The 70,675-nt window shown below is 49.4% G+C and overlaps 1 protein-coding gene across 1 annotated transcript; it reads left to right on the top strand.

The window, feature by feature from the left end:
* The first annotated feature begins 36,933 nt into the window (after window positions 1-36,933).
* On the top strand, window positions 36,934-48,866 carry LBH (LBH regulator of WNT signaling pathway). The gene is made up of 3 exons (XM_074168568.1): window positions 36,934-37,174; window positions 37,971-38,073; window positions 46,352-48,866. Exons 1-3 carry the CDS (start codon window positions 37,149-37,151, stop codon window positions 46,550-46,552), a joined length of 330 nt encoding a protein of 109 aa, XP_074024669.1. The 5' UTR covers window positions 36,934-37,148; the 3' UTR covers window positions 46,553-48,866.
* Window positions 48,867-70,675: the final 21,809 nt, after the last annotated feature.

Here is a 70,675-nt window from a genome sequence, read left to right as displayed (position 1 = left end):
TCTTTCTCCCCTGTTCTACCTGGTTTTATTAAGTTTGGTCTGATCTAGAAATCCACGTTGCAGGTATGCTTTAGTCCACACAGAGCACAGCTGCTCCTGCCCGCAATTGGAGGAATTTTCTTAGGCTTCCTTAAGGCAATCATTTTGCGTTAGGGAATAGGGCGAAAGTAAAACCTACCTTAGCTTGGTCAGCACCCACAGATATATGTGGTGAAAAGCATGCAAAAAAAAGCCATAACTGCCTGAATCTGCAATGATTGCTGCACCTTCCCTACAGAATTAGCACAGCTTAAAGATTTGGGGAAATGCCTGCTTTTGGCAATATTAAAGGGTCATTTCTAGTATCACTACATCAGCATGATGGATTAGTCATTTCAGCTCAGAAAGGATCGATGGATTATCTATTCCTTGTCTTCGTGCTGAGAAGGGATTAGTTTAGTGCTGTACTCAATAAGCCCTCCGTTTTTGGGATGAAGTTTCTCAGCATGATTTCATATTGTAGCCGAGAGTACATTAGAGAGAGATGATTTAGGTCAAAAAAGTAGAACACTTAAAAAGTGCCAGATTTCTGATGGATTGGGTAGCACATGGTTATCCTCTCCCTGCATACGTGCAGCCTGGGGGAGAAATCAGTATGTGATCACAAGAGTAAGGATGGCACCACCATCGCCCTTTTGTAGGTGTGCATTGAGCTTGTAGTTAAAGCCTCTGTCTCACCGTTCCTAACTTTGGACTGTTTGACTTTTTAATAATTTTCTTTCTAAGGGTAATTTGGATATGAACTTTCCAATGTGCATTTAACTGGCACAGTTAAAAGAAACTCAGATTAAGCATTTGTAATTGCAGGCTTCCTCAGGACTGGGATTTGAATTGGGAATCCCATTTGATGCAGTAACCTTTACTATTTAAGCTCCAAGGCTGACTGATACTTACCCAGCAGCTGGAGGAAGCTTTTCATCAAAGAAGGCTGAGCAGATGTCAGACCTAGGCTCTAGAGGTTTTCATTTGGTGTAAGGTCTCAGCATGGGATAGGAAACTTTTTTCAGTTTGTAGGCTGGTTCTGGTTAGGCTGGGGGAAGAGGTGTGGTTTTGGCTTTGTTTTTTTTTTCCCTCCAGATGCCTGGAGTTGGCGAATTTCCTGCCCTGTATAGGGCTTTGGAGGAAGTGATGGGAGGATGAAAATTATTCTCTATTTCCTAGACTGAATTGACTGACTCTCTGGCTTCCAGCCTCCTGAGTTGGGAAGGCTCCCGCTCCATGCATGTTCCCTATCAAGGAGAGAAATGCCCCATGATTCGTGTGCCACGTTTCTGGGAAAGAGAGGAGCAGTTAGAGGTAGCTTACTGTCTATCTCGCCCTACTTCATTTGCTCTGTCAAGCTGCAGGTAAGCTTGGGGCTTCTGGAAACGTTGGCTGCCTGTCAAAACAAACCTGAGGCACAGAAAAACAGCAGCTTTTAGCACTCAGCCCAGTGCAGATTTAGGACAAAAAATTCCAATGTTTGTATGAAACCAGAAATAAACATGAAAGCTATTTCCGCCATAAAACTCCCATCAGCAGCATTGGTATTTTTATATCAAAAGGCTGAAGGAGTAGCTGGTGGAAGTCTGCCACAGGCAGGGAGGGGAAGGCAAAGGCAGAGAAGGGTGCTCTGCCAAAGGTTTTGCAGTTAGTTGCTGGCAGTGTTGATGCTTAGATATTGGCTCCAGGTGCCTTGGGGAAGGTGATACTCATTACTATCTCCTTTACCTGTCTTCTCCTTTTCTTCTACTTTTCTCCCTGTTTTCTGCTGTCCTGTTGTGCTTTGTTCCTCCTTCTGCAGTCTGTGCTCTCGCCTCTTGTCATCTCCCCACACTGCCATTCATTCCCCCCCTCTCCTTCCTGCCCTGCTTCTTGCATCCCTGCCGAGTTTTCAGCAGGTGACCTTGTTTCTCCCAGCGTGGCATTGGAGGCTGTGGCTTTCTGCTGCTGGGCTCAGCTCTTGGCTGCAGGCTCCTCCTCACCCCTGCACTGTGACAGCAATGCTGGTGGCGTGGCCGTATGGTGAACCGGTGCAGGGAGACGGAAAGTCTGTTGCTGGTCTGATTCACTGGGCTGTCACGCAACCGGCACAGGCAGCCTCGCTAGCAGACTACTGGGGGTGATGCAGAGAGCAGCCAAGGCTTCTAGCACTGGCACCACCCCTTAAATTAGGTTTTTATCCCTGGCTGTTATTATTCTGTGCTGCCAGGGAGGCAGGAAGAACACAGACACAAGTGAAATGAGTGTACTATTCTCAGTTCCTGCTCTGGTGGCACAGATGCTTGGGAGAGACAGGTGTGGAGAAGGCTCTGTTCAGGTATGGAGAAGGCTCTGCTCATATCTTCTGCATGGGGCTGGTGCCCAGCGTGGATGAGAAACTGAGCTAGAACACTAACCCATCCCTCTGCAGACACGCAGGCAGTGGACAGACAGCGTGTCACTGGTGTGACAACACTACCCAATTTCAAGGCCTGGCTCCAAAGTATTTTGTCACAAAAAATTTTTAACAAAATAGTTGGAAACTTTGTTTTAAATGGGCAAAAGTATATACATCCCCAGAGCCTTGTTTTCAGAAATGCCAAACCATTGCTAGATGAACTATTTTAGAACGTAATAACCTATCCTGAAGCAGACCTCCAGCGTGGAAAACTTCAGCCCAACTGTTTAATGGTTGGTAAGTAAAATTATAACCAGCTGAAAGCAGAGCTGTGTATTAGAAAGTGCCAAGCAGCCTTAATTTAGGAGTCACTTTTTGCACAGACGCTTCAGTTTGCCAGGAAAGAAAGGAGAGCCCCGCTGCCAACAAGTGCATCAGTTTGGACAGAGGGATGGAAAGCTACATCTTTGCCTTTCATTTATTGTGCTTTGATATCTCTTTTCAGGAAGCGTACATACATCTGTTTTTTATTGCCTTAAATGGGCAGTTGTGTAAAATCTAGCAGAGGCACATGTTTTTGTCCGTCTTTTAATGCTATAAAATTGTTTACAGTATTGTCTTAGAAATGGCTTAGTTCAGTGACCTTTTCCAGCACTGACTAGCTGCCAAATAATCAGTGCTTGAAAGACTCTGGACCTGATTCCTCTCTCCTTTACACTGCTTTTTTTTTTCCCCTCTTGTCATCAGCTGACTGCATTGGAGCTACTCCTTCCCTATAGGCTTGGTCTGAGGAGAAATATATATACATATTTCTGTATATATACAGAGAGAAATTATATAGAATAGAAATGAAATCATAGTAACTGGTGGGTTTTGGTTTTACTTGACATTGTTCATGCTAGTCTCCTGAAGTGCATTTGTAAGCCCCTTTTCCGTAAAGAATACCTCTGCAGGTGTTCTTTAGAGCTTTGTGTGAGTTGCTGTTAGCTGTAAATTTCCCCATCTGTACCAGTTAGAGGACCAGACCAAAATCTTTGTTATAAGAACACTAAATTATTTCTTTCTATAGGCAGTGCAAAATACAGCCCTGGTTTGAGGTCCAAGAACTGGCAGCTCAGGTGAAATCCATGCTCTAACCACTCAGTTTAGGCTTTATGTAGCATTAAGTGGAAGCAGTGTCCTTTCCCACTATCAAGCTTAGTAACAGAAGTGACCGGTTTTGGAATGACTGTAGCAAATCATCCCGGTTGTCCATGCTGTATGCCATGTGCTGCACATATTTATATTTGACAGATGAGAATGATACCACCCAGCATTTTTATTTAAGGTTTTAACCCAAGGACTTCAAGGCCTTTTACCAAAAAAAAAGCTGAGAGTGGATGCCTAGAAACTTCAGATGATTCCCACCTACTCTGACCTTCACCAGGCTCCACCGTTCTCCAGTCCCATCACATACGTTCTTTTGTTGGCCTTAGATGTTCTGCATCCTCTTTCTACTTCACCAAATCTCTGTGGTTTCTTACTAGATCAAGTGGTATTCAGAGCTCTTACTGACTCCTTTTTTTTCTAGGCTGCAGGTAGGATTGGTATGAAATGTGCCAGAGACTCGAACAAGGGTCCTTCACAGGCATTCTATCTCTGTTTTGAAACTGAGCCTGGAGGTCTTTAATGTAGGATCATTTCCATTCCTCCCTCAACAAATGCAGTACACCCGATGAGGCTGCTGCCTTTATGCTTTGAGTGTATCTGATTACCATCCCCAGCTTATCTTTAATAAAATCGCAAGCTGATCTGGCTGCAGCAGCTGGTGGGGTCTTGATGGAGGTGACAAAATTAATTTATAGGAGGGGAAGCAAGCAGTGATAGGGACCCTTGTGTAGAGATACTATTATTTTCCTCCCTCAGCCTAAGAAACAATAGAAAAAGAGAATACTGCAGCTGGGCATTGCTGCAGTATCCACAGATGGTGGATTGCCTTGCATACTCCCTTCAATACTTTATAAAAAAAGGGGTATTTTGCACTCCTCTGATATTTGATGTGGCCAGATCCCAGAGAGGAATGCCAGACACTGTTGAATTTCTACTACATGTTGCTTCATTTGCATGTCCGTGTGGGATAAATCCAGCTTCTCCGCAGAGCACCAGTGTTCCACACATCAGCTCTATTTTAAGGATTTCTGTTGTTAAGAAAATACTGTTGCAATCCCTTACAACGCCATCTGTGAGCTGACCCTTATGGGATGGTCTCAATCCAGTTTGGTGCCAACTCATCTCCTGGGGGCATCTGCATCCCACTCCCCCTTCATTAGCTTTACAGTGAGATGTGCCCAGTGTAATAATCAATATTTGTGTTTCAGAAACGTTAATGGCTGAGTGTGTACCACATGCCATACGTTATCAGGCCTGTATTTTAATGTAGAGCTATTTTCTGACAGCACCAGGGACTCTGTGGAAGTTTCAAGACTAGAAATGTTGGGGAGTGAAACCTGAAGCAAAATTTGGCAGCCTGCAAATTATTGATTAACTGGGAGAAGATTAAAAGAAGAGCAGGCTGGACTTTCACAGAATCGCTGCAGCCTAGAGACATGCCTGCTTTCTTGCAGGTCTCCTCTGCCTGACTTTTAGCTGAGAGGGGTAGGCACCCTGCCCTTACTGGAGAGAACACAGTAACCTTACTGGGGGATGAATATTTGTGAGTGACTTGAAGGATTATAACATCTGACTATAATCTTTGGGGTAGAATACACCTGTGTCACTTCAAGTTCTCAGGCCAGGTCCCAAGTTCTTATTTGTTTCCTTCTGAAATAAAACTCAAGTCAGGTTCTTCCCAAAGCTGTGCTTCAGCACTGTTTATTGCAACATCAAGCTTTGGGAAAGACGTTGTTAGTCTCATGTTGGTTGAAGAAGTATTTATAGGAAATCTAAAGCAACTTTATTTCCATAGGGTTCCACACTGAGGATGTCTTATTTGGAGCTTTCCAAGGCAGCTGCCACCTTAAAATAGACCAGGAGAATTCCTATTGTTCAGGTGACATAATGAGGCTGAGATGCAAACACAGAGGGAAGCAGTAGCTGGTATGTTTTGACTGATTCTTTTTTTTCCTGATGTCTTTTTTTTAAATAATATATTTTATAGGGAAGAATAGGGGAAGATCATCAACCAGCTTCTGGCTGGTGAAGTTGGGATGCACAGCCTGCAGAGAGGGTGAACGTGACTTAACGCCTACATCTGACAGCAACTGATTTAGACATTTTTCTCCATCTCTGCAGAGGGCTGCACTGCAGTATTAAACATCAGTGCCTGATTCGTAACCCCCCTCCCTCCCCCAACCCCACCCCCTTTCTTAAAGGAGGAGAAGAGGAACAAGCAGAAGTTAATAGCTGGTGGCCTGTAACTTTATAAGCACCAAATTGAAGTCCTTTGCCCCAAAATGTGTGGGTAGGTTCTGGTATAACACCAAATCCCCTTTGCAGACCATAAGCATTGCACTGTGGGGAGGGGGAGCCTATAAGTATCACCCTGACCAGAGATTCTGCTGAGAACCACAGGGAACACATCTCAGTCAAGCTTCATCGAACCCAGCGCTTCCTCGCAGCCTGTTTGAGTGAATCAGCGTTTACCAGCGTCGGGCTACATTTTGTTGTTGAAAATCCTACTTGCATCAAGCGGAGTCAGAAGGAGGGCAGCTGGTCCAGCCCTGGAAATGAAGAGGCCTTGGGTCTACGCCCGCTTCTGCCACAGCCCCTTTCCTACAAGGCCATTTCACTTTTTGCCCTCCAAGTTACCCCCACCCTGTGTGAAATAAGAGGGCTAGGAAAGACCTGTCGAAAGTATTATTTTGTCAACTGAAGAAGCCATGGCAACATAAAGCTACAACACAGTTTCTGTCACAAGATTAATTTGAGTCAGTTACTGCTTTTGAAACATCTGTGGTGTGGGCTAAAAGTAGCCTTTTCTTCCAGAATTGAAGTACATTGAAGGAGTCACAAAAAATATCCCAAAATAGGGGAAAGAAAGAGGGAACATCAGATAAGAGGGGAAACAAAAGAGTGCAACAGCAGTTATGAAATGCCTTAACAGTTTCCCTGCTTTTGTTGTTATTCTTTTTCCAGCCAGGCTGCTGAGTTTACTGGATTTGCTGACGTGTGATATAGTGAAGGAATTACCTGCAGCTGGGGATTTGTACCACTGCTTGCTTCTGGAGGGACTGCAAAGTTGTAGGAGTCTTAGCTGAGGGCTTTATCCAGTTCCTATTTTGCCTTTATCCTATGTTATGCTAACTTCTGTCCCCCCTGCATTCCTCCCTGTTCTAGGAATGCATCTATCTTGAGACTGGAAACATGAGAATAAGATCTCCAGATGATACATTACCTGGAAAATTTTCTACAGTGCCTTTCACTTGATTCTCTCAGAGTGCTTTAGTAGGCTTAGAAGGTGCTGAGGAACAATAAACACAGAAGCTGTGCTGTAAATCTTGCAGCATGTATTTCTGTAGAAGTCTTTTCTTACTGTCTTTTATCCAGGCATCAAAAGGAAAAGAACAAGAGGAAGACGAAGGCTGAGGCTCAGGCCCAACATTTTTCTCTGTCGCTTTTGTGAAAGAAAAGAAGTAAGGAAACAAATACTATTGGATGTAAATAATGCTTTTTTTCCCCCTTGTCTAATTTAGACACACTTTCATTGGTTCACTGTAATTAGGCAGAAGGTACTGAAATGATTTGTATGTCAGACAATACTGTAATTGTACCATTCTCTTAGTAGATGCTTTGACTCCTGAAAGCTTTGAATCAAAACCTTTATTACAAATGCATGCATACTTCAGCAAATTTCAGAAGCAATTGCCAGTTTCATGGTTTTTAGCTGGTATTACGTTGGGCTAAAGCCAGGATTTGAAAGTTTGGAAAATACAGCTCCAGATTTTTTCAGCAAAGGCCATCTGAGATAATGAGCAAGAAGAAAGGAAGAGCGTTAATGTTTTATGGGTCAGGTGCGCACGAGTGTGTGATACACTTGGTGCTTTTAAGATATGCCAGAAAGTATAATCCCAAGGCCAGGAAGGCAACATAGCAAGCAAAGGAAATGGAATAACAGAAAATATCAACACAAATTGATGACTGCTTAGTGTACTAAGGTGAGTTTAAAGCCCCCTTAAAGAGGAATAAAGGCTCTGCAGTGTTGTTAGGGGATCCGTGTCTGAGGGATGGACTAACAAGGAAAGGACACTGGATAAGGGGGACAGATTTATGTGCAGCCTTGAAGGAGGACAGGGAATCCTTGTGGCTCCTGCACGTTCGTGGCTGTGCTGGGCTCTCTGGGCTCGTCCTGGCTGGCCGCCACGCTTAGTCCGTGCTGCTGCTTCGGTGCTCGACGCGGGGAATCGAGGGCCAGGTTTGCAGGGCTGCAGGGAGCATCTTCTGCTCTCACAGAGGCAGGTGAGAGGTATTGGGTGCTTGCCTGCTCCAAAAATCAGGCTTTGCTGTGCTCAGACCAGCCCTTTTTGTTAATACTGACCTTGCTGGTTTTGGGGTCTTGCCCTGCTATGGGAGTGTTTGTAGATGTTCCTGTGAAAAGGGTAATTTCTTTTTGTAATGTTTAATACTAAAATATCCTTCCATACCCTTCCACCCCCCCTTTCATCCCCAAACTGTAGTGTTCTGTCTCCATAAGGACTGTACCTGGCCTTGGCTGGTGGGTCACCTCCCTGGTCTCAATTCACCCTCAGGACAGTAACCTGTGATGAAACTCCACTGATGCAGAGCTGGGGGACCCTGCATGAGAAGGTATGTAAAAGCCAGTCACTAAGGTTAAAGCAAATATTTTCAAATCCCTTTCTTGGCAGGTGAAATAAGAACAGTCTCTGAAGGTGGCTGGTAGGAGGTGGTTTGTGGTGTTGGTTGCTGTGCTGGTTGGGGTGAAAGGACCGTTCCCCCCACCATCATACCTGCTAGCAGCTCTCTGTTCCCGTGTAATGGGCAGTCTCCCTGCACATCATGAACAACATTTGGAGGACTGAGGAAGTAGAAATGCTAGGGTGTAAGTAGGCCTTTTGATTGAACCTTCACCCTGTCTCCTGAAACGGTAATCTCTCTGTAACCTTTCTGATAAAACTAGGTCCTGCACTAAAGAAAGCAGAACCCAGACTGGCCGTGAGCTGTCCTGTGGCCTTGTGTGTCTCACAGATGTGTACAGCTCTCCCCCCCCCCGCTCCCTTATCTGTCTTTTGCATAGCACCTCTGAGAGAATATAATCCCTCTACCCTCTCTGCGAGCACGGTGCTCGCATCAGCAGAGCCTGTTTCCCTGCTGCTCGATCTTCTCTCCTGGAGCCTACCGTAAATAAACAGCTGCTCTTCTGACCTGACCCACATTCGTACTCCAGTTATTCTGCACTGGGATGGAGGCACCAGCAGCTTGCACCATGTTTTAACAACGTTGTCTACAACTTAAAAACACCTGAGAGGCGATGCTCTGTGGTGGGGCTCTTGGTGTTGAAGGCAGGGCTTGTGCCCACTGTTTCTGAGTACCTGTGATGCTTTGGAAATCAGGCATTTCACTGATTTACATGTACTGTGAGGAGAAAGCTCATTTAATCCTCTGTTGGGGGTGGCAGCACTGCACGGAAAGGCCGAGAAGGCTGGAGCTGGATCCTGTAGCCTGGAAAGACAACGAAAGGTGGCACTCAACCAGACCTAGTTCTCTGAGGTTACTGCTCGTCTTTTTCTTGATTGCTATTCCAGCTTAGCAAATTCTGCCCTTATGGAAGTCGGGGTTGTTTTACCACAATTTGTGCCATTTAGGTTGGCCAGAGAAACACAACTTCTATGAGAAGACATACAATTTATTGCTAGTCTACTTAAAAGCTTTAACAGCCTAATCAGAGTCCTCATCAACCCGCTTACAACAATGCTCACCATAATAGATGATTAAGAACATTAGAGATAAAGGGGATAAAAGAAAAAAAACACACCACACCTTAACATAGTACTGTCAAAACTAATACACACAGAGGGCTTTAGCTGCTGCAGCTTTCCCCAGGTTATGTCCACCCCTCCCCTGCCTGGGCACCGGACTCAGAGGTGCTGGCTGTCCCCCAGGAGAAGGTGGCAGGGCTGCAGGTATATCACAGACCCGCCAAGTCCTTCGCCCCAGCAGTGCGATGCCAATGGTGGGGCCGCTCCGTCTGCCTCTCCAGGGTGGTCCTAGTGGGATTTCTGCTTCCTCCTCTGCTAAAGTCCACCTGGGTGTGTTTTGTCCCATGTCTAAGGCTTTCCTTCCCACGCTTCTTGGTCCCCAGAGCTGCAGATGTCCACACTGACCCTCCAGGCAGAGCTGTGCACACCTTGCAGATCTGCTCCTCGCCCCTCTTGCTGCTCGAGAGCAGCGTTTCCCAGCCCCAAGGTCATCTTCCTCCGTTGAAGCAGTGGTTGCCCATGGGGGAGTAGTTTGTAGCTCCAGGGCTGCTGGTATCACCCTGTGCCAGAGGTTTCAAGGCCCCATTGCCCTCCCCTGCCTGCACCCCCACACTGTGTTTTTCCTCCCACCTCAGGGATGGATTGCTGTGTCCAACGCTGCTCCTGCTGCAGAAATACAGCCCTGCTGTGCTGCTTGGAGGCCTTTTGGCACCTCTTGGACCAGGTGAAGCAAAACCTGAGCGCAGGTGGGTGAGGGTCCCAAGTCGTTAGATGTTTGCTGTTGCAGCTACAGAACTCACGTGAAGCTCCATACATGGCAAGTTGCAACCAAAGCAAGGTTCACAAACCTCTATATTAGGTTTTGCAGCATTAGTACACAGCCCGTGGCCTGTTCCTGGCAGTGGCAAGACCATATTTCATGAGCTGTAGCCATACAGACCCCCTCCTCAGTGCATGGACATGAGCTGTCAGACATGAGTCCAGCAAGGATGTTGCAAACCCTCCTGTGGCTCAAGGCTCCTCCCCAGGACCGAGCAATCGATCTTCTTGGAGGCATTTGCTCTTTCCTATCTGGTCTTGCCTCATGTAGGTCTGAGGGTGGCCTGTAGTTCTTGGCTTTGATGCTTTCATACGTAGCTACTACTGGGCTTTGCTTAATATTTGATTTTATAGCCAGGATAATTTGCACAATTAACCAAACTCTTACAATACCCAGGATTATGCTTCTAGACTGTACAGCCACAGTAAAAATTTCAGTAGCTCGTGGGAGTCCCGCCGAGGAGGGATTTACACCAAAAATGACAGTTGGTGTCTTTTATTGCAGTTGTAGTAAGAGTAACTTGCTCGTTCTTGTCATGTATTGCAAACCTTGCTTTGGTAGCTTGTTCTCCTGCCTCTAGGACTACAAATGTTATGAGTGGATGCTCTGCTATCTGCCAACAATGGCTCAAAACCTAAACCAAATGTTACTAGGCTTCATTTAGTACACAGTTAAAAGGTTTCTAGGAATTTTAGTGTCGCTTCTAAAAGCATTGTGTAATTAAAATCATACATTTCAATTAAAGTTATGTTACATGCACATGCATTATTGGGTGGCTTAGACACGCAGAGGTGATTTCTGGATGCTGGTTATACACACAAACCCAGATGGATCCCACATAAGTGATTACAGACCCACTGGAAACCAAAGGATATGTTTCATATTCACATCTGGCTAAACTCTGTTCTGAACGGATTGAAAACTGATATTTTTTTTGTATGCAATTTGCACATGTAAGGGCCTCATTGGTGCTCACTGGTGTCCTCCCAGCGAGGCAGCTGGGAGCACTCCACCTCTCTGGGCTGCCCATCATTGCTGGCAAACAGCTCTCCTCTTAGAAACCCTCCTGCTGCACATTGCTAAAATCACCTCGTCGTCTCCTCCATAACAAAATAAAACTTTTCACTAGACCAATACATGATTCCGTATCATACATGTACTTAGTGTTTTGATATCCCCATTACTGGGGGACCTTTAGTTTTCTACCCATCCCAGCACCATCAATTTATACATAGGTGCTCTAAATGATGCTCAAAACTGTATTACGCAGTCATCCTAGTATTGCAAGCCACACTAACAGCATGTATTTTAAAAATATAGCTTACCCTACTAGAAATTCCTGCACCTAATTTGTCATCTTTGCTTCTCATAGTACTCAAAATATTATGTTTTGCAAATGCACAAAGTCATAGCTATGTGTTTTCTGTGTGACATATACATTGTATGCTGGTGATCTGTTAATCACCATTGCTCTCGATAATAGGAGGTATGACCATCCTCATCAAGGGAAACAGGGTTTCTCTTGTTGGGAGACGGTGATCCCTTTAAATTGGATCCAAACACAGTTTTTTTTATACTTACCTCTTGCTTGAACTTCAGCAACAGCAACTGATTTAAAAAAAAAAAAGAGGTTACATTTTTCCCTTCATCTATGCATATATGATAATAAAGCAAAACAAAAGCAGGAAAGAAAACCCTAAGCAACATACGATTAATGATGTCCATAATTTAGAATTGCTACTTATTCTTGTACTACTAATGTACTACTACAAAAATAGCAAAGATTGTTATTAATAGTTATTTTAGTTAACCAAGGTAGATCATTTACACCCATAGGACTTTTTGATGATATTAGGATCTAATAAACTGCATCTTTGCATATTTTTATACAGTTTATTAACTTCTGTTCTTAAACATCTGCTCACCGATCCTCCACTGTATTTGTTTTCATTTGGTTCTGTCTCTTCTCTGTAACAGAAGAACTTTATATTTTAATTTAAAATCTATTACATTAATACATACTCTGTACCATGATCAGTCTTTTTAAATATTTTTTTCATTTTACCTTTTCTTCCCTCTCAGAAAAAATGCTGGTGTTAACACATCAACTAGATTCATGTATTACAGGCTTAACTTCTTGCTTTCAGAGGGAACTCTGTCCCAAGTCAATTAGAATTTTTTATCATTAATTACCCTCCCCTCAAACCTTTATACATACATGCATAATCTGCCATTTTCCCAGCTTCTGACTTTGTATGTATTGATAGCACTTAGTTAGCATTCCTCTGTTTCAGTCCTTTTTTCCTTTATTTTTTGATACCACTCCTAAATTTCTTTGCTGCTCATACTTCCACGTGCTTATGTGAAAACACACTCCTGAATTTAACAATACTAATGACTAATGCTAAGCATGAACTGCTTCATTTGTGTTGGTATCTTTTGAATTTGCTCTGCTTGTACTTTTTGATTTAGCTGCTTTACCTCTGATAACAGGTATTATTTTTGAAAACGATGCTTTTTTTTTTTTTTTCTTTTTGAAGTGCAAACCCTTCTGTATAGCCTATAGAAGAGTCAGAAAGAAGATGCTGTTCTTTTCTCCTTGCTTCACCTTCAGGGTTTTTACCGTGCTTGGGATTCCCATAACCTTCCTTGCACAGTCCATACCTTCCCATCCCTGGAGGTGTTCAAGGCCGGGCTGGATGGGGCTTTGAGCAACCTGGTCTAGTGGGAGGTGTCCCTTCCAACCCAAACTATTCTATGATTCTATGATTCTATAGCTTGTCCTCAGCCCCGCAGCTGCACATCACTGTTCACACACGCTGCAGCCCAGTTGGTGTCACAGCCTGGACTTGCTCCGGTGTTTTGTCAGCCCTTAAAGCCACCTGCTTTTTTCCCAAAACAGCATCTGCTGACTTGGCCTGAGCAGTGTTTGATATCCCTGCCCAGACTCCTCGCAGTGAGGCACCGGGGCGGCGGTAGCAGAGCTAAAGCAGCCTCTGCTCACTGCAGCCCTGTCTGGAAAAAACAACTTCTCCCTCTTTGTTTCTCTTGTGAAAATATGCAAAAAAAACCCCAAACCAAAAACAAACCAGAAAACCCTTAACACCACTCCTGCTGTGGTTCCTCCATCAAAGGAGACTTCTTAATCTGCATCAGCCACAGCCTGCACCCAGTGCCCCGGTTCTTCATGTGACACTGGTGATGCCTCCTGGGCTCTCCTCCCAATCCCCCAGGGCTCCCAGCACGGGGGCCTTCCCCAGTGGTCCCGTTCTGGTCTGACCACAGGCTCGGGGAAGGAGGGAGGGCTGGCTGCCTTAGACTATAACAGGGAGGGCAGGGGCCCCGGGCCCGCTTCCCTCTCTTCCCTCTCTGATCTCCAGCAGGCGATCCAGCAAAACCCTGGTGGGAGCGTTATCCCAGCGGGCCATATCCTCCCCGTGCTTCCGAAGCTGCCTCCATATGTCCACCCGCATGGTGCTTAGCTCCCTCCTGGCCACGGTGTTTTGTACCACGACCCGGGGAGCTTCGCCCTGCTGCCACTGCCTCTTGCCCTGCCACCTCCCTTTCCTCCCTTTCCCCAAGGAGGGGATCTGGGGGGTCGCACCGCCAGGGACAGTGGGCTGCAGCGTCTCTGAGTCCCTTTTCTCCCTGGGGTTTTCCCTTCCTCTGCTGCCCTTTCCTCCCCTGGAGCCCTCGCCATCCTCCCCTCCCCAGCCACTCCCTGCCAACTGCTTGCTCCATCCCTGGGTGCTCCCTGGTTTGAACTGGTGTGGAGCCGGCTCAGCGGTAGCTGCTTCCCCCCCGATAACCCCATCTGCCTGTGGCTGAGCATTTCCCTGGCTTCTCTCTTCTGCTCCTCCACCTTCCCTTTTCACAGCCACCTGAGCATTGGTCAGCGACAGGAGATTTGTTTTAAACCTTTCCGGCATCTCAAAAACGAGGGAAGGTGGGCTCACAGGCTTGCACTCATCTACGGAGGGGCAGCCGTCGGGATTAAACCATCTTTTTCTGTCCCACCACTCGTCATCTCCTTGGTAGGGGGTTTTCGTAAGGGCCGTGACCGTGCTGTGCTTCGCCACTAACGCCGCTTTTAACTTTTCCATCATGGCCTCGCAGGCTCGGTGGTCTGTGCCCTTCTCTTTTAGGATCTGTATTTTTTGCACTAACAGCCGGATTGCTCCGTGCATCTCCTCTATAGCTTTTGTGCTGACAGCTAGTTTTTCCTTCAATGCCTGGTGTTCATTCAAAAGGGCCTTTTTTTGTTCACACACCTCTTGATACTGGAGAGCGCGTTGCATTTGCTCCACAGCTGCAACTCCTTCTCGAGTTTTACCCTCCTCAAGTTTAAGTCGCTGAGCCTTTATTTCTGCTTTCAGTTTGTCGTTTTCCTCCCTCAGGTTCTGAATTTCTACCTGGGCTGCCTGTTTTTCTTCAACTAAACTTTTGGCCACTAACCACACGGCCCACACTCCTGCACATTTTAAGGATTTTCGGGAGAAGAGCTTAGACTTAGCGGTCTCTTTTAATTTGGCAAACTCTAGATCTGCCTGCTGGATACTTCTGCAAGAGTTCGGACCCCAGGGGTTTGGTCCCCACTGCATAACCCAGTTTGCCAGCTCTGACATCTTTTGGGCTCCCCTAAAGGTATTTCAGACTTTACAGAAAGGGCTGCTTTCAAACTACGGCTCAAGCAGGCTGAGAGAAGATAGCAGAGGTTCACCCAAGTTTGGGCTGCTCCTCTGTTGTTTTTCTAGTGCACTTCTTCCCTCCAGGAGGTTTTTTTCTCAGCCAAGAAATCCCCCAAGCAGGGATTTCTAATTTAGCTCTTCTCACTGACAAGGCAGAGGGCTTTCCTTCTCCTGTCCAAGGACGCTCAGAGGCATCCCTTGAGCATTTCTCCTCCTCGACAGAAAGCAGAGGGCTTTCCCCCCGACGGATTTCCCACTTCAAGATTTTCAACAACTCTTTAAAGGGCCGCCTCTGTTATTCACCCCCAAACCGGGTGCTATGCTTTAAGCAAGACACTTGCTGGGGCTATGGGAACACAGGGTAGCCGTGTTGCTGGCTGTCCCCCACTGCCCCAGGATGGCACCTGAAAAAGGCTCTCCCAGAAGGGCTGCTGTGGGGGCTCCCAGGAGGGCTGCTGCCTTCTCCACTAGCCCAATGCACCACAGATCCTGCCTTTATGTGGGCTAGAGAAGCACCCCTTACACAAGAGAACCTGCTGTTTGACTAAAAGCTTTAACAGTCTGACCAAAGCGTGCTCATCAATTCACTTACAATGATAGATGATATTATCAACAATATTAGAGACAAAGGGGATAAAAGGGGCAAAAAAATCCTTTATCAGTGTCAAACCCACCCCCACCCTCAGCCGCTGCAGCTTTCCCTGAGTTATACTCACCCCTCCGCTGCCCGCGGAGGGCTGCAGGCGTCGTGGTCCCCGAGTCCTTCACCTCCAAGCAGCGCGATGCCGATGATGGACCCCCTCCTGCTGCCTTTCCAGGGTGGTGCTGGTGGGGTTTCTGCCTCCTCCTCTGCTAGAGTCCACCTGGGGCTGTTCCCACCCCGTTTCTAAGGCTCCCCTCGGTCCCCAAAGCTGCAGACGTCCACACTGACCCTCCAGGCAGAGCTGTGCACACCTTGCAGATCTGCTCCTCGCCCCTCTTGCTGCTCGAGAGCGGCGTTTCCCAGCCCCAAGGTCATCTTCCTCCGTTGAAGCAGTGGTTGCCCATGGGGGAGTAGTTTGTAGCTCCAGGGCTGCTGGTATCACCCTATGCCAGAGGTTTCAAGGCCCCATTGCCTTCCCCTGCCTGCACTCCCACACTGTGTTTTTTCTCCCAGCTCAGGGATGGATTGCTGTGTCCAACACTGCTCCTGCTGCAGAAATACAGCCCTGCTGTGCTGCTTGCAGGCCTTTTGGCACCTCTTGGACCAGGTGAAGCAAAACCTGAGCGCAGGTGGGTGAGGGTCCCAAGTCGTTAGATGTTTGCTGTTGCAGCTACAGAACTCACATGCAGTTCCCCGCATGGCAAGTCCCAACCAAAGCGTGGTTGGCAAACCTCTGTGGCCAACCTCTGGCAGTGGCAAGACCATAATTTGTGGGCTATAGGCATGCACTGCACCACCATCATCCTTCTGTTTTCCCAAGGAGCTACAACAGCCATAGGAATAGAGTCATAGAATCATGGAATCCTAGAATGGTCTGGGTTGGAAGGGACCTTAAAGATCATGGAGTTCCAACCCCCCTGCCATGGGCAGGGACACCTCCCACTAGACCAGGCTGCTCAAAGCTCCATCCAGCCTGGCCTTGAACACCTCCAGGGATGGGGCAGCCACAGCTTCTCTGGGCCAGCATCTCACCACCCTCACAGGAAAGAATTTCTTCCTGAGATCTAATCTAAATCTCCCCTCTTTCAGTTTAAAACCGTTACCCCTCATCTTATTGCTCCCCTCCCTGATAAAGAGTCCCTCCCCATCTCTCCTGTAGTCCCTTTAGGTACTGGAAGGGCCTCTAAGGTCTCCCTGGAGCCTTCTCCTCTCCAGGCTGAACAACCCCAACTCTCTCAGCCTGTCCTCATAGGAGAGATGCTCCAGCCCTCTGATCATCTTCATGCCCCTTATCTGGACCTGTTCCAACCTGTCCATGTCCTTCCTGTGCTGGAATCTCTGAGGAGCAAAGGCCTTGTGCTTCTCTCTGACCAAAAAGACCAAAAATGATGCTCCTCAGCATTTTCACTAGGAGCTGCAAGGAGCGCAGCAAAGGCCTTTTGGGGCTCAATGGGACTTCAGGTGATGGCCTGACCTGCCCTATGGCCAAAGAAATCCATCAGGCAGCGCTCGTGGCAAGCACAATAATCCTTCAAAGAAACAATTCCCCAAATAATTGAAATAAGGAGAAATATCTGAAGTTCTGCAGTTATTAAAATGCGTAAATCCCTGCTTGTAAACCCAACCGTCCCCACAGATCAATACTTTGAGAGACATCTGAAGCTTTGTAAACTAGAAGAGGTAATAGGATTAAAGCTGCAATGTGACAAGACAGCTAATTTTTAATTATTTCTAACTTCTAATTTCTACTTCATTCTGAATATTTAAAAGCCCTTCCAAATGTATTTCACAAGTTTCAATAACAACCTAGTAACTGGATGTGGCATTATAGCAATTTATAATCACCTCCTAAAATGGGGATCTAAATTAATCTTTCTACATCTCATTAGTTTAGCTATCAGAGATCTTTTACAAGATAATTGGCTTTCAGCAGCTTTAATTTAATTTAATTTATTAATACCTTACATTTATATTTCATAGATGCTGCTTTAATTATTGAACCGATACATCTCAGAAACATAATTCTTTTATACAGCATCAAACTTTTGCTTTTAGGGCTCTAGAGTCTTTTAAAGATGTTTTAATGATAAATAATAAGTCCTTGTTTGTGTTTGCTTTTAGAGTGGATATGAATTTACTTTCGCCTTAGGTTCTGGCAAAGGAAAATTAGATCTTATTTTGGAACATTCTGTTTTGCAGATGAGGCTGCCTTTATTCTTAAACCACAACTTGCTCCAACTTTGCAATGCTGTGAAAGTACAAATGAGGGGAGGCAAAAGTATCAGAAAGAACATGGAATAAATAGCCAATTTTTACCTGACAGGTATTTATGTAAATGATTTTGGTGGGAAGCAGAGTTAGGGAAGCCCAGTCTCCTGTGACATTGTGTCCCATGGCTGACCTCTCTGATGCTGGTGATGATGCCACCCTGCTTGAAGCTTCTCCTGCAACTGGCAGCATCCGTGCCCACCACACCAGGTGCCTGCTCTTCCTGCACCCATGCCACTAGCTGGGTCCGGGGGGGTCCCCCACCATCCCCTTTGCTAATTAACCTGCAGGAACATACTGTTTTGGAGACTTCCAGCCTTCTGTAAACTTTGGCTGAAATGAACTAGGAAGTTCCCCAATCGGTGAGGACAGACAGACAACTAGACTGCATGACTGACCCCAAGAACTTCCTTCCTTCGGAAAGCAGCCTAAAAATATGTTCCCTCCTAGAGCAGAATAGCAATGCTGAAACATCTGACAGTAAATGTGATGATGATAATTGATGCTTAATGAATAATCCAGGGTAGTTTTAATATTTTAGCTTCATAGGATACCTTTCATCCCCAGGAGCTAAAGCAATTTATAAAAGGTGTACAGTTACCCCACTCGGTCTCCTTTTGCCATTAAATCCACCATTTCATGGAGACCAGTTACATGCCTGGGCCACCACTGTCCTGCTCTGGTACCTGCTCAGAACGAAGCCTGTTTCCTGCATTTACCTCTGGCCGGTGATGGTTGCAGCCTGAGGTCCCACAGAACCAAGGACTTCAGTTCTGCGGTGGGAATGAATTTCCATCCTGCATCAAGACCCTCCCACCTCAGGGGGCATCTTACAGGTGAGAGGTGTCCTCCTGAGTTTACCCACGGTGGGATTTTGCTCTGAGGTGGAATAAGAGAACAGTTTAGGAGCTGCAGAGAGGCTGGTGGGGCATCTCCCCCACGGCTGCGGGGCAAGACCTCCCTCCCTCTCCCACCCAAAAGCCCTCGGAGATGAGGAGGGGGCAAAAAGCCCCTGCAGACCTCCCTCCCGGGCAGAGAGCTGCTGCACCCACTCCTCCCTTTCAACCACCCGCCTGCCTGTTCCTCCCGACACAGACGATATGACAAACCCAACCAGCCGGCGCCACCCGGGGAACAAAACCCACCCGCGCCCCTGCAGCCGTGGGTCGGCTCCGTTCCCTCCCGTGGGTACGGAGAGCAGCAGGCCGCCCAAGCCTCCAGAGCTCCGCGGGGTGCCGGGGAAGCCCCCCCGCCCCGGGGTGCCGGGGATCCCGGCGGGGCGATGCGGGCCGGGGCCGGGCTGAGCCCCGCACGGCGCTCCGCGGGCGGCCGGTCCGTCTCCGCCGGGGAGGCGGAGGAAAAGCAGCCCAATAACCCCCTCTGCTGTCAGGAAACACCACGGCAGGGGCTCCCCGCACCGCCGGCGGGTCGTCCTCTTTTTTGGGGAGAAAACCGCCCCAAACCCACCCCCGGCAGGTCATTCACCCTGCCTGCAAAATGCAACCGGCTGAACTAATTCTTCCATCTAAAGCATAAAAAAAAGACTACGTCAGGGGAGAGGAGGAACAACCGTCAGCAACGTGTGCTCATTTCAAGTCACACCTGAAGTCTCTGGCCCCTGGGTAAAGCTGGGTTTGGGTTTAGACACACATGTTGCTGCTGCTCAGGCTGTTCTTTGAGGGCTCCTGTGCCTTGATCACTGTTGTGCCACCTGGGTGCGTGATGGCAGGTAAATTTGCTGGTAGGGGAGGGGTTGAGGGTGAGAAAAGTGAAATGAGGACCAAAGGCATAAAGGTTATTACTTAACAACATCCCTTCTTCCCCATTCCCAAAAGAAACAAGCTGCTGCTGCACACTGTTGCTCTGCAACCACAGCTTCTGCCAAATCCCTTTGCTCTTGTAAATCGTGACCTCTTTGGACATGAGGCAAGTTGTCTGGGGTTGGGCTTTGTCTGCTGAGGATGGAGGGCATAAAAAAGGGCAGATGAGTTCCTGTTACATTATCATGTTGGTTTTGGCCGGTTGTATGTAGTGGCCTTTTGTATTTTAGAAACATTTCAGCATTTTGAAATAACTTTAATAGTAAAAGCATGCTGAAGGTCTTCATTCTTTCCATGCCCACTCTAAATGCTCCAGGTTGGTTTTGCTCTTTTCTGTAAAGCCTTCTGCAATGAAGACTTTTCTCATGATGTGGATGCTCTTGGCAGCACCCCTAAACCATGAGGGGTGCCATCCAGCTGCAACATGCAGGGCCTGGGCTCTGGGATGAGCAAGGTCCTTGGGAAGCCTCAGGGAGCTCCTCCAAGCTCATGGTGCTGCAGCCACCACAGGTCAGGCTGGGACACCTTTCCCTTCTCCAGGAGGCTCCTGACACAGTTCACCCCTAGTCCAGGGCTTTTTTTTGACGGCTTGTTATTAAAACCGTACAAATAATAAATTATTCTTCCTATTAATCAAATCAGAAAGAAGGTCAACTGGGTTCGTTTTAAATCAATCTGAAGCTGACATTTCTGGTGGTTTGGTTTTGTCAGCGAAATGAAAAATCTTCACCAAAAGGCGCTGTCTGAAGCCGGCCAGGAGGGCTTTGTTATACTTGATTTTAACCCTGCTGTCTGCAGCGGTGCTGTAATTGTCTACTGACTTAGGGTGGCATTTGCAAACATTCTTCTTTAGTCCAAACTAACCTTTTTTTAGTGGGTAAATGATTGGTCCCACCATGCCCCTTAACTCTATTCCTATACTAACCCGGGAGGCCCGAGTGTCACCTAGGGTCAGCTCCTGACTTTGGCATCATGTGCTCTTGCCCTAGACAGGCAGAAAGGCAAATGGATGATTTCTAGACAGCCAGGAGAGTTCTCTTCCAAAAATACATTAGGAAATCCTCAGCTGCCAACCAGGTCTAGCTGTTCATGAGACAGGAGGAGGAGCAAGGGGTCCAGAACATGAGCTGAGGTCTGGATCTGGCCTTGTATGCTTCTGCCACTGTAATGTGAGCCTTTTTGTCCAGCCTGCCAAAAGGCAGGGCAGTTTGAGTGCCTTGTCGATTAAAAAAAGAAGATAAGGATCTCATTAGATGCATTTCAGTCAGGGGCTGGGCTAGGGATTGCGCTCACTACTTTTTGAAATTCAGATGCATTGGAAATCATAGATTCCTAGAATGGTTCAGGTTGGAAGGGACCTTAATGATCACCCAGTTCCAGCCCCCCTGCCATGGGCAGGGACACCTCCCACTAGACCAGGTTGCTCAAAGCCCCATCCAGCCTGGCCTTGAACACCTCCAGGGATGAGGCAGCCACAGCTTCTCTGGGCAACCTGTTCCAGTGTCTCACCACCCCCACAGGAAAGAATTTCTTCCCGAGATCTAATCTAAATCTCCCCTCTTTCAGTTTTAAACTGTTACACCTCGTCCTACAGCTCCACTCCCTGATCAAGAGTCCCTCCCCATCTCCCCTGTGACCCCTTTAGATACTGGAAGGGGCTATTAGGTCTTCTCAGAGCCTTTTCTTCTCCAGGCTGAACAACCCCAACTCTCTCAGCCTGTCCTCACAGCAGGGCTGCTCCAACCCTCTGAGCATCATGAAAATATCTTCTTGCTAACAGCCCGCTCCGGGTCCTCTCCACCAACAATACGCCCTGCAGCCAGACCCTTCTCCCAGGGCTCCTGCTTAAGGGATCTTAAAATTCCTATTGATTTCAATGGGATTGGTTCACGCCGATTAACCGTTTGCTCGCTGGATCAAGGAGCTGGTCTCTGAGTTGCTGCCTGTCGCTGGTGTGCCGCAGCGGGACTCATCAGGCCCCAGGACAGCGTATTCTTGGCTGTACTGAAGGAGAGTACATTGTGTTTTGTCCTTGCAAAAGGTTGTTATAAATGGTTTAGTTTCAAGAGAGCTCAATTAGATCTGGGAGCTCTTGCAACGAGTTCGTTCCTAATTATGGCTCGGAGACTTTGCAGTAGTCAAAAGACAGATGGATGCCGAAGAAAGAAGCGAACAACAGCGGGCATTTTCACGCTGTCCTCTTTGCTGCTTATTAGCTGTGCCCTGTCCCATACCAAATACTTCAAGCACTTCACTTTTCACTTTCCAGATTGTCAGATTTCCCTTCCAAAGTTTCCACGTGTCTCAGTGCGGCAGCTAAGCACACCGCCTGCCGATGGCACCGTCCCATTGCCTTTGGGAACTGAGAAATTTGGAAACTAAGCATTGCTGTGCCTGAAACTGCCTTGTGCCGACTTCCAAAGTCCGCAGGAGATCAGTCCTCACCAATGACTTCTAGCTAAGAAAGATAATGAAACCCTCGGGACATCAGACTGGCAGATGCTTTTTAATGGGACCTGACTGTCCTGAGTCCTGAGAGTGGCCCGGTTTCTTGGGGATTACAGTCGGCCTTATTTCAACTTTCATCTCAGCTGAACGTGGCCACCAAAGTCAGGTCAGTTCTTGGAGCAGACAGACTCCGTGTGTGCAAATCCACATGGTGAAAAACACCTGGGTGCTCTCTGTGGGTGCTCCTCGCTCTGAATGCTGTTGCCTGCCCTGGGCCTGCCATTTTTTACAAGTCAAAGTAAAACATTTACTTTCCTTTTCTAATTTTCTCCAGCTATAAAAGTACACCTACAGATGGGATTGTCATTAACAATATGTCATTAAATCCTGCCTTGGTCTTTGCTGCTTTGTTTGCAGTGACTCGTACTGTAATTCTTGCAAATATGGGTCGAACAGGAGCCAGTGCTCGGCGACCGCAGTCCTGGCTCTCCCCCATCCTAAATGCTGACCCCCCTAAGGCAGAAGGAAGGACCCTCCTGTTGAGGACCAAGAAATGAGGGGTCCCCGAGACAAATCCTCTTTCCAGTTAAAACAACAGCAAACTGGCCGCTGGTTCCCTGCCTGCTGGAAGCAGTGGCTTTTTTCCTTTGGGACTGGCCCATGTCCTGTCTCAGCAGCTTCGGTGCAGGTGCAAGGCTGGACCCAGTAAGGGCTTGGGCTGGTTCCCCGCCTCGCCCCCCACCTCCTTGTCTTCCAGGCCCTTGTGCCACCGCGCTCACGTGTTGGGTCTGGGAGTGGGTGACAGCTGATGTAATGCTGAGTGGCAGGTGACCACAGGAAATGCAGCACGGGTCACGTCTCTGCAAGCCAGGCTCAAGCCTAAGTCTCCCAAGATGCGTCACTAAGGCTCTTAGGGCTAAATCCCCCCTGCAGAAGCGCAGCCATCCGCAGCCCTGCAGCAGGGATGCTCTTGGCCCCCCACTCGTGCCCAGATACATCCCGCTCGGCTGCCTTTCTAACTGGGCTCATCAAACTGCTTGTTGCGAGTTCTCCTTAGCCAGAACTTTACCTTTCAGGAGCCCAAAGAAACTGGAAAGATTTTACCTTTCTGTGCCCGAGAGCAAGGTGTGCAGCTGGGGGGCGAGACCCTGCTGGGCTGCCTGTTGTTGGGGAGGGGGATGCCACCATCCAGCAGCTTTGAGGTAGCTGTGACCTGGGGAGCCTGGCTTAGAAAAACTGCCTCTCACACAGCAGTGGAGCTTCACGCCACTCCGGATGCAGCTCAGCACTGCTCCCTGCCTCTTATGGGAAAGGAATGGGAGAAGGGACAGGAATCTGGCTGGCTCCTCGGTAGGGTGTGGGTACTGCCTGCCTCCTGCCTGCCTGTGCCCACTCGCAGGGGGCCAGGCTGGACTTAGGCTGGCCTTTGGCAGGCGATTCCTCACGGCACCACCTCTTTTGCAAAAAAAAAGGCCGGCACTACCCGAGAGTATCTCCCACAACTGTCCCTGTGTGAACCTGGCCCTGTTCTAACTCCGCAGCTCTCATTTCTTGCCAGTCAGGTCCGAGCCACCCAACCAGCTCGGGTTCATCTCTCCCCCTCCCTGCCTTTCCTTCTCCCCTCCTCTCCTGGGATCCTGTCTACTGAACTGGTCGCACCAGTCTCCACCTGGATTTCCTGCCTGTCCAAGGCAAGTTCTTACACATAGAATCATAAATGGTTCGGGTTGGAAGGGACCTTAAAGATCATCCAGTTCCAACCCCCCTGCCGTGGGCAGGGACACCTCCCACTAGACCAGGTTGCTCAAAGCCCCATCCAGCCTGGCCTTGAACACCTCCAGGGATGGGGCAGCCACAGCTTCTCTGGGCAACCTGTTCCAGTGTCTCACCACCCTCACAGGAAGGAATTTCTTCCTAAAATCTAATCTGCACCCTCCCAGAGCAGAGGCAGGGCACCCCATCCTCTGGCAAGGCAAGCAAGAACACTGCTCTCCAAAGTGAGAGAGTCCTTCTCTTTTCTTTCCCCATGAGAAAAAGATGGGAATAATATCCACACCTCCCTTCCCCGGGCAAAGCAGACACCCGCCGAGTATCGCCCTGCTACCCACGACGTCGCCCTAACAAAGGGCTTCATTTCACACAGACAGTGGCTTTGGAAACATTTAGCAATTAATGCCGGAGACAGCAAAGAGCTTTGCGGGAAAGCTGAGAGCGTTCCCAAAACTGCTTGTTAAATCTCTGGTTCCTTGGAGCTGAGCAGCTGCCTGGTGGCTTCTCACGCAGGGCTGGGGACCAGCACCCTGCTTGCTCTCCTGCCCGCACCCCGGCCACCACCCTTTGCAGGGGGGTGCCCTGTATCCTCTCTGAGGACCCTGTGTCCTCTTCTGGCTGAAGATATCTGCATGGTCAGTGCCTGGTGTCTGCAGCATCCTCAGCTGGGCAGGCTCTGTGCTTTGCTCCTGTCCCCTTTGGGGGACCTCTGCAGCAGTGGGGACCGTGCCCAGACCCAGAGCTCCATGGCTTTGTGAATGAGACAGGTGCGTTTGCGGGGGTGGTCTGGAGACTGTATGGGAAGGTGTGAGAAAAGTCCTGCTTGCTTTTCTCCTGATGGCTCCGCTGCTACACGTGCTGCTGCTCTGCTCGGTCACGGCTTCGATGCTGGGTGCACACAGAGAGAGGCTGTTCACCTCTATGAAAGGGTTTTGTATAAATATTCTTTAATTATCTAGGGAAATAAGTGATTACAGCCGGCCTACAGAATTTACAGCTGGAGAACACTGCTGAAATGCCCACGCTTGAGGCTAGCTGGGTGGATATTATTGTGGTTAAGACATTGTTTTAATGTTACTTGGAGGTGGGTTGGTCCCATCTGGAGAGGAAGAAGCAAAAAGGGGATCTAATTATTGTCATCCACCACCTACGGGGTGTTGGTGAGAAGGTGGAGCCAGGCTCTCCTTGGAGGCACAGAGAAAGAGAGAACAGGCGCAAATTGCAGCAAGGGAATTTCTGGTTACAGAGAAATAAAAATGTTCACGGTGGGGATGGTGACACCCTGGAATCAGTGCCTGGGGAGGTGGTGGGATATCTGCTCTGGGAAGTGCTCATAGCTTGTCTGGACCAGCCCTCGGCAACCTGCTCCAGCTTTGCAGGTCAGATTGGGCCCGAGCAGGGGCTGGACAGGAGACTCTGGACCTAGTCCCTCCTGCCCAAAGCTGTCTGGTGATTCTGTGACCCATGTCACCCCTGTCCATGAGATATTTCCAAGATCAGCCTGAGAGTTTACTGATGAACCACATCACTGAGGTTGCTACAGCGCTTGTGGAACAGGGCAGTGTTTGGGTTGACCCCTGGGACTCCCTAAAACAATGCCTTGAACCAGCCTCAGCATCTCAGCCTCAGCATCTCAGCAGCATCTCAGTCTCCACCACCTGAGCGTCCACAAGTGCCCTGGGCAGCCACAGCACAGGGCAGATCTGGCTTTATTGACCAGGGGAAGTCACAGGAGTTTCAGGTGAGAAGTTTTGGTCTTTCTCACAGGTAGGTTTCTCAGCCGTGGTGTTTGCCACACATCTTGTTCTGGAGCTGGAAGAAGAGAGCTGTGGTAGGGGTTCATCACCTCCTTGCCAGAGACGGGGAGATGACAGCAGAGTATCTCTGTGGTTCAGGGACCTTGCAGTTTTGTTTCTGTTACAGAGATTAATATGAGAGACTGCAAGACAGGTGCTGCACAGTGCTGGACCCAGCTGTGTATAAAAATATACTGTTCCATCCATCTCCACATAATAAACACATTAAAAAGGAATGAGGTGTGTCTCTAACTGTCTCCAAGGATTTACGTGGGCCAAGCTGTGGGTTGTTTTTTTTTTTTCCTTTTTACAACAAATGGAAGTAGAGCAGCGGGCTGGTTTCAGGGGAGAGAAAGGAGTGGGAGGCAGAATATCACATCCTATTTCCTCTTTTAAACACTTGGCAAGAGAGCGGACTTTCCATTCCCATCTGGCACAAGCAGACTAAACACAGGTTCCCTTCTGATAGCCATCTGCACTCTTCTGCTACCTTTTCCCATCAGTCTTCTGCAGGCAAAACCCAAACCCGTGCACTATTTAAAGATACTTGAATTCAGGGAGTGTAACCAAACGATCCCTTTTAGTTACCTTCCTTCCAAGTCACCGAGCAGCCAGTGCCAAGCCAAACAATAACCCCGGCTCATCAACAGGCTCGGGAGATGAAAGCAACCCTGTTTCCTATTTGTGAATGCACAGATGTTGTTTATCTTGGATCTCCCCTTGTTGGTCCCTCGGCATTAAATCCCAGGCCTTTCGATGGAGCACGAGTGATTGCTTTTCTATTGAAGGAAGGCTTGGCCAGCCCCGCTGCTCCACCTTCCCCCTTCCCACTTCTTTGGGAAGGGTCTCTTTGCTGGTCTGAGGGCTCACCACAAGAAGTAGGGTGTATCATGGCCCCAGGGACCATTGGCTCCAGAAATGCTCTCACAGAGTCGGGTTATCTCTGCAGGGACCCACACCAGGCACACCCTCCGGACGGTGAGGCTGATACCTCTCACCATGCAGGCCCTGGTGAGGCTGGGTTAACCCCCTGGTGCTGATAAGGCAGAGGAGCTTCCTTGCAGATGCAGCTGTGAGTGCTTGACTCCTTACCGTGTTCATCCAGCCTGTCCCACTTCACAAGCCCAGCGTGATTTTGGCCAGGTCAGGGAACACCATGTTTCAAGCAAGGTGCTGGTTTTGGTGGTGGTGCAGTAGCTGGTACTACTATAAGAAAGAGCACCTCTGGTCAGGCCCCTACCCCATACCTTGCTTCCAGGCACTGCAGCTGAGCCACAGGTTTTGGCCATGTCCAACATGCCCCAGTGATCCTATTGGCTCTATGTGTGAGCAGGCATGTCCCTCATGCGTCCCACAGTAGTGAGACCCTGTGATCCATGGCCAGGTGCAGAAGGCGGCCCTGGGGAGACCTTGCAGTACCTAAAGGGGGCTACAGGAAGTGTAGCAACAGGATGAGGAATAATGGTTTTAAACTGAAAAAGGGGAGATTTAGATCAGATCTTAGGGAGACATTCTTTCCTGTGAGGGTGGTGAGACACTGGAACAGGTTGCCCAGAGAAGCTGCGGATGCCCCATCCCTGGAGGTGTTCAAGGCCAGGCTGGATGGGGCTTTGAGCAACCTGGGCTAGTGGGAGGTGTCCCTGCCCACGGCAGGGGGGGTTGGGACTGGATGATCTTTAAGGTCCCTTCCAACCCGAACCATTCTATGATTCTATGACTCCATGACTCCTCCTCCATAGAAAACCGAGATGCTCTGAAGGTCCAGGGCCATTTGCCACCTGACACCAGCTCCAGCCACCTCACTCAGCCCCAACAGGGGTGCCTGCTAGTTCTCCAGCCATTGATTTCAAGTGGAGAAGGCCATTCTTGTCCTTCCCCGTGCCTGTCAAACTGCTACGGAGCCCAGCTAGCGTGGCCTGATCAGCAAACTCTCCCACAGCGGTGGCTGTGTGTCACAGAGGTGTTGGCAATACCCATGGCGTGGGGTTTGCTCAGCATTTTGAGAGAGCTGGTTGTGGGATGAGCGCCACTTCTTGTAGCATCGGCTGTGACTGTGCTCGCAACCTGCTTCCTCAGCTGTCGAGTGCTCTTTTTTGATAGGAGGGGAAGGGGGGGGTGGGAAGCCATGGTGATAGTTTTCCTTATTGCAGAAACACCCTGACTGCAAGACAAAGTTAGTGGTGGCTGAGGCTGTGTTTGGAAAGACACCTTCCCACCCACAAACCCTCTGGCGCCGTCTGCCTATTACATGGGAGTCCCCTCCACAAAACTGGTACACGGGCTTTCTCCGTAGCTGCAAAAACACCCAGCAGCTCTGCATATGGTGTGACTCGTCTGTCCTGTACCTGAAGACAAATAGATGTGTACATCCAGGGCCCGGCTTGCGGCCACTTCCCAAGAGGCAACGGTGTGGAGATGCTGCAGGGCCGCCTGTTCCCGGCAGAGAGCGTGTCCCGCACACACCGGAGGCCTTGCATACAGGGAGGAGGAGGAGGAGGAGGAGGAGGAGGAGGAGGAGGAGGAGGAGGAGGAGGAGGAGGAGGAGGAGAAGGAGAGCCGTGCGTGGATCCAGACCTTGGCAGCCAGACATTTTCCCTGCTCACCGGGGCTGCAGATGCAGCTAGCGTGCCTGACACCGGTCCAAAATGACTTGAAGACCTGGGTGAGCATCAGCTTGTGCTCCTGGTGCAGATCTGGAGAGGCAATTTTCCCCTAATATGCTTTCTATAGGAGTTTTCAGTGCCCAGGTTTCAATGCCAGGTAGGGGGGCTGCCCCCACCTGTGGGATGGGGGTCACCGTGTGTCCTGGGTGCCCTCAGCAGCTGGGAGCGATACCCAAAGTGGGGACAAAGGAGGTGGGATTTCCCCTGGTGCAATTATAGGTGAGATAGGTGAGGAGAGGATTTGTCTCTTCTGTTGTGGCTTGACCGAGCTGGCTGGAAATGACTATTTTTCAACAGTAGTGACAGGTTTAAGATAAAGCCTGTCCCTTCCCCTGTGGGCTGACCAGAGGATGCAGCTGCCAGAGGACAGCAGCCATTGGTCCCCTTCCTGCCATGAGAAGTACCCAGAGCTGTGCAAAACTACCCGCACTGACCCTCGCTGGGGGTCTCGCTGGAAGAAGGGGTTACGCCGTGAAGGCTGTGCCCCACCTCCCACATCCATAACCGTATGGGATGTGAGGAGCTGGGGCCAGCGTCCTTCCCCTGTTCTTTGGGAACAAGTGGTGGGCAAAGGGAGGGAGGAACCATCCTGCTACATCGTTATTCTGGGCGGTGGGTGATGGAGGAGGGAGCGAGGTGCCTCACCGGGAGCAGGAACCCTCATCCCTGCTGGAGCCGGATTGTAGCCTTGGGGAAAGAAGGGAAGAGCTGCCGCCGAGGAGGCACAGGGCTGCAGAGCTGAGCTACTTTAGCTATTCATTCCTCGAGTCCCCGAAGAAGCAATTACTGCATCGATCCCTGTCTTAGCGAGCTCTTGGGGCAGAAGGCAAAAGGATAACTAGCCTCTGCTCTTAAGTAGGAAGCTGAGGATTTTATGGGATTACTTCTTGCTCCTTGACAGATATAGGTCTTTTTGGGTCAGAGTTAAGGTTGGGGCTGAGAATCATAGTTTGATTTAATAGGCACCAGTAAGAACCTTTCATCAAGACTGGGATGGGACAGGCTTATGGCCATCTGGGACCGCAGTGGCTCTGGCACACGTGCACATGCAGGAGGGAGCGGGGAGACGACCACTGCCAAGACCAAGGTCAGAGTCCCTCCACCCTAAGTGCCTGGATCCACTCCCCAAGCCTGGATGGGACGTACCATGAACCCAGAGGAGTTGGATGCGTGTGAGGAGTCAGACCTCCCACAATAGCCTGGTTCAGGTGTCCTCTGCCCCTCAGCCGTGCTGTGGCCGAGGCTCTCTCTCGTCTGCATTTAAAAGGCTTTCTTTCCACAACCAGTGGAGTTTGGGGCTGAGTGCTGGGTGAACAGCTAGCCTCCTAACTTCATTACACTTTCAGCACTGATTTTCTCTCCTCAGCCCCTTTGACTCCTCTTAACAAAGGTAACCCTGCTGGGGAAACTGCTGGGGGCCGCCTTGCACCCACCCGTTCAGCCTCTCTGACGCTTTGTGGTGGGGATGTGATGGTTTACCTGCACTTCCAGCAGCCAAAGCCAGAGCATTGGCTTGGTTATATCGGGACAGATGTGCCTGACATTGATAACGTTAGTCCTCTTTCCATGCAAAAATAGCATTACTGGTGTAAAAGCTGCTTTGTGCTATTATAGCAGCAGCCACAGCAGAGAGCCGCATTGATTTAATTACGGCAGCAGAGCCAAAAAGGTACCACAGCAGAGATGAGATCCTACAGAAGGAATAAATTCCCCTGGTCAGCTCCTGTGTTTTGGTGCCTTCCTGACACTTGAATTTCCATGTTGTCTCTCTCTCTCTTGGTCAGGGGACTTGCCTCTGCGTTTCTCAGGCCCCTGCTGTCGCGTTAGTGCTACCAAGTGACCTGCCAGAAAGTGGGAAGGGCTGGTGCTGCCTCAAGGGTGAACTCTTCTCAGGGAACTACTCATCTGACCAACAGATTAAAAAAGGGAAATAAATACCAGCAGGACATCTAGTTAAAAAAAACCCAACAACCGAACCCCAACAATTGCTGATAAATAAAACCTTCGCGTAATGAAAAGGTGAAATGCAGTGATTCAGTAAAGGATTCAATTTTTTAAATGAAAATATTTTCCATAGACCGATTCCAGCCAAAATGCATTTCACTTCCCCTGATAGAATATAAATATTAACCCAGACACTCTTTGTTCTTAATGTGTCCTTTTGTATTGGCATGATCCGGAGCTGCGCTGAGAGCTTGCAGCTCCTGCTGGCTTCCTTGTGGATGCTGGGTTCTTGGTGCATCTCCAGAACAGACCAGTGAGGACACCTTCTTCTCCCCTGAACGTGGGGCTCCACTGCTCGTCCATGCTGTTTCGGAGCAGATCTCCTACCAGTGCTGTCAGGGAGGGTTCAGCAGAAGGATGGACATGACACCTCCTTTTGCAGGAACCTGAAGGAGGTGCTAGTGGGACACGTAAGCCATGTGAGGTCTCCATCAAACTCCCCATGCCCAGGGTTTTGAGCCCGATTCTCTGCTGCTCAGTGGACTTGACCTTATTGCAAAATGGCTGTGAAACTCTGCTCTTCTAGTGGGAGAAGCGGGCAAGGGAGAGGGCCGGAGACGCTGAGGGAGCTGGGGTTGTTTGGCCTAGAGAAAAGGAGGCTGAGGGCAGACCTTACAGCTCTCTACAATGCCCTGAAAGGAGCTTGTAGAGAGGTGGGGGTCAATCTCTTCTCCCGAGTCACAGGTGATAGGACAAGAGGAAATGGCCTCAAGTTGCGCCAGGGGAGGTTCAGGTTGGATATTAGGAAAAATTTTTACACTGAAAGGGTTGTCAAGCATTGGAACAGGTGGCCCAGGGAAGTGGTTGAGGCGCCATCCCTGGAGGTATTTAAAAGACAGGTTGACATAGTGCTAAGTGACATGGTTTAGTAATGGGTTTTTGTCAGAGTTACGTTGATGGTTGGACTAGATGACCTTAAAGGTCCCTTCCAACCTAGACAATTCTATGATTCTGTGACTCAGGACCAGGCTGGATGGGGCTTTGAGCAGCCTGGTCCAGTGGGAGGTGCCCCTTCCCATGGCAGGGGGTTTGGAACTCGGTGATCTTGAAGGTCCCTTCCAGCTCAAACCATTCCATGATTCTATGACTCCAAGAAAAACAAACCCCAACCAATCACTAAGTTTTTAACAGCACAGAAAGCCATGGCATGGACTGATTTTACATCCCCTTCCTCTGCCCCTCTCCCCATCCTCCGTGATTTTTATGCTGCATCTGCACGGGAAGTCAGGGAAGAGCTTTGCAGGCATTGCCTTCCCCTTGTCTGCATCATGGAGACTGGCCCTGAGGAACAAACATGCCCGGGAAGCCTGACAGCTACGTGGGGGCATGGCCAGGACCAGGCACCGGGTGAAACACTGGCCAGGATGCACATGGGGCCAGCGAGCTGCACTGTCTTTAGCAATGGAGAAGAAAAGCGAGGAAAGCCACGGAGGGTCAGCATATTTTAGGTTTCTCAAACCAGAGATGTGACCATGTCTTCTGTCCTTTCCTCCTTTCCATCGCTGCCCCCTCTTCTCTCCTCCTGGTTATCTCCAGCAGCTGTCACCACGCCAGCAAAGGCCCCAATTCAGTAAAGCCCTTAAGCACAAACTTAATTATCTGGGCAAGCTTAAGGGCTTTGCTGAATTGGGCCTGCAGAGCTGGATGGAAACCTGCTGAGCCCCCCCACCCTGGGCCAGCCTCGCCGGAGGGCTGCAGGCTGGGCTCCCACCACTGCCCCTTCCTTCCTGGGGGGTCAGTGTAAAATAAAACCAGAGGCAATGTTGCAAAAGCAGATCCAATTCCCAGCCCCTTAGCAGCCCATACGGGTCCATAAAACCAAACCCCTCCGCTCCGCCAGCTGTGTCCATCCTCCTTGCTTCTTGACACAGGGCACAAACCCCATTTTTCTTCTCTGCCCCCCCAACCTACCTCGCAACCAGGCGCATGGGGCAGGACGGCCACGTGTCGAGTGGCTTTTTTCTTCTCAAGCACCATCTGGAAGTCACCGCGAAATGCGATGCTGTGTGGAAAGCGGCTGGAAAGAATGACACCGTGAGAGCCTGGGTTTTTTTTTTTTTCCGAGGAAATAAATAGACTGTGCACCACAAGCATGGAGAGGAGAGGGGTCGTGCCGGGTCAGGCGCAGGTAGGGCCATGCGGGGACAGCCTGGAGTTTGTTGGAGCAGTAGTCACTGCTCCTTAGGAAGCTTTTGCTGGGCAGAGGCATATGGGACAGTCTCTGGCAATGCTACCGGGGTGACAGGCTGTGGCTGGCAGTGGTTTCAACCTGTCCGTAGCATCCCCCCCCCTCTATATTTATAGGGGGCCATGAAACATGGGGGAGCAAAGCAAGCTCCTGCGTGCTGCATGGCAGCTCCTGTCTGTGCAGGCACCAGGAATTGGGGAAAGGGTGACCACCACTGCCCTCTTGGCTGAGGAGGGGGGCTTTAATGTCCCGGGTGCTGGTGGGGGTGTTAGAAGAGCCGGAGCTTGAGGTCTGGCTCCGACATGGTTGCGGCGATGGCCTGGATTCAACTATTTGAAAGGGCACCGGCCGGTCAAATCGAGCCCCAAATTTAAATTTGTTAAAATAACTTTTTGCAAAACATCAGGATGGAGAGAAATGTTTCCATGGTTTTGTTTTTCAATTCTGAGTGGGAAGAGTTTATTTTTTCACTAGGAAACTTTCCCCGTAGGATTCGCGACGCTGGCTGGGAGACAGGAGCCGGCGAGCTCTGCTCCCGAATGGAGGTGACCCCGGGGGTGACCCCGTGCCGGTCACGTCGCCTCGTGCAGCCTTACTTACCCCCTCGGCAAAAGGGAGGTGGCAGCGCATAGGGCTGCGGAGGGTCTGGGATGCCAGCGCTGCTGTGGGGATTCTCAGCCCCATGGCTATCATGTGGTTAGCCCCCATGGCCCAAAGTTGGATGGGTAGTATGGTTATATTTGCATGGTTGAAGATAATCACAACGAAAACTCTTACACTGCAAGCAGGTTAGGGGAAAAACTGGGGAAATGACCCCCCAGGAGTTTTATTTCTCCTTGGCTGGTGCAAACCCAAATCCCAAAATATTATAGATATTTATAAAAGTAACTGAAGAAGGAAAGAAAAAAAAAAGCCTGGAGAGCTCATCTGGTTTCAATCAGCTCAGTGCCCTGGAAATCATTTTACCCCAGCTGAGAGTCCACAGGCTGCTGCTTCTACCCCCAGGTGACCAGGTAGTCCCAAGTGTTTAATGCAAAAACAGGCAGCGGTGAAACAGGGGTCTGGCGAGCGTGTGAGATGAGGAAAGAAGTGGCCATCAGGGCAGGCTGGGCTCCCTTTACTAGAACTGGCTGAAAACAAAAGGCCAAAAAATGGCCCTTTGAAGTGCTTGCATCTTGCTCCTGTCACTGGGACAGAGGAAGAGCACAGTTCTCACTTGCAATTAAATACTTTGCAATTAAACACTTTGATCTGATCCCATTTTATTCTCTCCTCCCGTGTTCTGCTTCATGGCTGTGGAGCCACAGGTGGCAGGAAACTCCTCTTGCTTTGCCCCCTGAGAGGAGTGAGGATTTGGTTTTTTAGGATGTGGGATGTAACAAAAAGTGATTGCTTGGATATGCAGATTTCTAGGGCGGTAGCCTAAGGGTTAATGGGCTCCCTCACTTTCAGCCCAGACATTGATATAAAGGCTTATCTACAAGGGAAAGCTTGTTCTTATTAAGGCAGGAGCTGCAGATGAGGGTACAACAGCTCCTCCTGCTCTGCCTGGCCAGGGCAAACAAAGAAGAAGGAGGCATAGTTATCATAGGACAACTCCCCTGCACGCAGAACACCTCCCCAGGCTTGAGAAAACATCTCCTTTCACAAAGACTTCCTCCAAGGGAAGGGCCAAAGGTGCAGCGTTGCCCATACACACCTCACCCAAGAAACATTACACTTCTGGGGGTGTTGCCCATACACACCTCACCCAAGAAACATTACACTTCTGGGGGGAGGTTAAAGCCATGCCTGATCCAGCAAAAGCACCCAAGCGCAGCTGATGGGAATCACGGGAGGTGTGCCTTTTCTTTCAAAAGGGACTATTAACATGCTTATGGTTAATCACACGAGTAAATCTTGCGGTGGCTTGGAGCCAAAGCCAGTAATAAAAGCACCGATCCCCAAGCCTCCCGATGGGAACTGGCCAGGGCCGGGGCCGATGTTCTCACCAAGTCGCTGAGAAGTAATCCGCACCCTCCGCACGTATGTGGCCGGGGATTTTTATTAGGGTTATGTTTGTTTTTTTTCCCCCTAAAAAGGCTGTTATCGGGTGGAACCACAAAACTCTCTGCCCGTGCTGGCTGGGATGGCAAAATGGGCATCCAGAGGACATGGATGAAGAGTTGATCTGAGCTGCTTTTTCTCAGCGGTTTCTGCGGGAGCCCTGGAGGATGGACGGAGGAGAGGATGAGCCCAGGTCCTGTCCTGAGGTCTCTTTTGGGGGCTTGAGAGTGTCAAGATATTTAAAGGAATGTCCTTTCAAAAGAAGGGAAGACCTTGGACCGCAAGCCCTGCCAAGTGTCGGAGGGCATTTAGAGAGACAACTCAGTGTACCTGGTGCAAGAGGGACTTGTGGGAGCACGTGGATTTTTCATCGGCTTTTATTTCGTATGGACAAGACCAGGAAATCCATAGTAAGTACCTGTATGTCTGAGGGAGACAGGCACGCTTGTTTCTGATGAAACATCTCAGGGAATTGAGCTATGGCCCCATCTCACGTTCCATGTTGAAACATTTCAGGGAATTGAGCTATGGCCCCATCTCACGTTCCATGTTGAAACATCTCAGGGAATTGAGCTATGGCCCCATCTCACGTTCCATGCTTCAGCTGGACACAGTGGGAGATGAGGGCACCCGGAGCAGGCTGTAAAGTTAATTTGAAGAGACCTCATCGTATGGATCGACACTGCCTGAAGCAGCACCCCTGCCTCTCTCCTTCTCCCAGAGTGGTCTTCCCAGTCCCTGCATATACCATCAGGCACCGACTTAGGCTGCTCAGCTTCAAAAAAGTCTTTTAGAAGTCAAGCCTTTGTCTTCTTTTAGGGTAGAAATTAGCAAAGCCAGTAAGGACAAGCACGTGCGTGCCGGGCTACACAGCGGGGAGAGGGGGTCCCGGCAGCCAGGCCAGCAAAACATAAGGAACAGTTTCCCCAGTGCTTTGGATACTTGGTTTCCTTCTTACTCCTCTCCCTGGCTCCAAACCTCATCATCAGGAGGCTTGGCAGGGGCGAGGGGGCTGTCCTGCTGCCACCCCCATACCCCCCCGTGAAGGCCGCAGAAGGTTACCGGTAAGGTTACCAATAGCCCTTCTCAGCGCGTTCACCAGCTCCCATCCGAATTTCCACACGTCTGCAGGGTCTAGATCAGCTCCTTGTGATTCATTTTAATCTGGCACAGAGCAGCAGCTTGCTGAGGCCTGATGTAAGACACCCGCGTACGCTCCCATTATATAATATGCATCTAAGAAGATTAAATTACCCGGTCTGGGGAAACACACGCACGTATGTATGTACACATCTCTATACCGTCTGGGGGTTGGCTGAGTGGAGCTGAGGGCAAAGCTTCCCTTTTGGAAACACTGAACTTGCACTTGTTAGCACCTAAACGCTGGGGCAAATAACGCGTGTACGTGCCCGTGCATAGGCACGTATATGAAGTGCTGCAGCAGCTGCATGCGCTGCATTTGAAGGTGAGGCACGGTAACTGCAAGAAGCGTTGGTAGTTGTGTGCTTGGTCATCCTCTTTGCTGCCAAAGTCCAAGCAGCAGCATGGAACAACAGGCGGAACAAACACAATCCCTGCACCGAGTGTTACCTGCCAGCGAATGGCAAGATACCCCTCGCTGGGTGGGAAAAGAGTGGGGACAGCAGTCCCCAAAGCCACCGAGCATCTCTCAGCAGCCTTGGTGGGCCTGGTGGGCACCTGCCCTGTGGCACAGATCCTTCCTTAGGAGGCTGCCTGAGCATCATCAGCAAACGACTTCGCCTCCTTCTCCTCCCGCGCCTTCCCGTTATTGATTCATACTATTTTTTTGCTAAATATAGCTCGGTCTCCTGAAGCTTCTCACCCTGCATTTACTCCAGCTTGAGGTGCCGGGGGCAGAAGGTGCTCAGAGGGGACAGGTCTGGGCGGCTGATGCCATCTCCCTGGGCCATGACCGTGTACCGGAACCCTCCCCGGCGGCGACAGCGGGCCGGCTCCTGCTTTGTCTTCGCCCCCGAGCCTCCTCCCGCCACCACCCCCCCACACGAAGGGATGAAACCCAGCCCGGGCCGGGGTGATGATGCTCGGGGGTGATGCCCGGTGCATCCCCGGCGCCAGCCGGCAGCCAGCAGCGCTTCTAGGGGAGACGGGGAGGAGGACGGGGCGGGGGAGGGGGGGGCGGCCGCATGCCCACCTCGGCCCGCGCCCCCAGGGGAAAACATAATGAACCCGCCGAGCCGAGCCGAGCCGAGCCGAGCCGAGCCGAGCCGAGCCGAGCCGAGCCGAGCCGAGCCGAGCCGAGCCGAGCCGAAGACGGGGCGAACGCGGAGACACGCACCCTCCCGTCCCCCACGTCCTCCTCCCCCCCCGCCCCGAAAAGGCGGCGCGCGCCGAAACCATTCATGAAAATGCTGACGTCAAGAGGGGGGGCGGGGCCGAGGGTCGAGCCCCGCCCCCTGGGCCATTTAAGCTAGCGCGGCGGCGGCTGCGGGGCTCAGACGGGAGGCGGCGGCAGCAGCGGTAGAAAAATAGGCGGCGGGATCGGTAGCCGGCGGCAGTACCGGGCAGAGTAGCGACCCGTCCCGCCCCGCAGCATCCGCCAGTGCCGCTCAGCCTCTGTGTTTGCGGGGCAGCGCCTGGGTGCCCCTCCCGCCACCCCACCCCTCCCTCCCCCCGAGGGTGCGGGGCAGCCTCCGCCGGGACTTCATGTCTGTGCTGTGTCCCCTGCCCTGGTGAGTGGGCGCTTCCCGCGTTGGAAGGGGGTGGGGGGAGGGCGGAATATCACGCCCCACGGCGGGGGGAGGCTTTCCCCTGCTGCCGTGGGTTGTGAGGGTTTGAAGTGGAGCAGCGGGGAGGGCTTCAGCCACCATCCCCCCCCTCCCCGCCGCCGCATCCGCCGTGTGCCCCGGTGCGGCGTGAAGCCCCGGGACGTGATTTTTCCGATGGCGGGGGAGAAGAGGCGGGTAGCGGCGGGGGATGATCCGCAAATAAAGGAACTGCGGACTGTGGGAATTCGCTTCACTTTCTCGGGCTGGAAATGCCATTAAAGGCTGTAAAAGCAGAGCTGCAGTTGGCGCCGTGCGCTCCGCTGGTGTGGAAGTCCCTGAGGTTGTAAAATAAGTCAGCAGGAGCTAAAACACACCAGCTTAAAAAAAAAAAAAAAGGAAAAAAAAACCGAAAAACCCCAGCGCTTGTACTTATTTACAGTGTTTTTTTACTTTCCCCCCTTAGGGGGCAGAGCAAGTGGAGTTAAAAGTGAACGGCTGCTGTTGAAGCCTCCCGAGGTGTTCCTGGGCTGTGCTCCTGGGGAGAAAGTCAGGGAGTCGCTCCCAGGGGCAGGGGATGTAGCACCGGTCTTCGCTAGCTCTTTCCATCCCCATTCCGAGGAGGGGCAGGAAGGAAGGGACCAGAAATAGATTGCTGACAGCCTCTTCTGCCTGCTTTTCTTTCCCGATGCTACTTAAATCTTGCTCAGCCCTTCTGGAGCCCCGCAGATGATTTGAATGCTGGTGGTTTTTTTGTTTCTAGCCCTGATTATCTGAGATCAGCTGAAATGACTGAAGTGATGATGAACACCCCAGCTATGGATGAGATTGGGCTAAGCCCCCGCAAGGATGGCCTGTCGTATCAGGTAGGTGCTTTGCTGGCTGCTTTAGGCAGTAATCCCTTACGGAATTGCCTGGGCTGGACTGCAAACTCAGTCTAGTGTACCATTCCATAGCCTGACCTAATAGCAGGTCTTGCTGTAGTGAGAACTAGTCAACAGACTGGAATGCTTGCTTGGCAGTAGCTGGTTGTCTAAAATATCACCTGGTATCAGACTGGGTTGGCGAAGGACTTGATTGTTTCTGAAACCATCGAGCCCTCACTCATTCAGCATTCGTGGGGGCTCAGTGGGAGGCAGGGGGTCGGTTAAGGATTTGCCCCGCTCACCAGGCTGGGAGGACTCTTGAGATCTTAGTAACACGGCATACAAATGATCAGGATAGTTGCTTATATGGCACTTATGTTTTTTTCAATCTATTTCTTGGTTTTCCTGATCAATGGGCTCATTTGAGAGGGTTAACAGTCTGTTCTGTAAGATACAGTGAGGCCAGAGACAGACGAAACAGGTCTTGAAATGTCACTGGAGATACCAGTACCTGAAGGCATGAGCTGTGTTCCTTCTGAAAGTTCTGTTAATGATGTACTTAGCTATTAACCTCTAGATCAATGACTAGGGTGAAGAGGTGGTCTTGGAAACTAGCTTGAGCTTTAATCCTTTAGTCTTTGTACTGCTTTTGTTTCCTAGCTGGTAGTTAATCAAAGGGCGAGTTGTGTATCGTAGCCTGCTAGATCCATGTTTTCCTGCTCTTCCAGGAGACTTGTTGATGAGGTTTAACAGGGGCACCGAGTGCCTGCAGATGACTCGCCTCTAGTCTGTGCATGGGGTGACTCTTCCCGGCAGATCCCATGCAGGGCCCTTCTTTTGCAGATGTTACACAACCTGCACAGAGGCAGTTGCTCTCAGCATGCATTCAAATGAGGTGGGCTGTTGTAGGCTTGCATATTTACATCTGAAAAATGAGCTACAGGACAGTAACAGTGCACCGAAGCATGAAATCAACTGAACTTTGGGCCATAGCTGAGGCCGCCAGCAGAAGCCAAAGCTGCGGGAGGAAAAAGGGATGCATTGCTTTTTTTGGGCAGAATTCTGGATCTGGATAGTACAAGTTGTTTGGTTTATTGCCTGTGTGTGGAAATAGCTGTGCTGTGCTTGAGTTAGTGGAAAGCATATGGCCTCTCTTCCCTCCCCTATAGAGGGAGTGTACAGCAATGAGAATGGTTATAAACCTGAAGCAATCAAACCAGCCTCCGTGGGATGCTTACTTGTCTTTATGGGTCACCATATGGAGAGGCTTAACCCAGTCAGGTCAAATGCCTCTATTTACTTATCCAAATTTTCCAGTGAGAGGCAGAATCTAGGTGCCCTGCTTGTTCTAATGATTGCTTCAGTGAGGTTTTTCCCCCAAGTGCTAATGACCTTGATAAGTCTGCTTGGGCCAACTGGGGAACAGGCCTGTTTGGTTTTAAGTGGATCATCTGAACCTGAAGGTGTGTGAGTCATAAATGCTGACGACTCATATCTATGCAGGGTTTATGCATCCTGGGTCTCTCCTCTGTAGTGGTCTAGTCATAGATTACTTTTTTTTTTCAAATGCCTGCAAGAACTGGGAACTGCCTGCCAGTACTTGATGGAAGCCAAACTGGTAGCAGAAAGGGTTGAGGTGTTGAAATGGAAGATCCTGATGGGGCAGTAGCAGTGTGTGGGCTGTGAATGAGGTCTGGCTCTAAATCAGGTTAGTGTAAAGAGGATTGAGGAGCAGGCTCCAGCCCTCCTTCTCCTCATCCTTTGGATGCTGGGCTGAGAATGTCACTGTGTACATCAAGGTAAGTTGAAAGCATCCTTAAATGCAAGGCTTGAAAATGCAAGTTAGAACAGCAAGGACAAATCTGATGCAAGTTTACACCGTGAACTCTTTGTGCTCCCTCAGACTTCGGTGCTTTGTGCTTCATCTTGCTGATGGAGGGAGTTTGGTACATGGAAAATTGTGTGCTAGTCTGAAGGCTGTAGTGCAATAACTTAAACCCAGACAGGGCTAATGGAGCATGACTGCTCCTACACTGAGGATTGTTGTTCTAAGCTGCAACATCTTCCTCCGCTCATGTGTGGAGTTGGGCACTCGCGATGTGAGTGCAACAGCCCTTGGCTGGCTACGAGGGGCGAAGAAAAAGAAAGTGGAGCCAGAACTGGGAGAGGCAAGCTTTTAGTTTCAAAAGTTTCTCTTGTTCTAGCAGTAGAACTTGTATTTATTTTACTGCAGAGATGACCTCAAAATGAGGTTTAAAATGTCCCTGGTCGTGCTGTGTAGAGCAGGGACTGCCTGGGAGTTGGTCCATAGGGTCCCAGGTGTGAGCCTGAGGGTTGCTTCTACCACCACATGCAGACCTGAAACTGTCTGGACCAGAGGAGATGGTACAGCAGCTTTGCTGGAGCTGTAAAGCACATCAGTATCTGCTGCAGACAGGCTTGTCCAACCAACAGTACTGTTTCAAAAGTATTTTTGCCTTTACTTGAAGGTAAACAAACTCATACAGAGCATAAACTTCAGCAGTCTGATTCCTCTGACCCAGGGAGTTCACCGAACTTCAGGGCTCCTGTCTTTCTTGTTGGTTATGGGGGGAACTTGGCTTGTTAACATTTTCCTTCTGCTTCCTCCACCCCCTCATTGCCTCTGCTCATGCTCTGGAGTGTCTCTCTGTCTAGATCTCAGCGGAAGGTGTGCACCCCCTTGCTGAAGCTTCCTGGCCTTTGGTGGGCTGGCCATTGCTGCTCTTTAGAGCAATGATGTGAAAACTCAGACTGCAGCAGTGGTATCAGTGATAGCTGAGTTGCCTGTGTAGGCTTAGTAATTTGTACAGTTTCACTCTCAAAATGTGCTCTCTGTGTAGAAATGCCTTTTTTTTTTTTTCTGGTTAAGAAGCAAATGTAAGCCAATATGCCCATTTCAAAACCTTTCTATGTAAAGCAGTTTTATTGCTGTCTTTGTGATGTAAAGCTGCTCTGAGCCCCCTGAAGATGGTTCAGCCAACAGATTTAAAGGGACTGAGCAGAAGTGAATGGTGAAAGGAGGGGCATGAGCCTGAGCAGGGCAGCATAGACAAAACAGAAGATGCAGCTGAAGAGATGATGTCATGCTGGGTCTTGTGCCTGCAGTGAAGAGCTATTTCTGGATCTTTAATAGATGTCCCATAATTCCCATGGGACTTACTAAACAACAAAAAAAAAACTCGTTGAAATGCAGCTGATAGCTCAAGATGCCCCTGCTACAAACAGATGTGCCTATGGAGGGCTTTGTGGGCTTCCTGCCTGGCAGTCTACGGAGAGCCGGGACTTTTTCACTGCCAGTCGGAGCTAATGAACTGTTTGCTATTTTCCAGCCCTTAGATAGACCCATTCTCTGAAAAGCCTCAATCCGTGCTCTGCCAGCTTGTCCTCTGATGCCATCTCGCAGCGGCACAAACGATGCTACTGAAACTGTGGCCGGATTAATCCGTTTGCGGAGCTGTTGTCAAAAAAACCAGCACCTAGACCTGAATCCTGCCTCGCTTCTTGGAAGCGGAGTGGGGTCTGAGCGGGACTGAAAACGCTTTGATGCCCGAAGTGTTTATTTTGAGCAAATGCCATGTCCTGGGTTGAGCGTGCCGCTTCGCTGCAGACCGGCTGTCTGGCCAGCTCTCTGGTCCTGCGGGACCTCAGGCTCCCTTTTAGGAGATTGGCATGCGGAGGCTGAGCTTGCCTTATGCCATCAGCTGGGGTTTGGTTGTCATGGGGAGCTTGAGCTCTTTATGTCATGATCGCATCACGCTGGGATCTGCCTAGGCTAATCACAGCCACGGGTAGCTGTGAATCACGTCAGACTGACTGAATCTAGGTAAATAGGCTTAACCCTCCATCCAGTGTCTGTGGTGAAAGCTTTGGGTTGTCTGTCTTAGTGGGGAAAGAAATTTTGGTGAATAAAAGGCTTTTTCACCAGTGAAGCACTGACTTTCTCAGAGCTGTGATGCTTGTTGCTGAGGGGTTTGGGCTGCATCTCCCCATCTGGAGGACCTCCCCCCCCCCGGAGGGACTGATGGCAAAGGGTGGAAATCGAGCTTCCTCTGATTTTTGTTTGGTGCAGTTTGGTCCGTGCAGCCTCTATTCCTGCAGGGGAAGTCCTGTATTGGGGCTGGCGCTCGCTGCTGTGGAAGGTCTTAAGACTGGACTGCAAAAAGGTGGTGATAGCAGGTGAGTTTAGGAGAACTTGTTCACATAGCACATCTGATGCGTGGTTACTAGACAAGATTAGTAGGCTGAGTCAATGTGTATCCCAGGGTCTGGGACCTTAAATGAAGACAGAAGCAGGATGTGGGATAAACAGAGCCAAAACTAATCATGTTAGCAGCTATGCTATGCAAAAAAAAAAAGCGTTCCACTGAAATGCAAACTGAAGACAGCAGCTAATCAGAACATCTCGGTGCATGGTTTTTTCCTCTTCCCTACTTGATGCCTTGTTACTCTGATGGAAAATTGTTATGATGTATGAAGTTTCCCAGCCACTGTCCCCCCAAGACAGGGCAATCTGTCCGTGACCGGGGAGTTGTTATAGCTCATAAACCTGAGTCACAGGCTGCTGTGTGCATACTACGTGGAGCTTGGTTTTGAGTCATGACTACTGTGTGAATAAATGTATGTATTTGTATTAGCACTGCTGCTTATAGCTGGAAAATTCCTCCAAAGAAGATGCTGAGAGATGATTTAAATATTTCCTGAGATGAGTTAGCCATACTTCTTGATGGCGGTGTAGTTTTATTTTAAGAACTTAAATACTGATTTGGGATATTTACTTGATAATGCTGAAGAGGCAAAAAACTTAGCTTTTTTAATACTGGGAGGATGAGTGATATACGTACATCAGGGATGTATCCTATACCTGAAGTGGTATGCTTCTCAGTGCAGACTTTTCAGTCTTCTATAGCATCACCACAACGCAGCAAAGCCTTTCCCCAAAACAGTAACATAATTTGGAAAGATCTCATTACCTTAGTCTCCCTGTAATAGAATTGAAATAGTTTTCAGCCCCATGAGAGGAGACACAAGCATTTTAACTATGGGTGTTGGTATGGAGGACACATGTGGAAGTTGTTTTGAATTTACAAGTGTCACTTGGATTATGGTAGCTCTGAGCTAATCCTCTTAATTGTCTGACATCTCTCCTGCTTTTGGTGTTTCTCCATCCCTGTGAATGCTGAGAGAGGGTATGAGCCTCCCCAGGGCAATGAAAACTTTCCATTCTTGCTGCCAAGACTTCATTCAAGGGTAGTAGAGCTAGATCATCGGAAACAGAGGCAAACACGATCATCTTTCTAAAATCATTTCAAGCTTTCACTTCAAGTTCTGCTTTTCACTGTCCTTTCCAGCTGCAAGGCAAGAGTTCAGGCAATTTGTATGTGAGCTGGATCGGTCTGTGAGGAGAGCAGCTCCCAAAACACAATGTGGAGAGGTCTGTGAGAAGCTGTGTTGTGTAGTATAAGAAGTTTATGTGCCCTCTGTGGGCTCTAAGGGTGTTGGATGCGTCTCTCCATGGGCTGGGAGTTGGGGCTCAGCTACAGAAGGGGGGGAGGCTCTGCAGAAGCAGTTGCAGCCCCTCATGCTGTGTCATGCCAGGAGGTGGGGGTGAAGAAGATACCTTTCAATTGCTGTTAAACTCGCTTTTAGGTTGCCTTTACAACCAGTTGGTGGCTGTCACTTGTCCCCCAGTTCAGCCAGAAGTAGGCATCTGCTTCAGCTGTGTGCAAGGTGGCTCCCTCTGATAAACAAGGGGGAGAAGTTAACCTGTTGCTGTTGTACTTGTTGGGTGGGAGATGCAAAGTCATAGAATCATAGAATGGTATTTGAGTTGGAAGGGATCTTAAAGGTCATCGAGTTCCAACCCCCCTGCCATGGGCAGGGACATCTCCCACTAGACCAGGTTGCTCAAAGCCCCATCCAGCCTGGCCTTGAACACCTCCAGGGATGGGGCATCCACAGTTTCTCTGGGCAACCTGGGCCAGAGCTGGGTAATATGAGCACAAAGGTGTGTGGGCAGGCCTTTTGCTAGCCAAGCTGGCCTGGCTGCTATGCAAAAAAGGATGCAGAGCTCACAGGTCAGAGCTGAGCTGCTGCATTCATTCCCTGCGGGGACTTTGCTGCAAGTTTGAGTTGGTTTTTTTTTTTTTTCTTCCCATTGTCTAAGTCTGGAGTGGGACCAGATTGGGCATATGGGACGAACAAATGCAGCGTGGCACTACTGATGCGCAACAGCAGAAAGCTGGTGCTTGCTTACCATTTTTTTTTTATAAAGAGTCTGGCAATGCAGCTTATTCTGGAGTGAGTGGGGAGGTGGGCTAGGGTGATTATTTTTTTTCTACCACATTCCCCAGATGTACAAATGGAGTCTTAATCTGACACCCTCTTTTTCCTTGGGTCCCTGTGCTTGGCCCTGCTAATCACATGTGAGGAAATCTGCCTTGGTGTATTTTTTCCATTGACTGTCCACACCCCTTGAAAGTGCAGTTGCAACATCTCGCTTCATGCTGCCTCGACGATTAAAAAGCATGACTTAGTGGAAAAAATCCTGACCTTCTTGGGTTCGGCCTGTCCTGCAGCTGTTTGAGATAAGATTGTGCTGGGGCTTTTTTTTTTATTATTAAAAAAGCTGCACACCACATTTCAGGGATATTTGTTTGTAAGGAAATGACTACTACTTAGTGTCTGGAAAAAAAATCTGGCAGGCTATTTTCAAAGAAATTGCTCCAATTTGACCTAATGTGCTTAAAATGATAGCAGCCAAAGGTTAGTTTAATTATTATACTGCTATTTTTCTTGCACAGGAGGCTATTTTCATGACATTATCAGCTTATGTAACCTCCTGAACCACACTTCTTTTTCCATTGCAACCTTCTAAACCATGTAATGTCAAGGGTATTTTTTTCCTATCCTGAGTTTAGATAGCAAGTTGATGCTTAAGAGCCACCAACTCTACTTCCAGTAATGCACGGTGTGTCTGAAACTGCCTTTGTTTGGCCAAGCAGAAGCCACAAAGCTCCAAGAAACAGTTACTGTCTCGCTTGTGCTGGCGGTGACTAATAGCAAGTAGCTCGTACTGCAGTGCACGTTATTGTGGCCATGTTCAAAGACCTCACTCCTGTCCACTTGAAAAGCATATGGATGGTGGATGCTGTAGTAGGAGTTGGGCTTCTGCACTACTGTCCTCAGGACCAGATGGATGTCTGCAAAGAGCCCACCCTGTTGTGTGTCACCTGCGCACTGAATTTCTTGCCCGACTTTGCATTAAGTAGCAACCTGATGGCTTTCTCAGGTTGGCTACCTGGTTGCCACAAATCTTTGGATGTGAGGGAGAAACATGGCTGGACAGAGAAATGTGGCTGGACAGTAGGAGACTGAATATTGCGAAGCACCTAATGGTGTGGTTAATGGTTGGTAGGCTGAAGAACAAGTTGATAGGATGCTGCTTCACTTGGGGTTTGGGTCGAGGCTTCCCAAGGTGGTGGGTACCTGCATGAGGAGAATGAGCTTGTGCACCCATTGGTATGGGTGGGAGGGAACAGGCAAGGTACTGCTCTGTGCTGGAGATAAGGGGGTCTTCGTATTCATCGCCCCAGGATACATAATTGCTGGCTCTGCTACAAGAACCTCCTGCCCTAAGAAATTTGGTCCCGGTCTCCAACCCTTCCACAAACTGAGCGTTCTGCTCAGTTTCACTGCTGATGTGTGGTAGCTGTAGCATGCAGAACACTGCCAAAATTATCACTAAAATGCAGTTGAACTTCTCTTTCGTCACGGTGCTGTGGCCCTGGAACGATACCAGACGCAGGCCCTTGCTGCAAGGCTCTGGGCTGCTCTAGCACTGGATTGCCACAGACCTCCTCTGCCTGGAGCACAAGCCTGTGCTCTCCTGTAGCTTGACCAGCAGCAGGAAATGAGATCTCAGATTCTCTGATTGAGGTAACGCTCATGAGTTTGCTCCCTGAGCTAATGCAAATGTGGTTGTGGGGGATGAGGCGTTTGGATAAATATCCAAAAGGGGAGATGCCCGTTTGCTGAGCACTGTCCAAGTGAGCTTTGGAAGCCTCTTGGGCAGCACTTATTTGCCATACTCAGAGATTGGAGAAACTTATTTACAAGTTCAAGAGTCTTCCCATCACTCAGTGGTTTACTCTGTGTCCAGACTAGTCTGCCCTGAAGACCCATGTGTCTTGAGAGTTGGGTTTTGACTAAGACTGCTTGAAGGCAGCCCTTCTCACAGACTGTTTCTTGGCTCTTTCAGATCTTCCCTGATCCCTCAGACTTTGACCGCTACTGTAAGCTGAAGGACCGCCTGCCATCAATCGTGGTGGAGCCGACGGAGGGTGATGTGGAGAGTGGTGAGCTGAGATGGCCACCCGAAGAGTTTCTTGTGCAGGAGGAGGAGGAGGAAGAGGAGGAAGAAAACTGTGAAGACGCGAAGAAGGACAACAAGGAGCAATAAATGGTATCTGAGGAAAGGCAAGGGACTGCACCCTTCTGAAGGAAGAGCCACACTTCTTTTAAAAGTCTTTTTTTTAAAAAAAAAAGACAAGTTCAATTTTGCACCTGCAAGATCTTAGTTTTTTTGTATTCTCTGTATCGAGAACTGAAGCCCTCGGTGTCACCAGACCTCCTGAGGAAGGAAGGAAGTAACGCAGAGAAATGTTTGCTGTTCTCGAGATTGCTATCTGTATTTTTCTGAGGCAGAGGCAGCAGTGAAATTCCAAGAACATGGCAGAGGGTGACCGTGCAAAGACTGCTGGAGGGGGGGAGCCTGGGGAGGGGGAGGAAAGTTGGAGGCAGGAGCTTTTGGCCGGGAGCTGCCTCCGGCTATGAGTGTGAGAACAGAGCCGTCATCTCTCAGATTTGCCTTTCTTACAGCTTCCATTTTGTGTGTTGGGGGGGGTGGAAGGGTATCTGTAGCAAAGCATGGCTAGATGCTCTACTGACGAGGGGCCTGTAGCTCTCCCTGGTTCAGCACCTCTGAGGGTGACATGAGCGTCTGTAGGAGTAGTTGGGTTTCTTGCTGTTGAGCCTGTTTTCCAGCCACTTTTCCCAAAGCTGTTTTCCCCTCTGTTTGCCTTTTTAGACTCTTCAATGCTGAACAGCTGCATTTGCAGGATAATGTTAGGCTGCTGCTTGTCATCTCTGCTGCGAGGCCCTAGTTTATCTTGCAGGTGGTTAGCGTGAGGTAGTGCACATCGGATGTGAAGATGCTTCTGTCTGCAGCAAGAGCTCATGTAGGTTTGAGCACCTCAGATTTTTCTCTTATTCGCTGAGGCTGCTGTGGCCCATCTTGTCTTCTACAGCACCCAAAGCCAGAGGAAGGAGACTACTCCTCCTTACCTTGCTGTCCTTGAGGCTGTAGGGTTTCATGTCTCCAGCTTGCTGGTCAGTGGGCTTGTGAGGGCTGGGGTGGGGGATCTCCTCTAGCTTTGCACTTGCAGGGTTTCCTTAGAGCCCTGGCAGTGCAGGACAGGCTGGTAGGGGTATGTATGGTAGAGGGAGTATGGTCAGACCTGCAGGTAATCCAAAGACGAAACACCGGATCTAGTGTGGATCACCAGTGGGAGAAGGGGTGTTTGCAGGAGGGGTCTGTTGAGAAAGGATGTCCTGAGACAAGATGTGTTTTCTGCTTCATAGCAAGGGTGAAACATTCATGGGTGTTTAATGAAGTGCAGACTGGCTTGTGAAGTCTGTGGTTGTGTCCTCTTCACCATATCCTGCTCCAAGGAGAAGTCGCCCGTCTCAGTTTGGGGAGGAGGACAGTCTGCTGCCAGACAGGGTAACCCTCTGCTTTCCTGGGAAGTGATGATCTCGCAGCTTCAGGGACCAGCTTGGGAGCCAGTCGGTCTTGGGATAGGATGAGAACAGGTACCACCTAAGCCAAATCTGGGGTCATGGAAGAGAAAAAAATGTCAAGGCCTTAACCAAACTTTCATAATAATCCCAATGCCACCCCCCTTTGCTTGTAACTGGTTCCATTTTTAAAATCTATTTGGACGTGTGTATTTGTATTTTTAATACCTCATGAGTAGTTAAACGCTGGTGGGGGTCAGGAATTGCTTTTAACATACTGTTTTAGTCTTGTCTTGCTTGTGTTTAAACATAATGGCAATAATTTATCAGCTCTGCATAACTGTTTCAGGCAGATAGGAGTTTGGAGGTGAGTTAGCACAAAGCAGGAGGAATTCAGTGTTCCTACGCTGCGGCTGGTCTCTGGTCCAGCAGCGCAGACCTGGTTATACATGCTCCCTGCCCGTCTTGGTGGATGGTTGGTCACCGAACAGTCATGATGTGGTGATACCATTTTTCTCTAGTGATGGATTCAGCTCTGTTGTATCTGTAACACTTGTTCTAGTCTTGCTGTCTTACTGGAATGAGCTTGTACACCTGCATACCAGCCAGTCGTCTTATCTCTAAGTGTTACACTCTATTGGTCTCTACCGTCTGTACCACCAAGTCAAAGCTGTTTATCAAAGATATTACCATGGGGGCAGCAAGGAGATGGCAATCCTTGGACTTCAGACCTGCTGTCTGCCCTAAAGACTTGCATATTTCTGTCTGCATCATTTTTTTGGAAGTATTGTGTATATTTCTATTTGTTGTTGAACGTATCTAAAGAACAAAGCACTCCAGTAAAACTCCTCCTGTTGTATGATATACATTCTATATTTCTGTAATTCTTTTTTGAGCCTCAGGGAGAAGCTAGCATTTTTTTCAAACTACATTTTTGTCACTGTGACAGTTGTAAATAAAGTTTGAAAATGCTTTCCAAACATACTGGCTTTGTGCTTCCTGCCAAAGTGGGTTGGGATGGTCAGCCTGTGTGCTATTCTGGTCACAGCTGAGCTACCTGGGGTTGTCTGCTTTGGCTCTTCTGGGTCTAGAGGTCAGCTCTTGAGTAGTCAGTCCTGCCTTGCCACACACGGATGGTTGTGTGCTACAGCTCGCAGTGCTGTGGGAGGAAGACCTGTAGGAAACTGCCTTTCTGAGAGTGCAATTCTGAACTTGTTTGGTACCAAGGCGGTGTTCTGAGTGTAGAAATCTGACCATGCCAGGATTCAGTAATTCAAATTATGTACTTAATGGGATTAAATTTTCCACTAAAAGCAGGTGATAAGAAGCAAATACCCTGGAATAGCCCTATCTTTCAGATACATGGAGAGAAGTTCCTGTGATTTGGCAAGTTAATCTTACCTATGCAAACAAGCTGGGCTGAGACTAGAGTGTTATGTTTATGTGAGACTGGTTTAAATACACTAACTAATGACCCTCAGATTTAATGCTTGCACTGAGGGCATGCTCAACATGAGCCCCATAGTTCAAAGATGAATTGTATTGTGCTCAACCCCTGTGGCTGTTTTAAGCCATGGAAACATAAATGCAATGTTGAAGCTTCCTTCTCCTTTTCTTCAATCAGCCTCTAGCTAAGGTGCCTTGATTTCTTCCCCTCCTTAGGCATGGAGTTACTTTCCTTGTAGAAGCTGCTGCAGTATTTCCAAGATGAAGTGCTGGTCTGAAACTGGGGAGGATGCTTACTGCTGCCCCAGAATGTTTCTGATTAAAATACAGCACTGGTTAGGGAAGCTGTGAATGAATTGAACTTGTCTGCTGCTTCCATGTGCCTCACACAAACAGGTTTTTCAGGCTTGTGTCAGAATGAAGCCACTTGCTTTGTTTCCTGATGCATCATACTATTTTGGGGCCAGACCAGAAGGGCTGGCCTCTGAGCAGGGCTCACTCTGCCTTGGATCAGCCTGGAGCAGTGCTAGTGGGAAGGGGGCTCTTTCCTGGTCCCTGGGTCTAGCTGCTATGGTCAAACTGGAACTTTTATGACTGTGAGGGTGGTGAGGCACTGGGACAGGTTGCCCAGAGAAGCTGTGGCTGCCGCATCCCTGGAGGTGTTCAAGGCCAGGCTGGAGGGGGCTTTGAGCAACCTGGTCTAGTGGGAGGTGTCCCTGCCCATGGCAGCGCGGTTGGGACTGAATGATCTTTAAGGTCCCTTCCAATCTGAACCATTCTATGACCAAATGAAAGTGGGCTTGCTGCTGAATGGTTGACTGTGAGTCATCCCAAGAACTTAACGGGTGGCATAAGGATTTTTCTTTGCACATACAGCAATGTTTCATCTCCTGGATCTCATTTAAACTTGAGGCATTTGCCCTCAAAGCTTTGCCCTGTAGTTGCAGCTGATGACACAGCAAAGCTGTGCGCTGCTGCCCTGCTTAGTTCAGCCTCTGTTCACTCCACCAAATACTTGGTTTGTTGTTTTCGGTGTGTATCCACTCCTGGTGGGCTTCATAAAAGCCCACAGTCACCTGAAGCACACTGTGCAAATGAAATTGTGGCATCTGGCTTTGCCTACATTTGTGTGCAGCTGGGCAAAACTGTTGCTTTGCAGGAGTGCGAAGATAATTCACCATCAGCACTGCACATGGGGAACAGCCATTCCCTGGACACAGGTCCACTGCAAAGTCCTGCTCTGGTGTAACCACTGCTCCTTATCATTTCGAGCAATAGGAGAATCAATGCTGCCTTCCAGCTGCTGGTGAGGATAACCTGGGCCTCCTCCTTCCCATTTTAGCTCCCACAAGAAGTTCCCAGCAGCTGAGGACATGGAGTTTCATCCCTGTGATGTTGATCTGCTTTCTTATGTTTTGAAGCACAATCAAAACTAAGTCCCCAAAGGCTAGCAAAGTCACCTGGAAGAGAAGGGATGTGAGGAGCAATGGCCTGTAATGCACGTGCTCTGGGGTCCCCAAACGCAATCCTGGGCACCAAGCATCCCTGTATAAACAAGAGCAGTTACCATGCCTAAATCCTTGCTTGAGGAGAAAAGCTCTGAGCATTTCATGGTTCAAATTATGCCTTTTTTTTTTTTTTTCCTTCTGTTTGGACAGAAAACAAATGGTTTAAGGAAGGCAAAGAGCTGGGCCTGGACCTGACAGAAGCACCAAAAATTTAATTCCGCACCAGTCTGATGTCCCTGTGGTTGGTAGAAATCTCTGCTTCCAGGGTAGCACCTTGTGGGTACATGTCTACCCATCTTGCTGCAAGGTTGTCGCTGCTGTATTGCAAGGGTCTCCTGGTGAAAAGCTGGAATTAAATGGTGAGGGCTGGTGGGTACCGCTGTGACCCACTGAGGGTCCCCTGGGAGCTGGGGAGCTGGAGCACCTCTGCTATGAGCACAGGCTTGAGAGAGTTGGGGCTGTTTAGCCTGGAGAAGAGAAGGCTCTGAGGAGACCTTAGAGCCCCTTCCAGTACCTAAGTGGGGCTCCAGGGGAGATGGGGAGGGACTCTTGATCAGGGAGTGGAGCCACAGGATGTGGGTTAACGGTTTTAAGCTGAAAGAGGGGAGATTTGGACTAGATCTTGGGAAGAAATTCTTTCCTGTGAGGGTGGTGAGACACTGGAACAGGTTGCCCAGAGAAGCTGTGGCTGCCCCATCCCTGGAGGTGTTCAAGGCCAGGCTGGATGGGGCTTTGAGCAACCTGGTCTAGTGGGAGGTGTCCCTGCCTATGGCAGGGGGGTTGGAACTGGGTGATCTTTAAGGTCCCTTCCAACCCAAACCATTCTATGATTCTAGGGTTTCTGTGCCTGGGTACACTTGGGCAGCAGTGAAGTGTACCAGGGCTTCCAGCAGCAGAAAGGCTTCCGGTGAAGGTGTAGAGCATCTCCCGAGCTGCAGCTCTGCCTGGGGCCTGCCAGAGGCCAGAAGTGTGGACAAAACAGCTTTTCAGCCACTCTGGTTAAAAAGGTGGGGTTTTTTTCCTACAGCTACAGCTGTCATCCACCTTCAGAAAGGGCTGTGCAAGCCTGGCTGGAAAGCAGCGCTGCTGAAGAACGTGCAAACTGGTCATAGCAAAAATGAAAGCTTGTGAGCGTGGTTTTTAGGAAGGCGAGGGAAGAGGTTTCAGGCCCAACACCCAGGGAGGTAACTGGAGAAGTAGTTCAGAGAAACCACCTTCGCCCAGTAAACGCCTGGGACTGGTGGTGGTGCCGTGTGTGAGCCCAGCGATGAGCAGAGCTGGAGAAAATGCGAGCTGCTGCCAAGCGAGGAAGGGCACCGTGGGTTGCTGTTAGTTAGAGGGGCAGAAAGGGGAGGAGGATGGGGTTATAAGGTGCGATAGCAGGGGACTGTGCTGCTGAAGGTCCTTTATGGCCCTGTGGTTTCATGCCTGAAGGGCTGGATGTGCAGCCAGGACATGCCCCGGGGTGCCTGTCCCCCTCCACATGTTCTCTCTGTGGAAGTTCACCTGGAGGACCTAGTAAAACACCAACAGAAATTACTTTAATGAGACTAGACCTCTGATAAATCCACTGATGAATCTCTGGTACCACCCCAGGAGACATGGGTCATCACTGCCTGAGGGTGGTGGGAAGCCCTAGGAGATGAACTGGTTTCCACGGTGTAGGAGAGAGCACCAGCCTTTATCTTCTGGTGCCACCTTGCCCATAATGACTCTAAAAGGGGAAGAAGTGGGCTCAAGGCAAGAGAAGTATTTTTTGTTGTTGTTTCAAATCAGACTTTATCCTGACAATGAAGAGCTTTTTCCCCCAATCGAAGTTATCAGCCCTGGGAAAGTTGTTTTGTGCTTTTTTGATGTTAAAACAAACAAACAAACAAACCAAAAAAAATCCAGCCCCATACTTGGGGTCAGAGACCTGTACTTTGCCCACCAAAGACAGCAGGGGTAGGACAAGAAGAGGGGGAGACAGCAGTGGCCAGTGGGCCAAGCGAGCAGAGGCTGGGGGGGGTGAACCCCTGCCCATGGCAACAGGCAGCTTTCACAACTAAGGCGTAACAAAATCAAACACACTATTTTGAGAGCCCTGAGGGGTGGGAAGACGGAGCGGGGAGGGAAGCCACAAAGGAAACATGCATTGAGCACTTCTTCACTGCCAGAGCTGTAACCACACAGGGTTACCGTAGCAGCGACCATCAGCTTCATCTGATAAAAATAAGCAAGGAAGTCAAGTGTACGAGAGGGAGAGGATGTCAGAAGCCAAGCATGAAAATGTCACAGCAGCTTTGCTTTTATTTTCAATACTTCCTTCTTTATTCTGCCCTCAGCCAGCTCAGGAGCCTGGGTATTTCCTGCTCCATTGGTCCTGGAGCATGTCCTGCCACTAAGCACCGCTCTCCCAAACACTCCCCTGCCCCAGGTACCTTTGTGGCCACACACTGGTGTGCAGGATGCCCTGCCATACCTCCTGGTAGCCACCCACACAGCCCACAGATCTGCTGCAAGCTGCGGAGATGGAGCAGGAGACACCACCTCAGCCAACTGCAACAAGGCATCTCCCTGGCTCCTCTGGGGTCACATTAGCCAATGCCTTTGGCTCTGGCCGTGTAAAACACCAGGGAATATAACCCCAGAATGATCAGCATCATTTAACAGCCCAGTCCAGCTGTGTTCCATGCTGGGAGAGATCAGCTGGGGTGAGGAGATGACTTTCTCCAGCAACGCTAGGGGAGGAAGAGAAGGCAGCTTGTATTATGGGGTTTTTAAACCTTCCCCACAGGTTCTCTGCATTCAGGAGCATGAGCCGGGCAGGTTACAATCAGCTCAACAAATATTTGTCAAGCACAAGCCTTCCTGAGTGGTGTTTGACAACTCTTTTCCACTGCAGTTGCTGCCAGGGCTGTGGCAGTCATCTACTTTGGATGCTGCCTGCAGGGACGAGGACCGACCCCTGCTTCAACGAGAGCCATGGTGGGACTTCCCCAGCTAAAATGGCTAAAAAAGGCACCTGTTTGGTGGCTGGGATGGCAGCACCCTTGAGCCCCACAGGATGGAGGTGAGCTGGCTGAAGCTGTGCGGTCAGGCAAGCTGCAGAGGTGGAGCTACTTGCCGTGCATCCTTGCCAATGGCCTTGGGTGGGGAAACCCTTTCTGGTGGGCCAAGAGGGCTGTCCGTGTGTGTGGATGTGGGGTTTGCCTCTCAGCCCCCCCCACCCCCCACCCCTTGCTCTGGTGCCTGCAGCTTGCTTTACCCCTCCATACAGCCTTTTAAAAATAATGGGCATGTTCTGACATTGGATTGGTGGGTTTAATCTGGAAATGCTCCAGATGATGGGGTTTGGGATAACCCACAAGATGGGGGGGCAGAAGGGGCTTTAGAACAGGGACCCGGGTACAAATTTGCTCCAATGGTGGAACCGAGGGGAGGCTTTGCAGGGACTTCTCAGTCACCACCAGGCTCAGCTGATCCACGCTGGGGTTATTATCCCCCACGCCTGAGGACAAAGGGACTTTGTAGTGTTCAAGCTCGTGACCTGCCTCTCCATGGGACGCTCAGCTGAGCTAAAATGGGATTTGCCAAAATCTGCAGCACTTGGGTGGCGGTTGCTGGCTGTGTCTGCTGTGGTTGCCTGCATGTGATAGAGGCGAGAGCTTGTAGGCATTCATACAGGGCAAACAAGAGCCACGCTGTGGGACACCATGCAACCCACCGGGGTGTCCTGGCCCATCCCAGGGCCTTTCTGAGCTGCTCAGCAAGGTGCAAGGTGCCCATCCGCTCCTCTCCATGCAGAATCCTTTCTAGTTTTTCCCAACAGCAGCCCAAGAGATTTCTCCAGGGCGTCCTCCTGTTTCTGCCTTGCTTAATCTGAGTGGCTAAATCTCTTTAACTATTATTGACCTCTGTGAAATATGTTTTGCCACAGTTTGCATGAAGTATGATTTTTAACTTAAGTGAGTATTCGGTGCTTTATAGGGACTTGCCATCAGTGACTTCCCATACATTTCTCTTCCAACAAACCTTGGACATTTGTCTACAGGCAGGGTTCCTAGTGGGATGAAAGAGCAACCAGTCTTGAAGACAGCTGCTCAGGAGAAATCTCCAGAGCCGCTGCTGTTGGGAGAGATGGTTTATTTGGCTGAGTTTCACCCGGGGAGCCAGCAAAAAGCTCCCAGCTGCAGACCCTCCCACCCTGGCCAGTCACCCTGAGCTGCCTCTCTTAATTAAACCTTGGGTGTCTAGCCCAAGATAATTGTTTAGTCTCCTCCTGTACTCCATGAGGGAGGTAAACACCTCCTGAAGGTGATTAATTTTAACAGCCTATCTGGAAAGATTGCCTTCTTGGAGGTGCCCTGGCTCTCACTAACGAGAAGATGTAGCTAAACCATGTCGTTTGCATGCCTGGCTCTCAGGCAACTGAAGTTAGATGAGCTGAACCTCGCCCCTAGTTTCTTTTGCGCTGTTGCCTTGGTGGGTTTGTGCCTTCACATGTCAATGCTTCTGCTTCTGTAGCGTAAAAAGGTCTGTACATCCATGGGCAGCCATTCTGCGTGCACACAGCAGAATGAGATGGACCAAGCCTGGTAAAGCTCATGTTCCTTGAACACTGCCAAAAAACCCCAAACCAGCAGGGTGCCAGTGACATAAAGTGACAAACAGGGTGAAAAAAACCCCAAACCCAATGGCGAATGGGAAGAATAAGAAAAACACAGCAAGAGTGTGCAATGAAGGCCATTGAGGTGGAAGGAGAGGTGGCAGGGACAAGGCTTGTGCCACCTGCATGATGCTTGCCCTGGCTTGCCTTGAGGGGAGAGGGGAGAGAAGGCGGCAGTACCAGACTCTGCCTCCCAGCCAGGTCCAGTACAGGGGCACGTTCGCTCCCACTTGTAGCTGCTGGTGCCCACAGATATCCCATTGACTTCGATCGTGCTGAAAGTCAGGTGTGCGCTGGAGATGCCACCTGATGTAGGTAAGCTTACCCCAAGTGTGGTCACATAGCACAGGGCTGCCTTTAGCCTAGGAAACATGCGGTTTAAATAGCATTCCGCTCCCTTGGGGGAGAAATTAATTTAAATTGTAAGAAAAAAGGATTCGTGAAGTCGTTTTCTGAACAGTCTGAACCCAAAATGAGCTGGAAAGGTTCACAAACCTTTGAACTTCTTGAGGCTCATCCTGCCTGTGCTGAGGAGACTAGTTAGATTGAGAAGGTTAAATACGCTCCCATCTTTTGTCTCCAGCCCAGCTGAAGGGCCTGGTCCTGTTTGCTCCCTCACTCCCACCTACGTGGTTTCCCTCCCAGAGAAACCTCTGGCTGTAGGTGGGTCTTGGAGAGTGTCGTTATCTTTCTGTGCACATCAGAGCTTCACGGTAACAAATGGCAGACAAGCACAAGCTGATTACCAGGAATCGCCTGAATTATTCAGGAAAAGTTGTTGTTTCCACTCTAATTTTTCATATTAAAATGTTGTGCTCTTAAATATTTTTCTGGAGCGTTTTTCTGCTCCCACGTGTGCCGGTCCAAGTACTATGAGTGGCCTGGCCGGACGAAGGTCCTCCCGCAGATTTCAAGGGGATGCTGATCTTTCAACCTCCTTTGCTGGGCTCTTGCGACCAGCCTGTCCCACCAGGGAAGCAAATATGGGGACCACCAGCGTGCTAGAGGGAACAGCAGCTTCCCCGCCCCCTCACAAAGCGCAGGTTCCGTAACACCCTTTGAAACGTTTCACAGGCTGAACACCCATGAGAGGTGGTAAATAACAGATTGCCATTTGCCCTTCATCTGGCCGCAGATACAGTGGTATGTGGTGATGTACGGGTAGGAAAACGCCTTGTGAGCAGAGCAGATGAAAGCCACCATAAAAGCATGGTAGAAAGAGCATCATTAGCAAGGACGGTATTTTCACTTTGCTTCTGTCGATGCCTGCCTAGCCATAACTAGAAAGAGAAGTGAGAAAATGATGGCTCTAAAGTTTTATTTCATGTCTTGCCTCCTATTTACCACACTGTAAAGACCCAGTCTGGAGGTACTTCAATATTCAAGCGTGAAAGGGCTTGCAAGTTTAGGACCTCTTCTTCTTGCTCTGCTGCCTTGATCCCCTGGACGAAAGCAGGGCTTGGGAAATGACTGCCAAAGCTTTGCCTGTGACCAAAAGGCAGCGGAGGACTGGCGGGAGGACAAGTTACTGACGGGAGCTGATAACAAGCTGACTTTGCTAATTACTGTTTTTAAAGTCCAAAGTCATTGGAAAAAGTGAGTAAAGTTACATTTTGCACACCGACGACCAGAAGAAAGCGCACTGGAATGTCTGAGTCACCGCTCTGAGCACTCCTAATTATATGGAGATACAGATTTTGTACGCTGCGTTACATATTACAAATGTGCGGAGATGCTTGGAGAAGGCTGGTCATTATGCTTGTTGTTTACCAGAAGATTTGAAGCTGGGTGAGATGACCCAGTGGCTGCAGTTAGAAGAGGGGGTTTTTGGGGCCTTTTTTGGTTTGTGTTGGCTTTGGGTTTTTTTTTTTGGTAGGCGATTTTATTTGTTTTACAGAAATTGGAGCAAAGTCTGAAACAAGCAAACCAAAATAGCAGGTGATGATTTTCTTCCATCCACGATGCACAGCACATACAGGAACAGGTGCTTTGAGCCCCCAAAGGCATCTCAGAAGGCAGTAGGTACCTACAGACAGGATCCCGCATACCTCCTTGGCCGTCGCATGGGCTTCCTGGGCAACCACAGGGCAACAAGCAGGCAGGGTCTGCTATGAGCCAAGTTTCCCACAGGGCACGTGGACCAGGAGCTGGAGAGCCAGCACCAGTCTGCACTGAGAGGTGTAAAGATGCCCTTTCGCCGAGTGACCTGCTGGGATGCTGGTCCCGAGGCTGTAGGCAAAGTTCAATACCAAAGGCAGTGCCAGCCCCTGTAATTGGGCACGCTGATAGTACTTTTCCTGGATTACCTTTGCACCCATGTGACTGAGCTTTCCCAACAAAGCATGTGAGCAATTAAGGAGCTGAGGCCTCAATAGAAAAAAAAACAACCAACCATACAACAGGGCTTGTGACAGGTAGCTGGTGTCTCCAGGCTCAATTACCTGATAAGCGTAAGGCTTTGGAAAAATCCAGCGTGGAAAGGGTGAGGAGCCCAGTTGCGTAATTCCTTTTATAAGTTGTTTTGTCATAAGCGATATCATAAACAGGCAGGAGCAGGGGCAGGAGGGCAGGGAGGAGGAGGAGGAGGATGGATGGCTCCTTATAGCTTCCGCCAGCTGAGGAGGCTGTAGTTCATTTGCTGGGTGGTGACTAATGTTTTTCCCCCTTGAAGTGGTAATGTTTCATCTGCGGTTTGCTCTCTCTATCCTTTGTTCAAAACACGACTCTTCACCTTTTCCTTTGTGCCCTCCATTGCCCCCTTCCCTTGAGATGGGAAGGATGCCTGGGGCAGCTCCCAGACTCCCCGAGGGTGAGGATATACAGCCCCATGTGTCAAGCTGGGGGTGAGGGCGGTATCCTTCTGGGAGGATAAAGTGCAGTTTATGGCCCCATCCCTGGAGGTGTTCAAGACCAGGCTGGATGAAGCTTTGAGCAACCTGGTCTAGTGGGAGGTGTCCCTGCCCATGGCAGGGGGGTTGGAACTGGATGATCTTTAAGGTCCCTTCCAATCCAAACCATTGTGATTCTATGACTCTATGAGTTTTGGATCCTAGGTTTGCATCCTCTCCAGCAGAGCTGGCAGCATCTGCAGCAAGGACCTCTACTCCTCCTGCTTCACTGCCACTGAAATTTCCCCAGCCCACAAGCAGATGTGTCAAGAGAGGCCAATGTTGCATTGTAACGAGGGTTTGGGTTTTTATAACGTAAACTCCCATGAAAATAGTGCCTGTTGGCACTATTGGACTGGCTTTTTTGCTGGCCCAGGCTCCCAGGAAACACAGCAGCAGGGGTCCTGTGTCCCCCAGCTCATGGGGCAGAGGGTGGCTGATGACTGGAGCCACTAATTGCTGCAGGGAGCTGAAGAGACAGGCAATTAGTCACTTGTGCAGTGGCCAAGCCCCCATTGAACGTGTTAGGTAAGCTGGTGTCCCAGTGTGCTGGTATAGTCCCCCCGGGCCTGGCTTTCCACTGCACTGGGTTTTTTTTTAGAGCATTCACATTTTCCATCCTATGGCGGGGATGGTGCCTGCTTATTAGTGTCACTGTCACCCCAAGAGGGAGAGATGCACTCAGGCATGGGTACCAGCAAGAGGGCTGGAGGTGCCTCGGCAGTGCTCCTGTTTTCCAACAAAGTCCTAGGAGAGCAAGGGACGGGGGGAGGGCAGCATTGGCTGGCAGCTGCTGCACACGCAGGGAGGTGTAGGCCTGAAGTACCACATGAAGTCCTACAGCCTTCCAGTACCTTAGAGCCCCTTCCAGTACCTAAAGGGAGCTAAAGGACAGATGAGGAGGGACTCTTGTTCAGGGAGTGGAGCCATAGGACGAGGGGTAAGGGCTTTAAAGTGAAAGAGAGGAGGATTTAGATGAGATATCATGAAGAAATTCTTTCCTGTGGGGGTGGTGAGGCACTGGCCCAGGTTGCCCAGAGAAGCTGTGGCTGCCCCATCCCTGGCAGTGTTCAAGGCCAGGCTGGATGGGGCTTTGAGCAACCTGGTCTAGTGGGAGGTGTCCCTGCCCATGGCAGGGGGCTGGAACTCCATGATCTTTTAGGACCCTTCCAACCCAAACCATTCTATGATTCTATGTCTGTGCATGTAGGAGCACCTCAGCCCCTTGTATTTCCACACACGTGTATCTGCACACATATATGTGGAGATGTTCAGCCAGCTCGTTGTGAGACAAGGTTTTCTCCGTAGTACATGGTGCTGGGAAGGCATGCGAGCACATGTGTGAGGGGTCACTGGGTCTTATTCCTGCTCCCCAGGGTTACCAGAGCAAGGCAAGCCTGGTTTCTCTTGGGAAAAAAAATAAATCTAACCAGCTTGAATGACATAAGAAATAACCTGAAACATAGAGCTGAAACACAGTTAAGCATAAAAAAATAAACAATAGGAGCCCTCTGGTGATGGCATCCTGGGGTCTGGGTTGGTTTATGGTTGCAGGTCAGTGCCATGAGACGGGCAAGGAGGGAGAGAAGGGGGACCCTCTCCCAGCTCGTGCCTACTTTTTCTCTTTTGAGAAGGCATTGCTTTTATATTTCACATCTGAACACTTTTCTCCCAGCCTCTACCCCAAGCTCTGAGCATTTTGCTCCTCTCTTTGAGGGGGTCAAGGAGGGGACCTGAATTGTGAGCCTGAATGCAACAGTTCAAATTCAGCCTCAGTGATGCAGACAACACTGAGGGAGCCACTGCTCCTCCTGCTTCTGGAGGGATAATTAATCCCTGGAGATGGCTGCTGACTGCTGTTTTGGGGAACCATCTTACAAGTTAGGGACTGGAATATTAGGAACCAGCTATTAGAGGTAGTTGAGGGTGCAGAAAGGGATGAATATTTCAATTTAAATGAGCATTTGAAGCAAAGGGCTGGAGCGGTTGTGCTTGTAAGAAGGGAACGGGGGGGGGGATTTAGTTTTTAAATAAGCACCATCCCTCCTCCGCCTCGTGACGGCTGCCCCACACCCCCCGGTAACAGTCTCCTTGCCATGATGCAGAAAGGAAAAAAAAAAAAAAAAGAATAAAAAGAGAACGGGGAAATTCTTGAGATTCTTTCCGATGGAAAAAATGTCTCCACTTATCACTCAGTGTCAACAGCAGCAGACACCTGTGTTTAAACACCCAACAACGAGTGGCAAGCCAAAAGGTAACATAAAGCCTCTGTTTCCACTTCCCTGCGTGCACACAAGCAAGACGATGGACTTGGACACCTCTCCATCAGCCCAGCAGTGCCATGGCCAGTCTTTAAAAGCCAGGTGAAGGGGAGCTCAGAGGTGTCAAAGCTGGCAGCATCCTGTGGTCAGGAAATGCCTATAGCCTGGCTGCCAGTACAAGGCGTTATCACGCGTTCCTTAATTAGACTGTCACCTACTTATCCCTCCCCCAAACTCTTGCTTCATCATGTGCAGGGATAAGCTGTGGCACTTGCTGTTTTCCCGCCTGGGGAAGCTCAGGAAGGAGGATGAAGAATGCGGCACAATGTGGTGGATAAGCACTGGGAAACCTACCACGCGCTTGCCCCCCCTTTGGGGGTGTCTGGAGTCTATACTCTGGGGTGAAGAAATGCTCCGTGAGTGGCAGTGTTATTTGTTCTCATGGTGCTGAGCCACGTGCTGCCTATCTTCACCTGCCAGGAATGCGAGACAGTTCACGGGGATTTCTTGGTCAACTCATCAAAGCTCCTGCTCTTCCCACCACCCTGTCCATCACTCTCACTGCTAACCGGTACCCATGAAGCAGAGATGAGGGCCAAAATAGGCTTTCCCCCATTCCTTTCCCACCTTCTTTCAAGTTCTTGCCCATGACAAATACTGAAGTCTTGAGGAAGAGGACCTCCAAACATTACAGCAGCCTCGTGTTTTCCAGGTCCTATGCAATGCTAAGGTGTTGGTAGGAAGCCACTATCACGTGACAGTCAGGTCAGGGGAACACCTACTTCCCGTCCCTCAGTCCTCACCTATTTCCTGCATGATCTTGAGCAATTAATTCTTAATTAATGCTTAATTTCAGCTTGATTCCTACATGTGAAGAATGGAAACAATAAGAAGCCCATCCGTAGAGTGTGCAGAAATACCCTGCATGTGAACACATAGAGATGGTCAATGATTAGTTCACATTCATAGAATCATAGAATGGTTTGAATTGGAACGTACCTTTAAAGATCATCTAGTCCAACACCCCCCTGCAATGAACATACATCACCAGACATCACTGAACACATATCCATTGTGTTTGCTTCATTATTTCTATTGCTGCTGCTTTTCTTTTGGCTTGGTTAGTAATAATGCTACTGAGATGTTTTCTCAACAGCTTTTAAACAACAAAAAAATCTCTTGCAGTCAGTGGGAGTTAATTTATCATGCTAGAAAGAAGCATCTAGTTTAAGGTCCATGCATCCCACAGCATCTGAGCCACCAGCATGGAAACGTTGGCTCCCACCTGCCTCCAAGAGCTGGTTTATCCTGGCTGATGCTCATTACCTGAAGTGCTTGGATTTGGGGTGGAGTCACTCTCAGTACCTCTTACAGCAATGCAGGTGCTCCAGCGGGGGGCTGCATAAATTTGGTGGGTTAAAATGTTCTCTAAAAGAAGTCCTTTCCCAGAGCAGGTTTAACTGTTTAAAATGGGACTCCTCTGGTCCAGCCTCACCACGCAGCTGAAGGAGGAGTCCCATTTTTTTATTGTCAATTGAGTTGAAAACAGTGGGAGTTTTAGCTAGCATTGCTGTATAATTTGGAGAAGTGATTTTTTTCTCATGTTATTCAATGTTTTTCCCCAAACCAGTCCACTAAGCAGTGTCCGCTAAGCGCTGCATAATTCGGCATCATTTAGTGCCTGTAATGCTACAATTACTCTTCAAGGCTCATTTGCTTCAAGGTCTTCAGGCTGTAAAGTTATGGGAGTGTGGTTTAGCTGATTTTCAGGAATGTCTACTCTCTGGCAGGGGCTGGAGAAGGAAGGAACCGAAAAGAAATGCATGCAAATTCAATGACATAGCAGGAACTTTAGAGGCGTTTCAACACAGTGATACCCACAGGCAAAGAAATCATAATTGTTGAGGGGAAATACGGCCTCACCAACTCCTATGATTTTATCAGGAGCCTCATAATTTCCAGATTGTCCTTAAAAGCCCAGCTGCTGGAGTCATCCCATTGTCAAGGAGTCTCAGCTTCTTTTTAAATGAAAAGGAATGTTTCCAGCTTTTTTTTTTTTTTTTCCCCAGAGAAAACCTAGAGAAAGTAAAGTATCTTGAAGGTTCAGAAACAGAAGGAAGAGAGAACCCAGGTCATATTAGAACAAGCAGAAAACCAAAACAAAAATGCATGATCAAAAACATACTCGTTCAGGTTTTTTTTAAAAAACTCAATGCCAAAACCAAACCTATTGCCATTTTTATCTGGAGACCCAGTTTGCAGACACTTATGCTTGAGAGGCCCAGCCTTGTGCCCTTGCCTTGCAAAGGAGCAGGCACCCTTTGGTGGCTCCAGGATGAAGCAGGAGATGCTGAGGCTCCACTCTTGCTCTCTTTCTTTCTTTTCTCCCTATTTTCACCTGTGACTTGTAGTTCTCCTGTTCTGGGGGGCGTTGTCAGCCCTAAAAGTGTGTGTGTCCTGACACAAATGCTTGTTGCTTTGCTACTGGCCTTGTCAACTACTTGTATGTTGTCTTTGGGAAATACCTGCTTAGGTATTGCCCATTGTCGGGCACAGCAAGCCCTTACAGCATAGATCATAGAATCATAAAATGGTTTGGGCTGGAAGCGACCTTAAAGATCATCGAGTTTCAACCTCCCTTCCACGGGCAGGGACACCTCCCACTAGACCAGGTTGCTTAAAGTACCATGAGTCTGTCCCCTCATTCCTCAGAGCGGTTGTTTGAGCAAGGCTGGAGATAAATCCAGCCAGGGATGGGAAAACTTCACGTTTTTAGAAGCTCCACTCAGTACTATAACAGCACACAAAGGTTTCAGTACTTATTTTGAGCATGTTTGAACTTAGCTGTGCCTCCTGGCTCCTGGAGACAAAAAAAAAATAAGCTTTGTCACAGCATTTGTTCTGCTTCCAACAGGCTTGTGGCAATGCAAGCACAATGCCGCTTTCCTCCAGCCCTTGGAGACAGCTCTTTGGCTAACCAAGAAGTGTCCCCATGCATGGAAGTTTTAATTGCTTCCCAGCGAGCTGTTGGCTGTCACAGAGGAGGTACATGTAGAGTGCACTCTCCAATAGCTCTGCTGTTGGTCTGAAGTAAAAATCTCAGACTTCCAGAACAGATTTCACCTTTTTTGCCTGTGGAAGTATGAAGTGTTGCAGCTCTGCAGGCCACTTAGGGAGCCGTACCGGTTGTGATGTGAGGAACTGTTCAACGTGAAAGCAAGGTCCTGCAGCCCAAGCCTTTTTCTGCCCTACCTTTGTGCCAGTGGCTCTGCCGACACCAAGGGCTGTGCAGGAAGGACTCCTGCGCCCTTCACGCAGCGCTGAGCTGTGATCTCTTTTGCTCTTCATATTTCAGTGAAGTCTCTCTCTCTCTCTGTCTCACTGCCTGCATGATTCTGCCAAAGGTTTGGGTTCATAATGCTGCCAAAATGTCTTGCTGAAATCAAAGAGTGAAAATATTTCTGTTTCTGAGAGGATGCACGTTGCTGCTGACAAGGAGTGAACTCTTTCTTTCCATAGACAAAACCCCAAATGTCTGTTCTGGCTCTAAGCAGATATTAGTTTCAGCCTAAGGAAAACAGCAACAAATCAGGAAAGCTGAGTTTCCTGCAGAAAGCCCAGTGTTTGTCTGTCCTGTAACCGAGTGCTAGTTCCAGGAATAAAACAGCTGCTATCCTTGCACACAGGCGGTTGTCTTGGAATTTAAAGAGGAAATGAAATGGGGAAAGGAAACAACACAAAAAATAAAATTAAAACATTATGTATAAATAAAAACGTCACACCAAAAGTATAGAGGAGCACAAGTTCTCATTCAACGAAGCGTTACATGTTTGCTTGATAGGTCAGCAAATAATGCAGGTGAAATTCTGGGTCTTCTGAAGCTGACTGTCAAAATTTGGAGGCTGGATCTGTCTCACAGACCAGGCTGTACACGTGTACCTCATTTTGCCTGAAGTGCTTAGTCTTACTTTCATGCTGTTCATGGGAGAGCCCAAGTCTATGGAAAAACAGTGCCTGAGGTGCAACCAGTACTAATTCGAGGTGGCCCTACAAGTACAAATTCAGAGAGACTTCAAAATCAAGGAAAAAATGGTCACCAGACAGTTCACACTACTGTTTGAGTTGAACCAGGGTTTTACTTATGTGGGAACTTGCACAGCCCCCATTACTTTTTAATCTTGGTGCTTCATCATCTTTATTGCATTCATTCTTGTACAGCCCTAGGAGATGCAGGTCTCTCCTGGCACAGGTGAAGAATATAATCAGAGAGATTTACTGTCATCCTTTAGCCTGGTTGGTCTTGCCTATAAAAGGCCTTTGTCTTCAGCTGTGGCTTAGAACTGATGCAAGCCCTTTTCCTAGTGCACCTCCCTTTTGTCTCTGCCCCTTCTTCCTATCAAGATCAGAATAGCTTCCCCTGTATTTAGTAGGGATGCTGTGCAACACTGAAGAGCAACATCCTGAGGTAATCCCCAAAATGGTTTTTATTTGTGCTGTGTCTTGCTGAGGGCTCCTGTGTGGACAGGAGTTGCTCCTAGCTTCCCTTTGCCACATCTGATGTACCCTCCTGTCCTGTAGTCCCCTCTCCTCCACGAATTTCCTCCGTGAGATTCCTGTTTTCTTCTCTCTCCTGACACCTCTGCTTTGCTGTGCATCTCCATGGATGTGTGTTACCTGGACAGGGGAGGCTGATGGGGTCTGCTGTCTCATCCTGGGGTGCCTCAGGGCCCTGCTGGCATATCCTCCCTCTGCAGAAGGCTCCTCTTCTTGCCTGTGCAGAAGGCACTGGGTCTCTCTGTGGCATGTTCTTCAGCCTGGAGAAGGCTCCAGGGAGACCTTAGAGCCCCTTCCAGTACCTAAAGGGGCTCCAGGGGAGATGGGGAGGGACTCTTGATCAGGGAGTGGAGCGATAGGATGAGAGTTAATGGTTTTAAACTGAAAGAGGGGAGATTTAGATTAGGTATTAGGAAGAAATTCTTTCCTGTGAGGGTGGTGAGGCACTGGAACAGGTTGCCCAGAGAAGCTGTGGCTGCCCCATCCCTGGAGGTGTTCAAGGCCAGGCTGGATGGGGCTTTGAGCAGCCTGGTCTAGTGGGAGGTGTCCCTGCCCAGGGCAGGGGGGTTGGATCTGGATGATCTTTAAGGTCCCTTCCAACCCAAACCATTCTATGATTCTATGGTATTGATTTGTGGGCATCAGAAAATATAATGGCTCTGGAGAAGTGATTGCTTTGGACCAGCTGAGAAGCTGAGATCCCTCAAAAGGCTTTAAACCTCCTATCGTTGGGTCTGCAAGGACTTTGGTGTGCATTTGCATCTTCTAGATTGCCAGAGGAAAAATCCTTCCCCTGTCTTCTCTGCCTTTTTTGCTGTCAGAAGATCCCTGGGGAGAGAGAAGTTGCATTCCCAGCTGTCTGACTGGCCCCCCGCTCTGTGCTGTTCCTGTGGCCAGGAGGTGGGAAATCACCGACTCCACCATGCCTTTGGCTTTGCCTCCCTGCAAAGTGCCACTGCTGGCAGGGAGCCGTGGCTGGGGCAGCCTGCTGGGATGCTTTGCTCTCTCTTCCTCTCTCCCAGCAGCCTCCTGACTGCATGGGAACAATGGGATGACGTGACCAGAGCTCTGTAAATACTAATTCCCCTTTGAAGCTGTCACACCAAACAGGAAGCACCAACAGCCCCAGAATAGAAATTTAGTTTTTGCTCTGCTCCTCGACAGAGGCTGCTCTGAAATAATGCTGCTTGCCAGACCCCTCCTCATGTGGCCGAGCCACTCTGCCCCTCATTGTGTTCCCCAGGCCTGATGCTTTGGTTGGACCACATTTATGAGGAGATCATCTCCTACCTGGGACCTGCAGGCAGGTGGTTTTGGGGACGTGCCTTGCCCTGGCGGAGCTGTGGCTGGTGAGTCATGTTTCCTGCAAGAATGGAGATATGTTGAGTAGGTGGCAGGAGCCTTGGGAAGCTGAACCAGGAGGTGACATTGGTTTTAAGGACAGAGCACAGAGGGGAGGCTGTGCCATGCATGCTTGTGTTACCCCAGCTCTGGGGTAGGCTGCTCGTTACCAGAATTGCAAGCGTCACATTGACCTGCCAATAACTTACCCTCTCAATGCTCGTTTTCCCTTTTGCACTGAACAGTGGGGTGTTAGCACATGAACTTGCAGATGCTGCTGGGCTGATGTTCCCTCTGTAACACGTTTAACTGGGACATCTGTTGAAATCGATAGACCATTAGGAAGTACCCTAATGTAAGGAGTGAAGTGTTAATCCAAGTGAGGATGCCCCCCAGGTGGAGGGTTTGGATGCGTCAGCTGGATTGCAGAACCTTTGCTAAAGCAAAACTTTCATGCCTGCTCCCTTTAAACTGCCCTGAACGTTCAGAGTGATGTCTTTGCACCCTTTACTTGTCCTTCATATTTGGTGTATTTGCAGTTCCTGCATTTAAATGAGGCTTCGGTCATCATGACCTGCTGCTCTTCATTCCGTGGTCCAGCAGTGACGTGACAGTGCTGGATTTTTGGCTGTCAGAAGATTAATTGGTCCTGAGCACGTGCTGGTCAGTGGCGCAGAGACAGAACTGTGCAGGTCAGTGTGCTGAGCAGATGCAGGAGGGATGTGGTGCAGTGTAATATTGCATGTGGAATCGAGGACTGACATGGCCTTTTCAGAAAAATTCTTTTGTCCCCCCAACTCTGCCTGAATTTCTGTAAAATGAGGATAGCGGGTGTCTATCTATTAAACTGAGCTTTTTGGAGCAGGCATGGTCTCCTAGTCTTTGTGCAGCCATAAAGTCCCTAGTGTTGGAGGTGAGGTGTTGCCTGCAGATCTGGCCTCTGGTGTGAACGCAGGAGCCACACTGTGGCCAGGGCTAAATTTGTGGTGTTGACTTCAGTAGAAAGTGCTTGGACTGGGAAGGGGCTCGTAAGAGATACTTATAAGATATGGTCACAAGATAGGTGTCCCAGTCTGTGTGTGTGTGTGGGTTTCCCCTCTGGGTGAAGAGGGATGTGATGATGCTTTCCTGAGGGACGTAGGTTGGCTTCCTAGCTCAGGGACCCATCAAACTGCAAAGTTGCTGTGAAGACTGATGCAGAGATGGGTTCTGGGTATGCAGAACATACACCTATGGAGTTGTAGACACATCCTTCCTTGCCAACCTGGCTACCTGATAGCATGGCAGGTCTTGCCTCTACCCATCTTGAGTCTCTCCACCAGTGCCAGGCTTTGCTGGGTTAGGAGAAGAGTTCACAGGGCAAGGGATAGGCAAACATGTTCCTCACTTTGTGCTAAAACATGTCAATGGCACAGTTTTATCTGGTATTACCTAGAGTTAGCCCTGAGCAGCTAAATGGAAGTGAAAATGGGGAAATCCACATGGAGGAAGAATACCAGGTTTGGTAAGCCCCAGCCTGGCTTCTCGGATGGCTTCTGGTGGCCCTTTGAAGACCAGTTTCCAGGGGCTTTCTCTGAAAATGAGGATGTTCTGACCTGTGTTGGTTACAGAGGACACAGCTTTTCTTCGCTTCCCTGTCTTCTGTCTCATTTCCATTGCTATTCTTTAATCTTGGCCTTGCCACCTCCTGACTGCTCTCCAAAAAGTGCAGTAGTGATGATAATATGCTTTCTTTCATCTGCAAAGCTTGCTGGTACCTATTGATGAAAACATCCATAAGATAGTACTGTAGTGCTGGTAGGGGAAGGATTTTCTGCCTTCATGCTCAGGATCTCCCAGGCATATGTAGGTAGTCAGGAAAGTCCCCAAGCTAGCAAAGTTTCAAGATGGGAGCAAGGCTTCCTGGTATTTCCAATAACCATCTCTAATCATTATTTTAACTAGGGGAGAAGGGATTGAGCTTGTCACTTGTGGGAGACTGAAGGTCTATCTATTTTTCAGCAAGGGGTTTGTAGGATAGTGGCCCTCTGGGAGTTAGGCTGAGATAAAATAAAACGTCGCTGCATCCTCCCATGGCTGTGCCTGAAGTTTCCAAGTTACAACACCACTTATTCTCAGCTTCTTGCCCACAGTGCTACTGATCATGCGTGTTTCCAGCTTTCATCACGCGCAAGGTTAACATGACATCTGAAACGCTGAGTGTCTTCTTCCCTGCACCCTCAAGGTGATGGGCTAGGGGCAGATCTGCTGAGGAGGGAAGAAAAAGCACGTGGAAGACAGGGGAATGTATTTTCACACTCTGTGTTTCCAAGCTGAGATTGGAGGAGAAATAGAGCAGGGGCCGAGCTTCTGTGTAGCACAGTGATCTGTCACGAGCAGTGGCAGCTGGGAACTGCATGGCTCAGGAGGCTGAGTAATGGGCTATGAAAGTCCTTTGCCTCTGGGTTCACAGTGTTCATCCAGGCACTGGCCAGCAGTGAGGGAATATCGTTGCTCTGGCAGAGCTGCTCCGTGGTTTCTGTGAAAATAAAAGGGCTTGCTGCTGCTCTGACATGCCCAGTTCCTGCCATGGCTCCTAGCAAGTGCTTAGGGAACCAAGAGCTGGTTTTTGACACGGCCATTGTTGCCCCATTGGACATTTCCAGGAGAAATGGCTCCAATTAGACCAGACGATACCCATGCGCACTTGTGACTTGAGCACACAAATGTTCTCTCATCTGTTTGGTGCCAGGTAAGGACATGTGTGTGCTCAAATCAAAAGAAGAGAAGAGATGGGCTGGGTCTCAAAAAGCAGTAACTGGATGAGCCAGCAAGACAAGAAGTGAATGGGGGTGCCTTCACATGGGCAGATTAAACCTTGTCAGTGGTAGCTGGGAGCCTGGACAATCGTCTAAGATTACAACCCAGTCCCTGAGGGTCCCTTCCTGGGAAAAGGTTGACTTCACATGTTGATGGAAACTACTACATGCTCTTGTTATCTGTACCTTATCAAAATGTTGCTGTGCCAGATTCTGGAGGAATTTGCACCCAAGATGGAGAACTTCTTAGCTGAAGAACCAGCTGGCTTGAAGTTCAGAAAGAGAGTGGTACAAAAAAACCGTTTGCTGTTCAGGAGGGCACTGGGGGGAGTGCTGGTAAAGTGGCATATGCTTTTGGTGACTTCGCAGGTGTCAGCAGTGACAAGGTGTAAACCCGTAAACCTCCCTGGGTAAGGCTGCAGTCGGCTGGAGGTGATGAAAATGCTAAAAGGTTGGTGCAAAGTGTGACTGCCTGAGCAGCTGTAGGCAAGGAGCGAAATAATTGGCTTGACCTCGGGATAGGTGTCAGACAGGCTTGTGCTTGAGCACTGGCTTGTTTCAAGAGGCATCGGGGGGAAAAAAACAAATGTTCAAAAGAACCACTCATGGAAAAATCTACAGGAGGGTGCTCTGTAGCCCTCAGAGGATGGGAGAGTGGTTAGCTGTATGCCTCACTGAAGAGGCTGGTTTAAACGGACCTTTCCCAAAAATTTTCATTAGTCTACCTGCAAAGAGGTTCAGGAAAAAGAGACGTTAGATCTAGAGAGTTAATGTGGAAAGACAGATAGCAGTGATATCCAGCTTGGCAAATATATTCCTGTGCAGACCTTGTGAGACTGCAGCACTTTACTCTTCCTATGTATTTTAGGCACCTTGGTAACGACGTGACAAGGACCTTTAAGCATTGCCTCAAAATCTTGTGTCAAGCTGGCTGTGTGACCCTGCTGTAGCTAAACTTGCTTGCTCTTAGAATAGGTCACCATGCTACAGTGCAGTGGAAAATTGAACTGGTGGTGCCTGGTCCAGGATCCCTGTACTGTGTGTGAGACAGGCACAGAGAAAGCCTGGCATTCAGAAACTCTCTGAACTGGGAAGATAAGAGATGGTGAAGCACTAAGCCCTTGGAAAGCATGAAGAGTTGTGGCCAGAGCGAGCCCATGGGGCTGGAGGCTGCTGATCAGGGCAACCTGGGAAAGCTGTGACCTGGCTGGAGAGCCTGGAAGCACACAGGGGTGGTGGAGGATGGAGGGGGATATCTTCTGTGTGTGTTTGCTGCTGGTGGTGCTCGTACCCAGCTGTGCTGCACAGCACAAGGTGGGAGGGAAGGGATGGGACACCTGGT

The sequence above is a fragment of the Numenius arquata genome, chromosome 2, assembly GCF_964106895.1.
Source record: "Numenius arquata chromosome 2, bNumArq3.hap1.1, whole genome shotgun sequence".
Lineage (NCBI taxonomy): Eukaryota > Metazoa > Chordata > Aves > Charadriiformes > Scolopacidae > Numenius > Numenius arquata.
Note: the sequence above shows the minus strand (reverse complement) of the source record. Positions and strands in the feature narration are given on the sequence as shown.

Coding starts and splice junctions, on each gene's coding strand:
- LBH (XM_074168568.1), top strand. CDS start 37,149: ATGTCTGTGCTGTGTCCCCTGCCCTG. Junction 37,175..37,970: donor GTGCTGTGTCCCCTGCCCTG/GTGAGTGGGCGC, acceptor TTTTGTTTCTAG/CCCTGATTATCTGAGATCAG. Junction 38,074..46,351: donor AGGATGGCCTGTCGTATCAG/GTAGGTGCTTTG, acceptor TGGCTCTTTCAG/ATCTTCCCTGATCCCTCAGA.